Source organism: Amphiura filiformis, unplaced genomic scaffold, assembly GCF_039555335.1.
Source record: "Amphiura filiformis unplaced genomic scaffold, Afil_fr2py scaffold_25, whole genome shotgun sequence".
NCBI lineage: Eukaryota > Metazoa > Echinodermata > Ophiuroidea > Amphilepidida > Amphiuridae > Amphiura > Amphiura filiformis.
Window position 1 is genome coordinate 56105 of NW_027305489.1, and position 72089 is coordinate 128193.

Here is a 72089-nt window from a genome sequence, read left to right on the forward strand (position 1 = left end):
TCCCTCACATTCTCCTTGCTTTTAAAATGGATATTCGTGATATTAGTTAATTATAGAAGTGACACTATATACCTGGAGATCCACGCCATTTTGTTACGGGTAATCGATCAGCAACTCTATTGAATTTATTTAAATGAAGCGCATAAATTAATGTGGGTGGCAAATAATTGTACATCGACGGTAAATTGTGCTTTTATGTACTGGTGAAGACTCTGTCACACCCGTGGGCTGTATGAGAACAAAAGGTATCTCTCACTCAAGTGGGCGCTTTCACATGGCATTCTCATGATCACTTTGTGACAGTAGTCTGCCTGATAAAGCGTTAACACGCTGTCAGGTTAGTTACCGATTTAATGGCGGAACCCTTTAGTCCTAAACAAAAGGTAGGCCTACCTCTCGATGAATAGCTTGTCGGAAAATCAAATCGCCAGAATGGAACAATGCGTTATGTAATCTATTGCTCCTCCACTGATATTTAATACCTCCATGTCAGCGGGCCTCCACAGCAACATTATACAGAGTCTGACAGAAACTCCTTGCTATCTAAGCATTATGCAAACATGTTTGTGAAAATTAAAGCAACATGCTTGTACAACAAGCTTGGCAACCTGCCTGACAACTGTTTAACTACAGACTTGACATTTAGTATTGAATATCTTTCGCAACATATTTTCACGACTGGTCTGGACGGAATCTGCATAAACCGCACAGGCTAAATATTAATTGGGGTGTGTCGGGAGATGGTGTAAAACAATTGAATACATGAATCCAAAACCCACCCAAGTCCATGGGAAGTGATTTTGAGAAAAAAACCCGTGTACCGGTAGCATTTTAATTCCTTCAGTTAGATTTACCTGGTCAATATGGTAAGTTGTACGTGCAAATGGGTGAGTTAAACTGTATTAGGTATGACGATTAGCATTTCAGGGACTTCGTGGGGTTCATTTTAAATTCTGGACTTGAGTGGTTTTTTGAATCATATACAAAGACAATAATGTTGGAATGAGATTACCACTAGTAAGATAATACAAAATAAAGCACACAGTTATGTATAATGTTGATAAGCATTCTGCCATGTAATATAAACCACACACTTTCCTTGATTAAACCCATTTTATTTTCAAAAGTTACTCTCCAGCAATGAATGTGTTACAAGGGGACTTTTATACATACTGGATTTCAATCAATGTGTTACAAGACTCAAATCATGGACTTGGGTTGATTCTTTCATACATGCTATTTTTCACATGCTCAATAGACACAGAGGATGAATTTGAGTTGTTCTTTCATACATATGACAGACCTATGTATAGCAACACTTTCCCATGCTTAACTCAATTTGGCCAAGTATGGACTTGGGTGGCTTTTGTATTCATATATTCAATTGTTTGGGTATTGCAACACAAACAGAAACAAAAAGCAAAAGCAACTTTGTAGCATTTCCGTGTCATTGCATTTTCTGACTTGAATAGCCAGAATGTACTTTTTGTACTTTATATTAAGTAGTTGCATCACGCTTCAGAAAGTGATAATGATATGCATAAGAGAAAGAATGATTTTGAAAATAGTTTTTCTTTGAACGGAACACACTTTGGATGTATTTAGTACTGTATTTTATTGTTGCTGCCTAGTTGCGATTACTTTCACATCTTTGCAGTTACATCAGTATCTGATTACAAAGGTCATAATACATTGTATGTCGTTTTACTTAGACAGGTACAGAGGTATGTTATTTTTATTTGACAATTCCAAAAAATACTTCAACCCGCTGATAGGGTTAAATTATAACTGTTTTAGTTGCTTTTGCAAGTAAAGGTTCGCCAGTATAGTATTATACAACATCCAAAGGTCCAAAATTTAAACCAAACTTACTATATTATGCCTTTTGACTACTACAATTCCACTTTGGTAAAGGGCAATGTTTAAGCATGAATGGTTTGTTATGAACTGAACATGGATAGATTAACCAAATCATAGACAAGCCAAACTGTTTCCGAACATGATCTCATGTTCAAGGGGTTCAAATGGTTTGCCAAGTAGATTTCATCATTCTATGTATTACAAATACCATTGTCATTGATATCTAGAATATGTGCCCCCACCCCCCACTTAAGACAATGACGTTATACCGTGAGTGGACTTCAATATACCGCGGTACAATCGGCTACTGATCCATCCAGTGGCATCGACGTGTGTTCCAAAGAGTTTGTGTGTGTGTGGAGGGAGGGGTAGTGGCATGGGTCTCGATTTCCCCGACTGTTCAAACATTAATTTTTTGGTTAGCTTCACTCGCCGTAATAGGTAAATCCCGAATTGTCACCCGAGTGGGTGCATTTCCCCGACTTACCAGCAAAGGTAGGGGTCACAACCCGGCCCTTTTTTTGCGCACGCCACAGATTGCCAGACCGCCTTAAAGAATACATTGCTGGGAGACCTGTTACAAATAAATAGCTCTACAACTGTAGCCAATTGCCCATTCTCGACCACCCCTACCAAGCAGAGAATGTACTGCCGACTCTTTTCCGTGATCATCAGGCATTGCTGAATGCATTGAGAGACAAATTAGTGAAAAGAAGTACACCGCCTCTTCAAAGCAAATTACGAAGATCCTACGCCACCTGGAGAACACTATTAAGAATGCCTTTAAATTCCTGAAAGGTGTGAGACAGGGTAGACAGTTACCTATAATTGGGCAAAATGACTTCCTTTGCAAATTAAACAGCAGGATAAAAGGGTCCAGCTGGCATGGATATGATTTGTTAGACTCGGCTTTCTTTTACGTCACGAGGACCTTCCACTGATACTGAAAAACAGATCTTTAATCAGAGCATAATTCTTGTGCAGTTCTATGAACATATTTGGAATAGAGAGTCATAGAGAGAGCAATGGACTTTGTCTTGATTGGATTACATATTATAGGGAAAATGGGCAGGTCATCTGGCAAACCTTCAGATGTACTTTTAAGTAACAAACTTTATACTGGTGGTAGCGTTAGTTGAAAGCTTAGCGCAGAATGAAATGGAAAATTTATAGAAAGATAATACAAAGGAATTAACAATACGGTGTGAGATAACTGGCATGACTGCGAAAATAATTATCTGAAAGCCTCGCTTCTTTCAAAGTAATTCACATAAATATGATTGTACACCGTTTGTATAACGTTTAGGCATTGTTCTACATAAAATACTTCATATGAGATCCTTGCAACGTTTTCCACACTCGACTTAGTGTACACTCGACTTATTTTAATTGATCGTGACAGAGATTGGTTACATGCTATCACATGACTAAAACAAAATTAGCTGTTATATTTTTGGGAAATACTTGTCGTGACTGCTCAGCTGCTTTCTGGTAACTTTACTAGTATTATATAATGACAAACAGAAACCGAACTTGTTTGTTTTGCTTTACATTCTGAGTGTGAATTACACAAGTAGTAGGTAATTCCAAATAAGCAAAACTGGGATATTGATGAGATATTGTTATATTATTAGTCAATCAATTGAATACCTGAGTGGAAGAAGGACCCAACTCCAATTTTTATTTGCAAATTTTATTGCTAGCAGACTGTTCTTCCTTGTGTGGGAAAGATGAGCCAAAATCCAATCTCTATATTGTCTTCCACATACACTTAATCATGGTTTTCATGGAAGAAAGGCCCAACTCCATGGAGTTGGGCCTTTCTTCCAAAAATATAGGGTTAAAGAGGAATTTTGTTCATCCATGAAATCTGCTTTTCACAACAATAACCTTTCTTGCTAACAAGAAATAAATGCAATAAATGGTGATTACTTAATTTCTGTAGTTCTTTATAACATGGAAATGGCACTTGCAGTATTGGAAGAAGGGCCCAACTACAGCTCGTATTATTCTGTACCGTTGCCATGGAAACATAATATATAATTTCGAAAGTTTGTACTATTGTATGTTCATATATTAAATGTCCCCTAAAGATGAAAACATTCTGTCAATAAAACTTTTCCGAATATTAAGTTTTTTCTTAATATCTCAAAAACAGTTGTGAAAATAACCTAAGCGTTGTACAACCATAATTATCATCCAATTTGATTTCGCATGTAATTTTGGAACTTTTCTGTGCAGTAGCTAAATATATCTTTGTATTTATATGTACGAGTTTCCTTCCAAGATATTTCTGGTTTTCCCCTTTCATTTCGAGCATCGGAACCAAATTTGAAAACAAAATGAAATTGAACGTATATATCTATATCCCTTGATCTAATGGGATCTAAACATACCGATTACATGTAGTATCGGCATAATCGGATCGAATATCAAGGTATATGATGGATATAAGATAACATATCGGTATGAGCAGTTTCAGTTGCATTACGAAATCTAAAGGTATGATAAGTACGCGGATATGATAAGAATACCTTAAATACATCGTGGATTCGCAATTACCTAACAAGCGCTTGACTTAACGGTGATTGTGTTATAGTTACGTTACTTGAATATTAATATAGATTCTTTTAGTTAATAGTGATAACAATAACAAGTGTACAACACAGAACAGAGAGATAGTTATGTGACATCACTAAATTCCTAGAACAGATATTAGCATCTATGTGCTATGTGCAGATTGGCTGAAGCGTAATCCATAGTTGCCTCAACCTATACGAGTTCACTGGATCACTGGATTTGGTGCTGTTACTTGATAAATCTTAGATAATCTGCCAGAAGATCACACAGCTCTTTGAAACACATCGACAGACCATAATGGGTGACATGGAAATAATAGAAAAACATATTGAGGTGAGTTTTTAAAAACTTGTTGTTTTCCATATACCATTATCGTTGTTTGTTTGTTTTTATTCCCTGTACTTGGGACTGGTGGGGGGGGGGAGACACACGACAAAGATGTACTCCACGAAAAAACTGTGAAAAACATAAATATACTATTACCGTGACATGAGCTATGATGTATTTTGGAGATATTTTCCTTTAAATGTTACCGCGAATTATACTCACAGCTCAAACTAATTCGTTTACCGATTTCACGATTTATTACACGAGTGCTTACACTGTGCAAAGCAAAATGGAAATTTGTGTACTTATTTTTGTCTTAATTTGTTCAAACCATATCCTGAAATATAGTACGAGGGTTGTATTAAGAAGTAAAAGTATCACAGACAGCTATACAGTGCTCGATACCAATAAATGGTAGAGCTATTTTAAAAATATAGACACAGATATTAATACATTTCACAACACTGTGTTTCACGCCAAAGCGATCTTTGGTACGAGGGTTGTAAATATGTTCAAAATAAATACTTGTTGATTCTTGGTCATTTGATTAAAAGAATACCTTACTTTTACACATTTCCCAGTCAACTCACGTCCCTAGTACTAGTGGATCGGCCTCCAAGCCAGGAAGACCTTTCTTTAAAAGCGTACAATTTCATCACAAATAATGTTATTCTCATAAGATAATATTCTTATTAAACCTTGCATTCTTAGCAATTTGAATAAAAAAATTGCCAACAAATTTAGGGAACATTTTTAGAAAATTCACAAAAATTACAAACAGTCGGAAAATAATAATTTTGACACAGCCCGTATCATGATGAGGAAGAGTTACTGAAATTCTTTTGGCTATAATTGCTTCCATTCAGAAAGCCCCTTGTCTCTTCTTTAAATAAGATAATGCGTTATATAGATTCGGTAATCAACAACCCTAACCTGCCTGAACATCACAAAACTTTACCATACTACTGGATGTCGCAGTGATGTAGCGTCTTTAGGGGCACAGTAGTTCGTGATTACCGCCCAAATCGATGCAAACATTTTGAAAAATTCCATTGAAAATTGTCTTAAAAAGGCCAATCCTCAATCTCAATCAAATGACTCAAGCTACGTTTCTGACATCTAATACCCCAAGGAGTAGGGCAACAAAATACAAGATTATTTAACATGTTTACAGCCGAGTAATGATTGTCGAGTAGTACAGGTTTAATGTCCGCTTGTTTTCTTTGAATTACAGACTGACGACGAGACAGTCCCGCTTTTGACGCAATCATCTAGTAGCGAATCGCCAAGTCCAAGGCAACGTCCCAACAATAACACTACGCATTACACTCCACGTGATGGTCATCAAGACGAACCAGAGAAAAGTACTGATGAAAATTACGAAAGTTACAACGCCTCCCTGATGATCATATTCCTCCTCGGAAGCTGTGGAGCTGCTGTGTCTCTTCTCCCTATCATGGTATCATGCACACATCACTCGCAACGGTTTGTCAACCATATCTATAACATATCTTACGTGTTAAAGGGAGTCTATGTTGGTATGGCTACAGCGTTTTGTACATTTGGTTTGTTTAAGAGGAAACGTTGGATCCAAGAGGGACGCATTCGAGTTTCAAATCCTACCACTAGTCCTTCAGATGGTGTAGATTTTTCTGACGAGAAACAGGACACCATCGAAGAAGTTAGGAAACGTTCACGTTCTCATCGACAAAGTGTTTCGTATGCAGTCGTAGGTTTTGGCATTGGTGGTATTATGTACCTGCTTTGTCAATCAATCAGAACTCTGTATACTCATCTTACACCGGGAGACCCATTTCTAAGCAGTTTTTTTGGTATTTTTGCCACATTACTTGATATAGCATACATAGTCTCCTTGGCTGTACAGATCGTGTTTTACACCAGGTTTAAAGGTGTCGCGGTACAAGGATGCGCTATGTTCCATATTTTCATAGCGTTGATGATCACTGGAGAACTCTGGGTTTGGTTTACTCTAACACTCTTCCCAATCTATCGCTTTACTGAAGACTGTTCTAACAAATCGACAGCTTTGGTCCCTTCAACAAACGGAAATGCCTCCACCAACGACGTTGTCCTTGTGTTGCTTGAAGACTTAGGAAGTCTTCTCAAGCCATTCTTTGGTGAGTTTCTCATAATCTGTTTAGGTATTCTATTCAACCTGTGGGGCACAATGGATAAGAGCAATTGCCCAAATTCCAAGCACTTCATCAGTGTTGACAATGATCTTACCCTACTTGATGGAGACGTCAATGATCAGATTCTAGAGAAAGATGAAAAGCCTGATGTTAAGAAGGTTCTCGTTAACAAACGTGCTATTAGTTTTGTCATAGCTGGATCCTTACTTATTTGTGTTACATACATCGCCATGTTCATCATATTAAGTGGTCACTTTAAGACGTGGGTTAATGCAAATGTATACATCTGGAATAGCATTCACTTAGTGCTTCATATCCCTATGGCTCTATTCTTCATACCCACTCACAAGACCATGGAACGACTAAAACTGCGCTTGACAATATCGTCGCTCACCTGTTCCGAATTGTTTCTGATTACCACAAATATCGCCAATTATATTTATTGGTTTTTGCGTTTCTTCACTCCCTTGCTCTTTTGACATCATTCGAGACGTCGTCACAGCCATCCGAAACAGGAGAACTTGCTTTTCTGTTACTTTTTGCTCTTGCAGTTGTTATGTACAGTTTGCTTGAGGTCTATTATCTAATTGCACGAAGTCGTCTTCAGAGATGTGGAATGACAATGTCCAACTTTGAACGCTATGGTTTAGTCTACAACGGGGCACTGAATGTGGCCTCGTGGGCTCAATCCAGTTTGAGTAATGATTGGGCTGCGAATTCACCGGATTCACTTCTGCCGGCGATGTCTCAAGTATTTGGAGATATGACTACACAGCTGATAGTTTTAGTCATGTATCCCATGATGGAGTTTTATCGCTTCCACGCTGCAATTCTTGCCTTTGAAATTGCTAAAAATATATAATTAATAATAAACATTCTGAGAGAATGAGTTTACTCATCTCAAGTTCGCAAATTACACCCTACATCTTAGTCATAAACCTCACTCAATGAGAATTGATTGAAGAAAGGAGAAACACAGAACTTATAAACATGAATATCAAGACCCCTAAAGTCATGGTGAATAACAAAGTGCAAGATTACATAATTACATCTCGTGGAACTATCACAGAACATACATATAACGTATAAAATTATATATACTTTGTCAAAAAGATTTCCTTGGAAAATTAAATTTCAGGATAAGTGAATGGGTACAATTTGGTCGAGTCCGCTTTATATTTTTCAATGTGGACCTTGATGCACTGAAAAGACAGGTCTTTGGTGCTAATGTCCTATGGGGCAGACATGGAAGCGGGTCGAGTCTCTGAGAGGGTAACGGAGAGGGTATTGAAGTGCATACAAGAACTTAAATATAAAAAAGTGAAGATGGGCATCTCATATAGCAAGCTGACCAGACGATGTACTCAAAAGTTAACATATACTGATGGTAGCGTTACATAGAAAGTTAGAATATGTACTAGTAATAGAATACAATGGGATTAACATTAGGGTGTGGGCCAACTGGCATAAAAAAAAAGCAGTGATTTACGAAACGCTACATACAGGATTTACTAAGAAGCTTCAGCACATTTTACTGGCCCCAAACGAACCATACAAACTAGAGGTTTGCCGCTCAGAAGCGCACATGCTATACATACTACAATCAGCCATCGCAGCCATGGTCTGCTACCCGAGCTATCGTACTAGTAATAATCGAGACAATAAGCAGAACTTTAATTTATTTCATAGGGGACTTTCAAGTTATCTCAATTATTCTAACGCTTTACCGATAGAGCTACCATAAATGGGGAAATATCTGAAATCCGCGATCAGTATTATAAGACTTTGCTTTACAAAGTCATTCAACTATAAATTATGTACATGTATTTATCGCTTATACTTTCAGTTTAGGCATTGTGTTACATGATACTCCTGCAACGCCTGCATCACCTTCGACGTACACACGACTTAGTTTGCTTAATTGTGTCGGAAATTGTTTACATGCTATCACATAAATAAATAATTTGATATTGCCCAATAAAATTGAACGATGGGTCCCGGGGGGCACTTCAATATGAAATGGATATAGGTGTAGGGCTGGCACTTTTTCACTAAGGCGCATTCGGTGAGAGCAAAATGTGAAAAATATGGGGTCATTGGGTGAGAGCATGATTTTTGACATTCGGTGAGAGCAAAATGTAAAAAATATGGAGTCATTGGGTGAGAACATGACCTTTTTTTTAAATGGAATCTTTGGGTGAGAGCCGAAACAGCGCCACAAAAACCTCGAAAATCAAATTTCTAGTTCTAAATGGCTTCAAATTTCATTGTTTTTTCCAAATAAGTAACAAAATCGGGTTTCAAAAACAGTGTAACATGCCTATATATGTAGTATTTACACATAACTCCATGCAAATGACAACAAGAACTGTCTTTAAAAAAGACAACGCCATTGATGATGCTCATGTTTCATAATATTGCATTGACAAGTACTAGGAATGCTGGTAATTTTGTGTGTGTTGCACAACTAACCGGGTGGAAAATATTTGTATTTATTGGTAAATACCACCAATGACATACTAATCAAAAATTTTCATGGTGAAAGCTAATTGAAAAATGTGTGCTAAATAGGTCTGCATTTAATTCATAAGGGCTCAATCACATCCTCCGAGTCTCACAACAATCCAACAATCTATATTCAGACAACCTTTGAATATTTGCTGCTCAATGGTGATCATATCGTTATGAATTCGGCAGATGGCCGAATCCGGATTCGGCTTTTGGTAAATTCATTTTATGCATGCATTACTTTTGAATTTGAGAACAAGAGATCAATACTTTGCCTATAGAGGGCAGCATATCGACTTTTTAACGGTTATCGTCGTTGACCGTACTGCGATGCACCGTTAGCTAACCATGCATACCGCCCTCTTTTGAATACTTACTATCCCAGCAAACACAAAAACGTTTTAAAAACATTTTAAATAAGTTATATTTTGGCTTTTGGTTTAGGTAAAACGTTTTAATAACATTAAAATGTCGGGTTATATAAAGGTCATGATAACGTTTTAAAAACGTTTAGTATGAAAACACACTACAACAATATTTTTAAATGTTTTCAAAAAATGTTATTGTAAACTATATTTGCAAACATTTTTGCCAAATATTGTGTCAATACTTAAATAACATTATGTTAAAATAAAATATTTGAACCCAGCAAACACAGAAATGTTCTTAAAATGGTTTTTTTTTCAAAACCTTTTAATAACATTTAAATGTCGGGTTATATAAAGGTCATGAAAACGTTTTAAAACGTTATTAAAAATATTTTGGGCAAACATTTTTCGCAAAATATTTTTTCAACTCCAAAATAACATTCTGTTTAGAATGTTTTGTATCAAGTTTTTAAGAATGTTTTTGGAATGTTATTCAAACGTTTATATACCCTTTATATGACCCTACATTTAAACGTTTTCTGTAAAACATTTTTTTTTTGCTGAGCAGTAGATTATCAAAAAATGTTTTTTAAGGTAATGAAAACGTTTTATACTCTGAATATACCCTTTATATTACCCGACATTTAAACGTTTTCTGACAACCTTTTATAACCTTTTGCGAATGATGTCGAAAACGTTTTGTGTTTCCTGGGATGCTGTTATCATATGATCTCCGTTAAAACATTGATATGCTGCCCTCTATTATGTACAGCATTGATGCCTTGTTCTCAAATTCAAAAGTAATGCATGCTTAAAATGAATTTACCAAAAGACGAATCTGGATTCGGCCATCTGCCGAATTCATAACGATATGAGTTTCATGACAATCTAACTGTCTATTATCAGTACCAGTTAACCTGGATGGTTTTGACGCTTATTTATAATTACATGCACCATGTCTTATGACAATCCGACTATCAATGCTCAGTTGACAGCAAATGCGCTTGGCACAACTTTGAACATTCTGACAATCTAACAATATATACTTTGTCGACCTCAAATGACCTCAAACAATTTTGGCGCATAAGTATGATCCACAATCTGGCTATCTATACTCAATTCACCTCGGATGACCTTGACCTGACTTTCAACATTTTCGCGTCATGTTTTCAAAATATTGCAATTAAACATTGCTTCTTTCAAATATGAGACACAAAGCCCCAAATCGATTACAAACAATCATTATATAAAGATATAGCAAACTTTCCGTGCTAGAGATTGGACCCAAGACAAATTACACCTAAATTAAGTGTAAATTCAGAGGTAGCCCGCCCATGGCGGAAAAACAGGAAAACCTATTTTGTTTTGAAATTGGAATGACAGATAACTCATACCGACACATATACCCCACACCCATGGCACCCCCGGTGATGCAGAAGCTATTATAAATTAACCTTGAAAAGCGATAGTGCAGTTATTCTGCACAGCAAACATGATTCGACCTTTGCAGTAGTTAAACCTGGTTATCATGAAATTACTCCAGCAAAATCAATCGATTAAGTCTAGCCCATCCTCCACATTGAATGGTGGACTGTACTTATGACCAAATATGGCACTTGCCAATCAATAATCACCCACTTGAAAACCCCTGGCTCGCTCCACTGACCAACGTTATGGACAGATGTTGGAGTTGTTTTTGCTGTTATTTGTCACTTACATATCAGGGAGGTGCAGGTGCCCCACCTACTCAGTTTTTAGCCTACATGTAATATATACATTATTCTTGATTGACATCAAGTGCAAAAAATATCTGTCAAGTGGTTTAGCTTTAATGCCCTTCGGAAGAGAGCGGTCCACAAGTGAGTGATAGTCACTAAAAGTAGCATTCGATTTACACAGGGAATTTTGCAGGCCATGCGTGCCCTTCCTTACTAAATCACCAAAGTGCGAATATTTCCAAACATCTAAATTAGCTAAATATTTTAGGGCATGTTACAAAACTATATTTTCTAGAATTTCAGAGAGTACAAAACGTATTGGCCGGTTATTTTTCACACAGTGACGTTATAGGCAATGCCCTATACCTATAAAATACACTGTTGGTAGAGGTCACGCGTCAATGGTGAGAGCACGGTGTATTGTGAACAGTAACTGCAGTATGCTAGGAAAAGGAGATAGCCCGGTCAATTGTCACTATCGCTCGAGTATATATATATACAATACCTGCAGGCCGCATGTCTTCTTCTTCTTCTTCTTCTTTTTCTTTTTTTTATTTGTATATATTAGTAAACAATAATAAACAAGAATAATTTTACTAAGAATTCCTGACAATAATACATAAGATTTGATACATGTAGTATGTTTTAAAATTATACACGTGCTCGTCTCATTACGCGTATTATACCAGTAGTAAACGAAATGGCATTTTTTAGACGAATTGGCAAATATATGAAATGGTATTAGACTAACTGGTTATTACACAATACGATTATCGGACCAAAGGGTTATTTAAAAAACAAAATAGACGAAATGGTTATTAGACTATGATTAGTAGACATATACTGGTCATTGGACCAAACATTATTAGACTAAATGTACATTAGACTATATGTGATGCGATGAAGCAAAATCTGTCGGAACTTGGAAATATTAAATTTTCAGTTTCTTTAATATAGGATAGTAAAAAGCATTTACAAAGCTGTATTTTGCAGAAAACCCCATTTGTCTGGTTGCGAAGAAATTATTGATTATATAATACGCGCATCAATGCAGTTCATTACAAGTTTGATCAACAGGCGCTTTTTTCATACTCGCTCACTGCTTCCTAAAGTGTGTGTATCTCATTATATTTAGTCAACATTTTCTATTCTATAATCCGACGGTGTTATATTATTTATGCTTTCACTGAAGATAAATAACAGTTTGCAATTGGAAGCTTTCCAACTTTAATTCTTTAGGTTGTGCAAATATGTTATATTATAAGTTTCCAAAGAACATTTGAGCCAAGAATGACAATAATCAACTGCTTACAGCTTTACGTGTGATTTTTTACCATGCAACATTAATGTTGAAGATTCAAAAAATTTAAACTTGGCATTATAATTTCTTGGAAATATTCCCAAAACATTAATGTGTGAGAGAAATGTTTTAAGCCAGCTGGAATTCTTTAAGCAACATTAATATCAACATTAACGAAAAAAGATATTTACAGGTACCGAGCATCATCTTACATGCAAGCTTTCATTTTCAATATCGTGCAGCTTTTTAAATTTGAAAAAAACCTAATTAAACGTTTTGAAAGAAACAGATTGTAATGTTTTAAAAGAACGAAAAGGATTTCATTGAACAAAATATGAAGGCCATTGACAGTGTTAACTACTAGTGCGAATTGTGTTGAATGATATTTCATTCAAATTTGGAATGAAGTGAATTGACGCATGCGTTTTGTAATCGCTAATTTCTTCGCAATCAGTCAAACGATTCCAGTAAAATTAGCGTATAAGATGAAGAATAAGATGGACTTCACGCTGATTTCTATGATGTATATTTCTCGACTTACGTCCAAATTTATTCGCCCGGTAATTTTTTTCTGGGACACCCTGTATCTCAAAATCAATATTTCCAAGTTCCGACTGATTGCTTGATCGCATCACATATGATTATTAAACTAACTGGTTATTAACCTCTCTGGTAATAGACTAATTGAATATAGACTTAATGGTATTAATTAAACAGTTGATATAATATAATGCTGGGTTGCCCATACGAAAACTCACCATGATCATGCAGGATGGTGGCGAAGGTCATACTTTATGCAGAGGTTGTATATCTAGGGACTTCCCCTGACGAAATCATGACCAAATTTGTGGTTATATCGCGGGCCTCGATCATGAATTGAGTCACCGGTAAACAATAGGTATTGTTAGTCTTTGTTTGCTTTGTTTGCCGTTCTATGCTGCAGAAAAGGTCTCTGATTGAGGAAATAAATTGATTGTTTTTACACTATTTCCGCGTTGCGTGCAGGTGACTGAAATCTAAATATATGCAGTGGTACATTCCGGTTTTCCCTGTTTCAGTATCAAAATCAAATCAAAAACATGAAAGACATCTTGTCAGTAAGTCTGTTTCTTAGACTACACCACGTCAATAATCTGGTATCGGATCGGGTATAAAGATTCCACCCGGATGTCACAATCTTCTAACAGCGCTTTACTGAAGCAATATGTTCTTTGTTCTGTGACATCTTCAAATTCCTTGAACAGATATTAGTATATGTATGCTACAGTATGTGCAGAATAGTTCCAGCTTATGAGTGGTATACCAACGTCGCAACCCAAAGTGGCCTTATGAGAAATACGAGTTCACTGGGGCAATTGGATTAGTGGCGTTCTGAGGACTTCTGAGATCGAAGATTAATCCACCAGAAGATCACACAGCTTTATGAAACACAGCGGCAGTACAGTACCGATACACAATGGGTGACATGGAAAGAATAGAAAGGTATATTGAGGTGAGTTTTAAATAACTAGTGAATAACTATTGAAAAAATAATGTAATTTAAAAAGTGTCATAATCTTTTGAGACGAAAATTGCACTTTTCTGACTGATTTGATCTTAATTGAAATGAATTTGGGATATAAATGGTTCTCATAATTTCTTTTCAAATGCGCGCGAAATTTTAATTTTAATTAATTTTTGACCAATGCAAATTTATTAGAATTTTGCCTTATTTGGGCTCACAAAACTAATTTTTCATGTCTGTGTCTTTTTGCTGGCAAATAAAATGATATGATATGATATGATATTTCCCCCTCCCTTTTGGGGACCCAAATCCACAAATTTGGCCAGAGGGCAATTGCACCCCCTGCCCACCTTCAGCTACGCCACTGATGCGCCACAGTTTGGTGGTACCTATCCAGCGATTTTTGTATATCGATGGTAGGTTTTCAGTAGAGATCGATGTGCCCAATTAAAAAGTGTCCAAGTACGCAAATTTGGGTGCTTTGAGGTGAGAATTGATATACTGACGGCAAAAAGTAGGTATAGAGAAAGTCAGCATCCAGAGGTCTGCGTGGCACATGCCGCATATAAATTGTTTAGAATAACCACCCCGGGAAGGACCCGTCAACCAAAATTCCTTGGACAACTTCGCATTCCAGGAATACGTGTATTATTATGTTCCACTACCTGGATATAAGTCTATTTTCTGAAAAATAAGAATTCTATTGGACAAATATTTTTAGAAATATGTAATAAAATATAAATAACTAAAAAAGCACCTTTGTGGCTCAAAATCTTACTGTCAAGTTTCTTCCGTTAACTTTGGTATAAAAATGTAGAGAGATGAATTATCTTTTTAATGACACCAATCGTGTTATGATCACGTAATGATATTGAAAGTAATGATCAAAATATAGTAGTATGTGAATGTGGTGACCGTTTTGGACACCATCTTTGATTTAGAGGTGACAGAAGTAAATGCGCAAGAGTACCCCAAGCAAATATTGTGTCATATGTAATAAGCAAGCGATTAAATGAGGTGTACTTAGTTTGTACGCATGGTGCAATGAAAGAGCCACACGGCCCTTCGATTAAATGTCCGCTTGTTTCTTTGCATTACAGACTGCTGATGAGACTTCTCCGCTTCTGACGCAATCACCTAGTAGCGAATCACCAACTCTAAGAGAGCGTCACAACAATGTCATTGGCACTACGCACTACTCTCCACGTCATGATCACCGCGATGAACCTGAGATTGATACAGGTGAAAGTCACGAAAGTTACAACGCCTCACTGATGATCATATTCCTCCTGGGAAGCTGTGGTGCTGCCGTTGCTCTTCTCCCTATCATGGTATCGTGCACACATCACTCACAACGGTTTGTCAACCATATCTATAACTTATCGTACGTGTTTAAGGGAGTCTATATTTGTATGGCTACTGCGTTTTGTACATTTGGCTTGTTTAAAAGGACACGTTGGATCCGAGAGGGACGCATTCGTGTTTCAGCAATTATGGGTGTTTCAGATGACATGGATGATTCAGATATTTCTCGGCGGTCATCCACTAACGATGACAATTCGAATGCAGAGCCACAAGACACCATTCAAGAAGTTGATAAGCGTCCACGTTCTCATCGGGCAGGTATTTCGTATGCAGTCGTAGGTTTTGGCATTGGCGGGATTGTGTACCTGATTTGTCAACCTATCAGTACTCTTTATGCTCATCTTAAACAAGGAGACCCATTTCTAAACAGCTTTTTTGGCATTTATTCCGCATTACTTGATGCATTGTACGTAGCCTCCTTTTTTGTTCAGATTGTGTTTTACGCCAAGTTTAAAGGTGTCGCGTTACAAGGTTGTGCTATGTTCCATTGTTTCATCGCGTTGATGATCACTGGATAACTCTGGGCTTGGTTTACTCTGACACTCTTTCCGATCTATCTCTTTACTATAGACTGTTCTAACAAATCGACAGCTGTGGGCCCTTCCTCAAACTCAGCAGACAGAAATGCCACCACCGACGACATAGTCCTTGTCTTGCTTGAAAACTTAGAAAGTCTTCTCAAACCATTCCTTGGTGAGTTTCTCATCATCAGTTTAGGAATTCTATTCAATCTTTGGGGCACGATGCATAAGATCAATCGCCCAAATTCGAGGTGCTGCAATAGTGTGGACCAACTTGATGGAGACGTCAATGGTCAGAGCCTAGAAACAGTTGAACAGCATAATGTCACGAAGAAACGTGTTATAACTTTTGTCATAGCTGGATCGTTACTTCTTTCTGTTACATACATCGCCATGTTAATTATATTAAATGGTCACTTTAAAACATGGATGGATGGAAATGTATACATCTGGAATAGCATCCACGCAGTGCTTCATATGCCATTGGTTCTTTTCCTTATACCCCCCTTACTTAAGACAATGAAACGACTTAAAATGCGCTTGACGATATCGTCGCTCACCATTTCCGAATATTTTCTGATTACCACAAACATTGCCAATTATATTTATTGGTTTTTGCGTTTCTTCGCCCCCCTTGCTCTTTTAACATCTTCTGAGACGTCATCCCAGCCAATACAAACAGGAGAACTTACTTTTCTGTTACTATTTGCTCTTGTGGTTGTTGTGTACAGTTTGCTTGAGGTCTACTACCTCATTGCAAGGAGTTGCCTTCAGAGATCAGGTGTGAAAATGTCCAACTTTGAACGCTACGGGTTAGTGTATAACGGGGCACTGAATGTGGCATCTTGGGCACTGGCAAGTTTAGGTAGCGAGTTGGGTTTGACTTCTCCTAACTTACTTCTACCGGCGATGTCTCAAGTATTTGGAAATGTGACTACGGAGCTGATCGCTTTAGTCATGTGTCCAATGCTGGAATTTTATTACTTCCACGCTGCAATTATTTCCTTTGAAATTGCAAAAAAGATATGATTAATCATAAACATTCAAAGCTCTTTATAAATTACATGTACTCAGCTGAGACTAAAAGGTGATAAAGATTGGTTTGTATGCTACACTTTACATTAATTTTTCCATATAGGTTATCATTTTAGTAACAAAAATATCGTGTTTCACGGTCCCCGCTACCTCTGAAACAAAGCTTCAAAATAATATATCAAATGAAAATAACTGTATAACAAATCAAAAGTCACTTACCTATTTTTTTTTCTCATCATATTAAGTAGCCCTACCATAATGATACAAATTATTTGCATATCACATAGAAGAAAGTAATTCACCCCCTGACCCCTGATAAACGTATGGTGTCGGGTAAGGGTTGTGTTATTAGGGGGCGGGGTATTATATATTGATTGCATAACTTAGAGAAGTCGGGGGTGTGTTTGCACCGATTAACAACGGAGATTGACCGCCCCATCCCCTACTATTATATACCCACATAAGAATTCAGCTCATACATGCAGTTTCTCATTACCTCGTCCATTTTAGGCCTGAAATATATGAATGTTTAGTGCAAAAAGTATGACCAAAACATGTAGTGGTTACCACTCGGGAGTCATGTACTGTTCAATGGGCCACTGTGATACACATTTTTTTTATATTCTAGAATCCAAACTGCTAGAGAATTTTAGCTTTAAAATGTGGGTAAAAATGTTTGGGTGATACCCAGTGGGCACACCTGACATTGAAATCACGTTGAAATCACGTTGAAATTTCGACATCGAAATCAATTTCGACGTCGAAATCAGGTTGAAACCGCGTTGTATTTGCAAATGGACTTCAACCTGATGGACTTCAACCTGATTTCAACCTAAAGATTGTTTGAAATCAGGTTGAAATTTCAACGTTCTATTCCAACGTCGAAATCCTAACCTGTGCCCACTGGGTAGGCCTCAATGTGACGTAGAAAACAGTTGTTATAATCGTACCAACCACCTTTAAATGGGATGTCCTTGAAGAAGTTGTGGCCTGTCGGACATATAAGAGCAAATCTCAGCACTAAAGTGGACGATTTTAACAGGATGCATGTACTATATACACACAAATTTGGCTTTCTTCGCTGGTGGAGTGAATGTAGAAGTATTTTTCGTTAAGTGGGACAATTTTTTAATTTTGATGGACAAAATAGCACAAAATAGGACAAAATAGACGTTTCCAAGCTAGCAAAATCACGTTGAATTGTCTGCATTGACGAGATTCATTAAGGCATATGCCGTTCTCTAAAGTTGGAAGTAACGCCCGGAAGTAACGAAGTTGTGGGGAAATCGCCGCCAGGGAAATTTATGAATCTTGGCTGCAAACAAAAAGTGCGTGAGCTAAAATACAACATCAAATATTCACGCCTATTTACATAATTTCCTAAGACCTCACACAAGTGATCATTTATAACAATATGAAACTATAGAGTTTGGTCATTGATATGCACCATCAATATTGAACCTGTGATCAATATTTCTAGGCAAAAATTCTTAATGATTCTGATCACTCAAAATGAAAATGATAAATCATTCTCACTTATTATTTGGGACAATGGTCGAGGTCCAATGCCCTTTAACCTTTTTTCCATCGCTTTAACTTGATATGGAATCAATTATAGTTGCCATGAAAGCTCAAAGCAAATGTATTATAGGAAGAGGAACTGGAATAAGATAAAATGTAAAACCTTACTGATCTGATCACTTCCGATCAATTTTTATGGCTGTCATTCAATTATGGATTCGATTAATTACATTAGGAAGAGGAACTGAAATATAATAAAATGTAATACACCATATTTTTTATAAGAAATACGCATCATATGGGAAAACCAGTGCCAATAAAAACTTTCAGTTTTGGAATTGAACTTCGCGGTACAGGGTGTCCCAGAAAATTTTATATTTATCTTTACTGTAACAATCAATTCAAAAAATAAGTTAATGGTATGCCAGTAAAATATTTTCAAAATAATTTACATCACGGCATTCAATTAAGGGTTGTATAAAAAGAAATATCAATAATAATCAAAAATATTAATATTTCTGATTATTATTGATATTGATGTTAATATTTTTGATTATTATTGATACTGATATTAACATTTTTGATTATTATTGATACTGATGATAATATTTTTGATCATTATTGATATATTTATATTAATATTTTTGATTATTGTTGATATTTATATTATTTTTTTTATATTATTATTGATTTTTGTAATATTTTTTATAATTATTGATATTGATTGTGGGGATACGCTTTTACGACGGGAATTCATAACAATTAGTGGGGTTTTAGCGGGTTGCCGTCGGACAAGTTTAGAACTGTCAGGCTTTCGTCAGGAGTAGCTCTGACTTCTTCAGGACAAAGTACCTAAGAATGAGACATGTAGACCGCCCTTGCCTACTGATGACTCTGAAAAGAGCCGTTCACTGAAGACTGCCCCTTGTTAACAGAGAACAGGAAGTCAGAGCTACACTAATTGTAATTGATATTGATTTTACTATTTTTTATTATTATTGATATGTGTAATATTTTGATTATTATTGATATTGATGTTAATATTTTTGATTATTATTGATATAGATATTTATAGTTTGGATATTACTTATATTGATTTTAATATTTTTGATTATTGTTGATATTGATGTTAATATTTTTGATTATCATTGAGTGGATGATCAGAACGTTGTGAAGAGTGGAAACGCCAAAGTGGACTATACGACTCTCACACACATTATGCTTTGATGTCGGCCGCTGAGTCACGTCATCATCGCCGCAATCCACCGTCAGCTGCCGTTCCTTGCCGCAAGCAAATCCGCTGCCAGCCGTCCGACCTCGTTGCTTGTTGTCGGGCTCCGTCGAGACATCGTCACTCGCTGCCCAGACAACGTCCGGTTTTGGTCGCAAGTCTCCGTTTCCTGTCGCAGCCTTTCGTCCCTTGCCGTCGTGTTGTCGCTGAAGGTCGTTCCCACTCGTCAGCGAATCTTGTTTTTCCTCTTTTTGACGTCGCTTTGCCGTCAACATTTTGTGATTTTCACGTTCGTCACCTTTCGTTGCTTATCGTCCGTCATAGTGTGACCGGGCCTTTTATGTGCTGGCGAAGACTCAGTCACACCCGTGGGCTGTATGAGAACAAAAGGTACCTAACACGCTGTCAGGTTAGTTACCGATTTAATGGCGGAACCCTTTAGTCCTGAACAAAAGGTACCTCTCGATGAATAGCTTGTCGGAAAATCAAATCGCCACAATGGAACAATGCGTTACGTAATCTATTGCCCCTCCACTAATATAATAGCTCCATGGCAACAGCAGCATTATACAGAGTGTAGTCTGACCGAAACTCCTTACTATCTGTGAAAATTAAAGCAATTTTGACTTGTACAACAAGCTTGGCAACCTGCCTGACAACTGTTTAACTACAGACTCGACATTTAGTGTGGAATATTTTTCGCAAAATTTCACGACTGGTCTGGGCGGAATCTGCAAAAACCGCACAGGCTAAATATTAATTGGGGTGTGTCGGGAGATGGTGTAAAATAATTGTTTGGGCATTGCAACACAAACAGAAACAAAAAGCAAAAGCAACTTTGTAGCATTTCCGTGTCTTTGCATTGTCTGAAATGAATAGACAGAATGTACTTTTTGTACTTCGTAGTTAGTTGCATCACGCTTCAGAAAGTGATAATGGTATGCATAAGAGAAAAATGATTTTGAAATTAGTTTTTCTTTGAACGGAACACACTTTGTATGTATTTAGTACTGTATTCCATTGTTGTTGCCTAGTTGTGATTACTTTCACATCTTTGCAGTTACATCAGCATTTGAATACAAAGGTCATAATACATTGTATGCCGTTTTACGTATACAAGTACAGAGGTATGTCATTTTATTTGACAATTCCAAAAAATACTTCAACTCGCTGATAGGGTTAAATTATAACTGTTTTAGTTGCTTTTGCAAGTAAAGGTTCGCCAGTATAGTATTGTACAACATCCAAAGGTGATTTAACAAACATTACCCAAAAAAAATAAAAAACAAACAAACTAACTGAAATATGCCTTTTGACTATTACAATTCCACTGTGGTAAAGGGCAATGTTTAAGCATGAAGGGCTTATATGGACTGAACATGGACAGATTAACCAAATCATAGGCAATCAAAACTTTTCCCCCCTTTCCTTGCACCGTTTTCCACACTCGACTTAGCGTGCACTCGACTTATTTTAAATGGCATATCTATTGCAAAATCAAGTATAACTTCATTCGAAGAGAAGAATTATTACATTACAAGTTGCAATTTTTTATTCGTATTTCTCCTGAAAAAAGCAGACTGCTGACGTACATTATATGAACAGTAGTCTCCTCCGAAGCCAGTTTGGTTACGCGTAACCAAACATGCTGTGTAGGAGACTATAATTATGTTCTCGAGCATTACATACACATGAGCACTCAGAGAACTCTTTTGATATTCATTGATGTATGTAAAGCGCGACCTTCAACACGATAAATTGGGAAGGCACAACAAAAAGTTAGTTCCCGGGCCATGGAAATTTGTTATTTACATCATAAATACAATATTGATATGTCATGCTCTACTTCTGATCGTACATTGAAATTGATCTAAAATATTTTTTTTGTTCAACGAGTGAACATTTTCCCCTTTTGAACCCATATCTCACAGTTTATCCTTAGATACATTGTGTCTTGAATAGCTATTGTAGTCCTTCAACCCCGTGGTTAGGAGGCTAGGAAATAATTCCTAATGTCTCTTACCCAGGTTTGTATCCCTTTATCTAATCCTGCCCCACATGACAAGGACTTTTTAGCCCATCTAATCTGGCATTGAGATAGTGGCAGCTAGGACTATTTTTTTGCCTTTTTTCTAAGCATGTTTACTATTGGAATGAGCCATCACATGATTGGATTGAGCCATCACATGGTAAGGTCAATGCTATTACTTACTTAGTGATAAGGCCAAGCATATAGGAAAAATACACTGGATATTTTGATACAGCCGATTTACTCAATTACTGCCACCTGACGAAATTTAGTTCCTGTTAATATCTACCCAGTAATGTTTGTTTATCTTATTTGGAACCCTAATAATTATTGGGCAAAGGTTTATATATTTACATGGTATAATTAAATAGGCCTATGATTTGAAAGCTTGTGTTTCAATGAGTGTCATGCTGGAGAGTTATAGAAGCCAGAGTCAGGATGTAGGTATCATTATGCCTGAAATCAGTAATTTATTGTAAGATTAGTGCAGAGTAGGTTAGATATGAAAATGGAAAGTTAGAACAAATTACTATTCACCTGGTTCGTGAACTGTGTCTGTTTAAAAGACTCTTCTGATTTATTTTTAGTCCAAGTATTTCTCATCAAGTTGATATACATATTATTGTAATATCACAGTTTACTAATATATAATAAAGCGGCCTGATTTTATCCATATGTGTAAAAAACATTAAATTTGTAATACTTGATACTTGACTGTACTTTTTAGGTCAAATCTGTCTCGTTCGAAGGAACTCACGGATTACAGTTGGTTTTTGCGGAATATCAATTTTAAACGACTTATTTTCTCACAAAAGGGGTCATTTTCATTGTCCTCATAATATTAGCTTGCCAATGATACGATGATATTTAATTGATCGTGTCAGAAATTGGTTACATGCTATCTGCAGGACTAAAACAAAATTAGCTTTTATATTTTTAGGAAACACTGGTCGCCGAGCTGCTTTCTGATCTGGTGACTTTACCAGAATTATAATGACAAACAGAAACCGAACTTATTTTGTCTGCTTTACATTCTGAGTGTGAATTACACAAGTAGTGGGATCTTAATGAGATATTGTGAACAATTGTATTATAGCCATTATGACAATAACCTAAGCGTTGTATCATCCAATCTGATTTCGCATGTAATATTGAAACTTTTCCGTGCACTAGCTACATATATCTTTGCATTTATATGTACGTGTTTCATTCCAAAATATTTCGGGTTTCCCCGTTTCATTTCGAGTATCGGAACCAAATTTAAAACCAAAATGAAATTGAATGTATATAGATATATATCTATATCCCTTGATCTAATCATACCGATTACATGTAGTATCGGCATAATCGGATCGAATATCAAGGTATATGATGGATACAAGATAACATATCGGAATGAGCAGTTTCAGTTGCATTACGAAATCTAAAGTTATGATAAGTACGGGGATATGATAAGTATACCTTAAATACATCGTGGATTCACAATTACCTAGCAAGCGCTTGACTTAAGGTACGATGATTGTGATATAGTTACTTGAATTTAGATTCTATTAATTAATAGTGATAACAAGTGTACAACACAGAACAGAGAGATAGTTATGTGACATCTCTAAATTCCTGGAACAGATATCAGCATCTACGTGCTATGTGCAGAATAGCTTTTAAGTCATATTCCAACACCATAACACACAGTTGTCTCAACCTGGATCAATTGAATTTGGTGCTGTGACTTGATAAATCTTAGATAATCTGCCAGAAGATCACACAGCTCTATGAAACACACCGACAGACCATAATGGGTGACATGGAAATAATAGCAAAACATATTGAGGTGAGTTTTTAAAAACTTGTTATTTTCCATATACCATTACCGTTGTTTGTTTGTTTGTTTTTATTCCCTGTACTTTGGACTGGTCGGGCGGGAAAGACACACGACAAAGATGTACTCCACGAAAAAACTGTGAAAAGCATGAATACTATTACCATGACATGAGCTATGATGCATTTTGGAGATGTTACCGCGAATTGTACTCACAGCTCAAACTAATTCGTTTACCGATTTCACGATTTATTACACGAGTGCTTACACTGTGCAAAGCAAAATGGAAATTTGTGTACTTATTTTGTCTTAATTTGTTCAAACCATATCCTGAAACATAGTACGAGGGTTATAAACATGTTCAAAATAAATACTTGTTGATTCTTGGTCATTTGATTAAAAGAATACCTTACTTTTACACATTTCCCAGTCAACCCACGTCCCTAGTACTAGGGGATCTGCCTCCAAGCCAGGAAGACCTTTCTTTAAAAGCGTACAATTTCATCACAAATAATGTTATTCTCATAAGATAATATTCTTATTAAACCTTGCATTCTTAGCAATTTGAATTTAAAAAATTGCCAACAAATTTAGGGAACATTTTTAGAAAATTCACAAAAATTACAAACAGTCGGAAAATAATCATTTTGACACAGCCTGTATCATGATGAGGAAGAGTTATTGAAATTCTTTTGGGTATAATTGTTTCCATTTAGAAAGCCTCTTGTCTCTTCTTTAAATAAGATAACGTGTCATATAGATTCGGTAATCAACAATCCTAAGCTGCCTGAACATCACAAAACTTTACCATACTACTGGATGTCGCAGTGATGCAGCGTCTTAAGGGGCACAGTAGTTCGTGATTACCGCCCAAATCGATGCAAACATTTTGAAAAATTCCATTGAATTAAAAAGGCCAATCCTCAATCTCAATCAAATGACTCAAGCTACGTTTCTGACATCTAATACCTCAAGGAGCAGGGCAACAAAATACAAGGTCATTTAACATGTTTACAGCCGAGCAATGCTTGTCGAATGAAAAGATTTTTTGTTTGTCAAAACCAGTTGAAGAAACTTACATTTCTTGCTGACAGTTTCGTCAGTGCACCACTGACTTTCTCGAAGCTTGGTGTTGTTGTGATGATCCAACAGCTGATGACTGGCGGGAAGTTATATCACTTCCGGTAGCTAGGTTAGTCTTGCTACAAGTCTCCAACAGTGGATCAAACACGTGACTCAGATTGTAGACCCCCTCGTCTCTGTTCATAACTCCTCGCGTTATACAGGTTTAATGTCCGCTTGATTTCTTTGAATTACAGACTGACGACGAGACTGTTCCGCTTTTGACGCAATCATCTAGTAGCAAATCGCCACATCCAAGACGACGTCCCAACAATAGCACGCATTACACTCCACGTGATGGCCATCAAGACGAACCAGAGAACAGCACTGATGAAAATTACGAAAGTTACAATGCATCCCTGATGATCATATTCCTCCTAGGAAGCTGTGGTGCTGCTGTCGCTCTTCTCCCTATCATGGTATCGTGCACACATCACTCACAACGGTTTGTCTACCATATCTATAACATATCTTACGTGTTAAAGGGAGTCTATGTTGGTATGGCTACAGCGTTTTGTACATTTGGTTTGTTTAAGAGGAAACGTTGGATCCAAGAGGGACGCATTCGAGTTTCAAATCCTACCACTAGTCTTTCAGATAATGTAGATTTTTCTGACGAGAAACAGGACACCATCGAAGAAGTTAAGAAACGTTCACATTCTCATCGACAAAGTGTTTCGTATGCAGTCGTAGGTTTTGGCATTGGTAGTATTATGTACCTGCTTTGTCAATCAATCAGAACTCTTTATACTCATCTTACACCGGGAGACCCATTTCTAAGCAGTTTTTTTGGTATTTTTGCCACATTACTTGATGCAGCATACATAGTCTCCTTGGCTGTACAGATCGTGTTTTACACCAAGTTTAAAGGTGTCGCGGTACAAGGATGCGCTATGTTCCATATTTTCATAGCGTTGATGATCACAGGAGAACTCTGGGTTTGGTTTACTCTAACACTCTTCCCAATATATCGCTTTACTGAAGACTGCTCTAACAAATCGACAACTTTGGTCCCTTCAACAAACGGAAATGCCTCCACCAACGACGTTGTCCTTGTGTTGCTTGAAGACTTAGGAAGTCTTCTCAAGCCATTCTTTGGTGAGTTTCTCATAATCTGTTTAGGTATTCTATTCAACCTGTATGGCACAATGGATAAGAGCAATCACCCAAATTCCAAGCACTTCATCAGTGTTGACAATAATAGTTCCCTACTTGATGGAGACGTCAATGATCAGATTCCAGAGAAAGATGAAAAGCCTGATGTTAAGAAGATTCTCGTTAACAAACGTGCTATTAGTTTTGTCATAGCTGGATCCTTACTTATTTGTGTTACATACATCGCAATGTTCATCATATTAAGTGGTCACTTTAAAACGTGGGGGAATGCAAATGTATACATCTGGAATATAGCGTTCACCTAGTACTTCATATCCCTATGGCTCTATTCTTCATACCCACCTACAAGACCATGAAACTACTAAAAATACGCTTGACGATATCGTCGCTTACCTGTTCCGAATTGTTTCTGATTACCACAAATATCGCGAATTATATTTATTGGTTTTTGCGTTTCTTCACTCCCCTTGCTCTTTTGACATCATTCGAGACGTCGTCACAGCCATCTGAAACAGAAGAACTTGCTTTTCTGTTACTTTTTGCTCTTGCAGTTGTTGTGTACAGTTTGCTTGAGGTCTATTATCTAATTGCACGGAGTCGTCTTCAGAGATGTGGAATGACAATGTCCAACTTTGAACGCTATGGTTTAGTCTATAACGGGGCACTGAATGTGGCCTCGTGGGCTCAATCTAGTTTGAGTAATGATTGGGCTGCGAATTCACCGGATTCACTTCTGCCGGCGATGTCTCAAGTATTTGGAGACATGACTACACAGCTGATAGTTTTAGTCATGTATCCCATGATGGAATTTTATCGCTTCCACGCTGCAATTCTTGCCTTTGAAATTGCTAAAAATATATAATTAATGATAAACATTCTGAGAGAATAAGTTTACTCATCTCAGGTTCGCAGATGACACCCTACTTCTTAGTCATAAACCTCACTCGATGATCCGAGAATTGATTGAAGAAAGGAGAAACACAGAACTTATATGAACATGAACATCAAGACCCCTAAAGTCATGGTGAATAACAAAGTGCAAGATTACATCTCGTGGAACCATCACAGAACACAAACAGCAGTGATTTACGATGCGCTACATACATGATTTACTAAGAAGCTTCAGCACACTTTACTGGCCCCAAACAACCATAAAAACTAGAGACTTGCCGCTAAGAAGCGCATATGCTATACATACTACAATCAACCATCGCAGCCAGGGTCAGCTCCCCAAGCTCTCGTACTAGTAATCGAGACAATAAGCAGAACTTTAGTTTATTTCATAGGGGACTTTCAAGCTATCTCAATTATTCTAACGCTTTACCGCTCTACCTTGAATGGGGAAATATCTGAAATCCTCGATCAGTATTATAAGACTTTGCTTTACCAAGTAATTCAACTATGTGTATTATATCGCTTATACTTTAATAGTTTATACATTGTGCTACATGATACTCCTGCAACGCCTGCATCACCTTCGACGTACTCATGACTAAGTTTGCTTAACTGTGTCAGAAATTGTTTACATGCTATCACATAATAAAAACGGAATAAACCGCCTAAATGGTGAATCTTAGCTAGAATGCTAAAATGAACCTGCAATTATCAACATGAAGTAACAATAGCCAACTTTCAACATTTCGTTATTTTGGTATGTATCAAAGAATGCGTGTCAACGTGTTTGACATCGTGGTTTCTATATATGGTGCAATGCTGATGGAATTTCGACAGTGCCATTTTTTGGCATTGCAATGTAAATTCAAAAGCCATCATAGAGCATACAATATTCACTAATATCATTATACTATTTTTTGTAAATAGCTCCCAATTTCGAAATGCAGGCAACCGTCTGTCTTCCGGATCTTTAAGTTCAACTTCCCCGATCAGTTATGCCGCCTTCAGTGTAAATGCAATCAGGCATGTAGCCAGGGCATGCCAAAGGCCCAAAAAGTCCCCTTTTTTACCCAAAAAGTCCCATTTGCGAGCGTGGCGAGCGATAAAATAGAGGTTTTTATGCCTTTTTTGTCCAAAAATGACCAAATCCCCCCCCCCGCTGTCCTTGAATATTATAGAGGCAATATTATCCAATTACTACACTAGAATTTCAGTGACTCAAGACAAGCGGTACGTTATTTATGATAAGAAAAGAGAATTTACCTTATTTCTTAACATTTCTTAACATATATAATGAACCACTTGCCTTGAATCACTGAAATTTCAGTGAAGTCATTGGATTCCGTGCCCCTATAATAATACATAATTTGTGTTACCAGTGTGATTTTGAGAAAAATGTTTCCTTGAATAGCCCCCCAGCAAACACAAAAATGTTCTTAAAACGTCTATTCAAAACGTCTTAATAACATTTAAATGTTGGGTTATATAAACTTTAAGGTGATCATACGTTTTTAAAACGTTGTTGAAAAATATTTTGGGCAAACATTTTGCAAAATATTTTGTCAACATTGCATCAAGTATTCACAAATGTTTTTTGAATATTAATAAATATTTCGAAGTACTTATATTTATGAATGTATATCTCTGCTGAGTAGTGACTTTTGGTAACATTTTTTCACTATCGCACATCCATACACGAGTTTCATTCCAAGACATTCCGATTTTCCCGGTTTCATTTTTAGTAGGGGGTGAACATAATGAATACTTACTGATTTGCCTTTTTGCCTTTAAGGTAAATATAACTTTCGCCTCGTATACTATTCCTATAAAGTACCTGAGTATGAATTAATGTAAAAGAGTGATAATCACTCATAAAAGAGTGAAAATAACTCCTAACTCTTTCAGGGTATGATTATATTAAGGGACATTACTCGAAAAAGAGTAATGTCCCTTATATCATACCCTGAAGTGGTTTGACTCTTTTAAGAGTGTTTTTCACTTTTTTGGAGTGATTTTCACTCTTCTCACTCTTTTGGAGAGAGGTTTTTTTTTACTATTTTACATTAAGGTGGTACTACACCCCTTGATAAATTTGTGATTATTTTGCATTTTTCTCAAAAATAATAACATACTGGTAAAAAAAAGTTATGTATATTTTAGAGGCAAGAAATCCAACTACTACACTAGAATTTCAGTGACTCAAGACAAGCGGTACGTTATTTATGATAAGAAAAGAGAATTTACCTTACTTCTTAACATATATAATGAACCACTTACCTTGAATCACTGAAATTTCAGTGAAGTCATTGGATTCCGTGCCCCTATAATAATACATAATTTGTGTTACCAGTGTGTAGTTAGTTTTTGAGAAAAATGCAAAATTAGTCACAAAATTTATCAGGGGGTGTAGTACCACCTTAAGGGATATCTCTGATCTCGGGTTTCAAAAACAGTGTAACATGCCTATATATGGGCAATTCCATGGTAACTCGTGCTACACTTTATCGCGTCCTTTGACAAACTTTATGCTCCAACCTTTAAACTCATTTGAGTGGAATCTTTATTTTTTGTATTTTAATACCCAACATTCAAGGCTAGATCCTCATAGTATTGCTAAATGCAGATATCAACTTTTATACGTATGGGACAGCTGTGAAAAACGGTAACTCGTGCTACGAGCCGTGACGTGCCAAAAAAATCACTCACTTTAATTTGGATGGTGTCCTAAAACAAAAAACACTATAAAGCCTAATTGATTATGATAAGTAACTACTATGTTAAGCTTGATCTTGATATACATAAAAAAGATTTGTCCTTCATAGTTTTACTCTGGCTTGCAAAAAACATGGTAACTCGTGCTACGGTAACTCGTAAGATGAAAAAAACATGAAAAACATCATAGAATATGTAAATTTCAATATTCCTTGAGCAATTTAAAACAAAAAACATGAAATAAAACCTTAATAAAGATGTGCAAATGAGATCCCAAATATAGGTCTTTTTTCACTTAAAAAGTAACAAATTTGGCCAAAAACAGGTTTTTCAAAGAAAATTCATGATAAACATGCAATAATGTAACTGCAAGTCGACTTAATTTAAAGAGTATGATAATCTCTTTCATTTGATACCAAATTTGCCATTGCAGCACTTGTAGTTTTGAATTTCTGAGCATTTTTCATGTTTTGGGTCATGTCCACTTTTGCTTGGAATTGCCCATATGTAGTATTTACACATAACTCCATGCAAATGACAACAAAGACTGTCTTTAAAAAAGACAACGCCATGAATGATACTCATGTTTCGTAATTTTGCATTGACAAGTACTAAGAATGCTGGTAATTTTGTGTGTGTTGCACAACTAACCGGGTGGGAAATATTGGTATTTATTGGTAAATACCACCAATGACATACTACTCAAGAATGTTCATGTTGAAAGCTAAATTGAAAAATGTGTGCTAGATCTACATTTAATTCATACTTGTAAAAAAAAGGCTTAATCACAACCTCCGAGTCTCGCAACAATCCAACAATCTATATTCAGACAACCTTTGAATATTTGCTGCTCAATGGTGATCATATCAACCAAGTTTCATGACAATCCAACTGTCTATTAGTATTATCAGTACTTGTTAACCTGGATGGTTTTGACGCTTACTTGTAATTACATGAACCACGTTTTATGACAATCCGACAATCAATGCTCAGTTGACATCAAATGCGCTTGGCACAACGTTGAACAATCTAACAATAATTATATACTTTGTCGACTTCAAATGACCTTAAACAATATTGGCGTAGAATTAAACTATATTATTCAACTTCCTGTCAACTCTCTCATTCATAACTCTTAAACTTTTGTCTTTTTGCCTATTCTGTCTTACCATTTAATACCAATATTTAGCACACAACAGTTTTTTTAATTAAATAGCCAAAACTGAAATAATATGGCTCCTGCAATCCCTTAAAAGCATGGCATCTTATTTAAAATATATTTATTCGCAATGTATACTTTACTGATAGTTACAAGCACATTATAATAAAAAAAAAGACTGATTACTCAATCCAATCTTTATTTTCTGAATGTATTGATTATATTGCTAGGACTACTAACTGTCCAGTTGCTCTACCAAAAGAGAATACTTTCCTTGATTAAACCCATTTTTTTCAAAAGTCACTCTCCAGCAATGAAGATATTACAAGTGGACTTTTATACATACTGGATTTCAATCAATGTGTTACCATGGTTACAAGACTCAAATCATGGACTTGGGTTGATTCTTTCATACATGCTATTTATCACATGCTCAATAGACACAGAGGATGAATTTGAGTTGTTCTTTCATATATATGACAGGCCTATGTATAGCAACACTTTCCCATGCTTAACTCAATTTGGCCATAATATGGACTTGGGTGGCTTTTGTATTCATATATTCAATTGCTCATTGCCACGTGACAAGCAAAGACAGAAAACGTACCATATTTTGGAATTTTATCTGCTTTAAACATTAATGTGTATTATAATAGAGCTACCATTATTAATATTGTTGAATTCTCAAACGCATACAGACAATTAATACGAGGGGCATGTGATACATACACAATACATGAATTGATTTTGATTTCGGCCACGTGCTCTGCCCAGGACATCACGTCGGTTGCGAGGTATGGAGCCCAGTCAACCTACCATTTTTCTTGTAAGACGGTCTGAATATTTGAAATTTATAGGAAAAGTTCACGTAGGCCCCCAAAGTTTCTTTCAGATATTAAAAGATTAGATTTCCCTAAAGACAAAACAGTAATCTTTAGTCGGGACCTAATTTTTTTACATAAAATTTTCACCATCAAATCAGTGTTTATTTTGACTAAATTCAGAAAATATTTTGGGGTATATAAAATTGAAATAAAATTCTCTGCCTCCTAAACCACATAACTTTTAGCACGATTGGGTATCACGAATTAATCACGTTATATGATGAACCGTTAATATTCATATTCTTTTATACATAGGATGCTTCAGTTTTAGCACAAAAAATATTTCATTGAAAACCCTCCCACTCAGCGATTTCAAAAAGGTAAACACGCTTCCCTAGAATGTGCAATAAATTAGCATTAAAAATTTTCTTGTTTTAGCAGCATTCTAGAAACACTTGGCGTATGGCGATCACTGCTGTACTAAGGGTTTCCCATACGAAAACTCCCCATGATCGGGATGGTGGCGAAGGTTATACTATAATGCAGTATATCTAGGGACTGCCCCTGACGAAATCATGACCAAATTTGTGGTTATATCGCGGGCCTCGATCATGAATTGAGTCACCGGTAAACAATAGGTATTGTTTGCCTTTGTTTGCTTTGTTTGCCGTTCCATGCTGCAGAAAAGGTCTCTGATTGAGGAAATAAATAATTGTTTTTACACTGTTTCCGCGTTGCGTGATGGTGACTGAAATCTAAATATATGCAGTGGTATATTCCGGTTTTCCCTGTTTCATGAATTTCGAGTACTAAGTATCAAAATCAAATCAAAAACATGAAATACAACTTGAACACCGAATTCTTTCATTTCGGATGTAGTTAAATCCACTTTTTTTTTTAAACTTGAAAGAAATTCACTTTGTGTTGGAAATATGATTTTGAATTTCCAAATCATTATCTAAAACAAATTTGTTTTTAAATGGACTGTAAATAGTTCACTTTATTTTTATTTGAGCCTTATCTGGTAGTTGATATTTTTTGGTGGCAAACTAGGCTCGAAGTTTAAAAACGTGATTTAAGAAATGTATTCCTTTGACAATGGTAGTGATGATGATGATTATGGTGATGATGGTGATGATAATGATGATGATGATGGTGATAATGTTAATGATGACGACGAATCACTGTCAATTTTTTTTTTTTTTTAAATGTCATTACCATCGGAAAGGAAATTGTAAAAAAAACGCAAAGTAAAATTAATCCGCCAGAAGATCACACAGCTTTATGATACACAATTAACGGCATAATAGTACCGTATACGGATACATAATGGGTGACATGGAACGAATGGAAAGGCATATTGAGGCGAGTTTTAAATAACTAGTATTCTCCATGGTACCATTAAGTATGACATGAGCTATCTGTACAGGGTGGTCCAAATAAACATTTACCCAATATAGAAGGTTAATTTCTCAAAGTTAAAAAGTCTCTTTCAAATTGAAAAATAATGTAAATTAAAAAGTGTCGCCAGTTTTAAGTCAAGTGGTCAAAATTAAGTTTGCCACAAACCAATATACCAATTATATTGGTTTTATACTTCGGCGTTTAGTAATAAGACGCTGGTTAGAAGACATAATCTTTTGAGACGAAAATTGCACTTTTCTTACTGATTTGATCTTAAATGAAATTAATTTTGGATATAAATGGTTCTCATAATTTCTTTCCGAATGCGCGCGAAATTTTAATTTCAACCAAAACAGCTGTACCAAAACAAATTTGACGTTTGAAAGAACAAAATTACTAAATTTGGGTGATTTGGGGTGAAAATTGGTATACTGATGGGTTGCGAAAACAGCAAAAAGTAGGTATAGAGAAAGTCAACATCCAGAGGTCTGCGTGGCACATGTCCGATAGTCCTATACAAGTTTTTTTTTCGACGAACTACCCCGTCAACTAAAATTCCTTGGACAACTTCGTATTCCAGAAATACGTGTATTATTATGTTCCACTACCTGGATATAATTAAGAATTCTATTTTTGGAAATATGTAATAAAATATAAATTACTAAAAAAAACACCTTATCATAAGAACCATTTATATACAAATCTTATCTTACTGTCAAGTTTCTACCGTTAACATTGGTATACAAATTTAGAGAGATTAATTATCTTTTAATGCCACCAATCGCGTCATGATCACGTAATGATATTGAAGGTTATGATCAAACAATTTGTAGTATGTGAAGGTGGTGACCGTTTTGGACGCCATCTTGGATTTAGTGTGTCATATGTAATAAGCAACCAATATAATGAGGTGTACTTAGTTTGTACGCATGGTGCAATGAAAGTGTATAATTTAGCCACATGGCCCTTCGATTAAATGTCCGCTTGTTTCTTTGCATTGCAAACTGCTGACAAGACTGCTCCGCTTCTGACGCACTCATCTAGTAGAGAATCACCAACTCCAAGAGAGCGTCACAACAATGTCATTGGCATACACACTACTCTCCTCGTCATGATCACCACAATGAACCTGAGATTGATAGAGGTGAGAGTCACGAAAGTTACAACGCCTCACTGATGATCATATTCCTCCTGGGAAGCTGTGGTGCTGCTGTCGCTCTTCTCCCTATCATGGTATCGTGCACACATCACTCACAACGGTTTGTCAACCATATCTATAACTTATCGTACGTGTTTAAAGCAATATTATAACATTATCATACAAAATAGATTAGCATTTCTTTGACATAAAATGTTAGTTTTTACTGTCAGATATATCCCCTTTTATTTTTGAGCCGAACAACTACGTCAAAGCAAAGAAAATTGGAATTTACTACCAGCGCGTATGTCTCCAATACGTACCACTCCTTTGGTCATGTTATGGTACGACCCTTTGTTGTGTAGATCACCGTCCCCGCACTGTGTGCTATGAACATCGTGTATGCGTTCGACTAATAATTCCATCGTAATAATAAGACGCCGGTTCCGGCGCTTTATTCAAAATATCGGATTTTGACAAAACTACAGCACCTAGAGTCTTGATTTTTGCAGGGTATATTGGTTTAATAAAGTACAATATAATTGTGTAAACATTTTTTTTTAAATCAGTGAGGGCGTCCTCAACAGCAAATGTTATAATATGGCTTTAAGGGAATCTATGTATGTATGGTTACCGCGTTTTGTACATATGGCTTGTTTAAAAGGCAATGTTGGATCCAAGAGGGACGCATTCGTGTTTCTTCAAACCCAGCACCTACGAGTGTTGCAGATGATATGGATGATGCTGATGTTTCTCTGTGGTCAGCCACTGACGATGACAATTCGATTGCAGAGTTACAAGACACCATCCAAGAACTTTATATGCGTCCACGTTCTCATCAGGCAGGTGTTTCCTATGCAGTCGTGGGTTTTGGCATTGGCGGGATTGTGTACCTGATTTGTCAACCTATCAGTACTCTTTATGCTCATCTTAAACAAGGAGACCCATTTCTAAACAGTTTTTTTTGGCATTTATTCCACATTACTTGATGCATTGTACGTAGCCTCCTTTTTGGTTCAGATTGTGTTTTACGCCAAGTTTAAAGGTGTTGCGTTACAAGGTTGTTCTATGTTCCATTGTTTCATCGCGTTGATGATTACTGGAGAACTCTGGGCTTGGTTTACTCAACACTCTTTCCAATCTATCACTTTACTGAAGACTGTTCTAACAAATCGCCAACTTTGAGCTCTTCATCAAACTCAACAAACAAAAACATAGTCCTTGTATTGCTTGAAGACTTAGAAAGTCTTCTCAAGCCATTCCTTGGAGAGTTTCTCATCATCAGTTTAGGTATTCTATTCAATCTTTGGGGCACGATGGATAAGAGCAAAAGCCCAAATTCGAGGTGCAGCAATAGCGTGGATCAACTTGATGGAGACGTTAATGATCAGAGCCTAGAAACAGTTGAACAGTCTAATGTTACGAAGAAACGTGTTATTACTTTTGTCATAGCTGGATCGGGAGAGCTGTAGGGGGAGATGAGCTTTTGTCATAGCTCATCTCGCCCTACAAATTTTATGGCCAATTATTTCAAATTTATATTTTTGATATTTAACAGTCCTCAGAGGATTCTTTCCGTTACATACATCGTCATGTTAAACATATCAAGCAGTTACTTTAAAGCATGTGAGAATACAAATATATACATCTGGAATAGCATTCACGTAGTGCTTCATATCCCTTTGGTTCTTTTCCTCATACCCACCGATAAGACCATGAAACGACTTAAAACGATATTGCCGCTTACCATTTCCGAATTGTTTCTATTTACCACAAACATTGTCAATTTAAACATTTATTGGTTTTTGCGTTTCATCGCCTCTCTTGCTCTTTTGACATCTTCTGACACGTCATCCCAGCCATTAGAAACAGGAGAATTTGCTTTTCTGTTATTGTTTGCACTTGTAGTCGTTGTTTACAGTTTGCTTGAGGTCTATTATCTCATCGCAAGGAGTTGTCTTCGGAGATATGGAATGGAAATGGCCAACTTTGAACGCTACGGGTTAGCGTATAAACGAGGCACTGAATGGGGCGTCTTGGGCATTGGCAAGTTTGGGTAATGAGTGGGCTTCTACTTCTAATTTACTTCAGCCGGCGATGTCTCAAGTATTTGGAGACGTGACTACGCAGCTGCTTGTTTTAGTCATGTATCCCATGCTGGAATTTTATTACTTCCACGCTGCAATTCTTTCCTTTGAAATTGCAAAAAATATATAATTAATCATAAACATTCAAACCCTTTATTAAATACTCAGATTAAGGTGAAAGATTAAAGATTGGTTTGTATGCTAAGTTTAATATTTTTGTCATATTTGGTTCACGGTCCCCGCGCTCGCTCCGATTTTGTTAACTGTTATTTAGAAACAAAGCCTTCACACAAAGCCCCCCCCCCCCGGATCTAGTGACGCCTATGAGTGCAAGCACAATAGAAGTATATTACGTTTAGCATTTTGCTTATTTTAATCTGCGTGATTAATAAGGGTTTATTTCTTGAGAAATCAAAATGAACTCTAATAGCCTCTTATTAATTATGCAGATTTAGCAAAAAAACCATTATTTGCCGCCGTCTGCTTCCGGATCTTTAAATTCAAGCACTTTCGCGCGAAATTTTAATATACCGCCTTCAATGTAAATGCAATTTAATGTATCATTCATAATCACGATACATTGCCGAATATACAAATATAAACCTTTCACTGCTAACAAATAAGGGCTTAGCTATACAATACCTACTCACACCATGACACAGTCCCGAGCTGCTTCGAAGGGTATAGCGCCCTCAATTATATATTTTCTTGTATTTAGACAAATAATCCCCCTATAGTCACATCATAATTTCGTTTACATTTTGGTTCTTAGACAAATGTCTTCAACGAAGCGCCACCTATCCGGTAGTTGGACAAATAATCCCCCTACCGCCACGTCATAATGTCTTTTTGGATTCTGGTATTTGGACAAATAATCGAAAACGTTTCCCACAGAGAGGGCATGTTGGTTGAAAACAGCCAGACGATGTTGGTCGGCGTAGACGCAGTTGAAAACTCAATGTCTTCAACGAAGCGCCACCTATTTGGTAGTTGGACAAATAACCCCCCTACAGTCACATCTTAATGTCTTCTTGGATACACAGAGAGGGCGATTTGAAAACAGCCAGAAGGTGTAGAAGGTGTTCGTCGGCGTAGACGCAGTTAAAAACTCATTATTCGAGTACGTCCAAGGTTCCGTTGCATGAGCCATGTCCAAATAGGACATGGACGCACTTGCATAGGTCTTGGTTTTATGTTAGCGCAGTCGGCGTATAGTTCAAAATTCTAAACGGCGATTTGAAAACATCCTACTTCTCAACAGGACATGGACTCACTTGGTTTTTATCACGGCGCAGTCGGCGTGGACGTAATTGAAAATTCGCAGTGTTCCTATATTAAACGCAATGCACGACTAAACAAAATGTACATGTATGAGGGAATGCCTCGTTCTAACAAGAAAGCCCAACTGCGCGTTGGGACGAGAGACCTTTTTGTTATAGCATGTAGGTTTTGTTTATATCTCGGCGTTCTCGGCGCGGACGTAGTTGAAAACAAAGGCATGAGGGAATGCCGCGTTCTAACAAGAAAGCCCGACTGCGCGTTGGGACAAGAGACCTTTTTGTTAATAGCATATTTAGAATAAATCGTATCAAATTGTTTGTTTAGTTATAACAATCCATAAAAGATTCTCAATCAGTCTAATTTATTTTTATCTATTATGCTGTTTGCTTGTCAGAAAATGTGCACAAAGTGCAAAGCATCGCAACAAGACAAACGCTTAAGACAAAGGCCATATTTTAAGGATATATAATGGATTTTTCAAGACTTGATTCCAGAGGGGTGGAAGTTAATAATAGAAACAGCCATGCAGAAAAGAATTAACTCACGCGTAATTAGTATTAATCCACAATTAATCAAAACTGCAATTCAGTATATTTGCCAACCAAAAGCTATTTGATCCTCAAATTGTTTTCAAAATGATATCAATTTTATTTATTTATTTTTGTTATATATAACAAACCATAAAAGAGTCTCAATCTGTCAAATTTAGTTTGGTCAAAAATGTGATGTTTTTTTCTCTTGTATGTATGTTTTGTTTTCCTTTTCTAAAACATCTTGTTTTGAAATTGGAAAACAAATGATAATGATGTGGATACAAGCCTCGAAATAAGCAGGCACCCAGGAGCCATTTACCCAATGGTCATAACATTTTGGCTCATGGTCCAGGAAAAAGTAAGGATTTTTTTATCACTTTGGAATGTTTTCATTAGTTATATTTCTTATTATTTTGTGAGGAAATAAGTAAGGATTTTTCTCACATTCGAAATTTGATTATATATGGCACGATTTAGGGTGGAAATTTTGGCACCTTTTTTTGGACATCATAATAATTCATCACTTTTTTTCATCACTTTGAAAACAAAATTACAAAATGTAATCAAACAATATCAGGGCATGGAATAATAATATTAAATTTCTCAATTCATGGGCTAAAAGCAACATTATAAAGAAATGAAATATAAAAAAAGCAAATACAAAATCTTTTTCATACAAAATAATGTGAAACATAACAAATGAAAGTGATGAAAAAAATCCTCACTTTTGTCATCACAAAATGAGAGAAAACATTAACAATCAAAAAATATAGAAGAAATAATAAATCCTCACCTTTTTCACCAGAACGTAATAAGAAACATAATAAATGAAAAATTTGCAAAGTGATGACAAAACTCACACTTTTTCCCTCACAAAATATTAAAAGACATAAGAAATTCAAAATGTCTCACTTTTTTCCTCACAAAATAAAAATAAGAAACATAACAAATGAAACAATTACAAATCATAAAAACATTCCTCACTTTTTCCCCATAAAATCTTCCAAATTTGATCAAATCTATTCAATTTAAATCTAAAAAAATCCAATTGAAGAGGATAAACACCTAATAACCCCAATAATTTAACCACATTTCTTATCTTGCCTCATGCAGTGATTTTCATACATTCACACATATTTTACGTCAAGTTAATTTATTAATATTATATTAATGACAATCGTTGTCTTGTTCTCTTTCGTATCACTTTTACCAGGAAAAAGTGATCCTAGTAATAAAACACTATTCGCAAAATCTCTCAAGACGTTATATTTACTGTTAGAATGTTCAATATTGCTGACAAAAGAAAAGGCATTTACGAATGGCGTGTTTTGTAATCATCGCTCTATTCGTGCAAAATAACGGAGCGGTGAAATTGCGCTAAGCCATAGTTGTACATGAGGCCCTTCACAATTGATTCTTTGTTTCCTGTTTAATGGTTGAAAACAAGGGATGAGGTGATTTTTGTTTATTAATTATCAATTATCTATTATTTTCTTTATTTTAAAACAAGTGATCGCAACCTACATCAACCCGTTTCGTTTAATCGTTGTTTTGTTGTATTTCGAATCATTCTTTTGCATAACACTTTTCGCAAAGACGTTATACTTAGGCCTGCTTTTTGAATGTGCAATTATTTGCTTTTCAGAGAAAAGAGAAAGGCATTTACGAATGACGTATTTTGTAATTATCGCTCCATTATTTTCCACGAATTGTTTTCCACAATAAACGCCACGCCATGTGCATTAATCAATACCTGGAACACCACCATTAAAATTATATTAATTCAATGTCAGTGTACCTCCATACTTTGATGTTGTATATACTCTAACATATACCCTTAAAAATTATTAAATCCAATGAACAAATTACGTTCCCATATTATTAACTTTTAGGTAATCAAATATAGGTCTATACACCAATATCAGGTGAACTTTTGGAGTTATCCATGTTAAAACAGTTAGCATAAGGCTACGTCCACGCCTAAACGCAAAACCTGCCATTTTTTAACTACGTCTGCGCCGACTGCGCCGACATAAAACCAAGGCGTCCATGCCCCATTTATAAAATCAGCCATCTTAATTACGTCCACGCTCAAAACCCAAACATGCCAATTTTCAACTACGTCTGCGCCGATTACGCCGACGTAAAACCAGGACCTATACTTTGTCCACATGTACCAACAACAAATTCAAACACTATCAAACAACATCTTGTAGGCCTACTCCTTCAACGCCAACGGAGACAAATCCCCCCGCAATATTGCGTCCACGCCCAATTTATAAAATCACCACTTTTAACTACGTCCACGCCCAAACGCAAAACCTGTCATTTTCAACTGCGGCTGCGCTCACCCGCCGAACACTGGGTCTATGTCCCATTTATGAAATCACCAATTTTAACACGTCCAAGCCCAAAGCCCAAACCTGTTAATATTCAACTACGTCTGCGCCGACTACGCCGACATAAAAACTAGACATAGAATTTGTCCAAAAAATGCATGTACCAACAACTAATTCAAATACTATTATACACAATACCACATCTTGTACTCCTTCAACGGTAACGGGGACAAATCCCCCCCGCAATACTGCATCTGCGCCCTATTAATAAAATCAACACTTTCAACAACGTCCACACCCAAAGAATAAACCTTTCAATTTTCAACTACGTCTGCGCCGACTGCGCCTTGTTAAAATCCGACACTTATACTCCCGAGTAGTACATCTAGCAAAAACAAACACCATAACACACAAGCAAACACATTTCCTTTGTTTCAACGACAACTTCAACAATGCGTCTACGCTGCATTGATTAAACCGCCAATTTAAACTGCGTCAACGACATGTTGAAAATTTTGTGACGGCAAAATAAGTAGTTGTGATTCCGTTCAGATTTCGCTGGAGACCGCAACCCTCATTTCTTTGACGTTTCCATACCGTGCGAAGCCATCTTTAGTCGTTTTGAGGTCGTCACAATTTCGTTGTTAGTCGCTGTCAACGACCATTGACGAAAAACCAACGGCAAGTGACGTCACATCTCGAACCATGACGACACATTGTGGCAAGTAACGAAATTGTAACGATCTTGGTGCGACAGTGACTTGCGAATTTTGTCCGGAGAGAGACGGATATTGTTTGCGAGTATCGTTTGCGAGGACCTGCGGCATTGAAACGGTGGTCTGCGATGGGTTACGATTTTTAAACGATGGTCCACGATTTTAAACTTTGTGTGCGATTTTTGACATTTTTTGACGTCCGTTCGATTTGAATATATTAATATTTTTGATTAATATTGATATTGATATTGATATTGATGTTAATATTTTTGATTATTATTGATATTGATATTTTATTATTATTATTATTAATATTGATGTTAAGGCATGAGGTATGGGCGAACTTGAAGTACAGGTATCTGGAGAGGGGAAGCAACGAGTTACCCCAAATCACAGCGACAGGTAGTGGGCCGCCGAGTGCGAATATGTATCGATTTTGGAATGTTCGTGTTTGTTTTAAATTTTAGGGCGTTTTTCCCAAATTTGATATTTTTAGTGATATTTCGAAAAAGTGACATGCCAAAGACAACTCTTTGGGCACATAATTTGTTATTGCTATTGCACATCTTTTCCACATACCTACGTTACCATTCACTTTAGTGATTTACGAATATTATATATTTTGTGACTGCAATTTGGCGTTTTCAATGCAATTTAAGCTTATCATGAAAAATATCTGCTCACGCTCCTTTTATAATTTTTACCTCATCGTCGGCTTTTGCAGGCAACAGAATGCAGATTGGCTCACGATAGATGTTGTATTCCTCTATGTGGGTCACTAGTCTTCGGCGCCGTATCAAATCTCATAAAAAGGCCACGACTGGCGAGTATGTATTTATGTTTCCCGCACGAAAGCATGCGTTTACTTCTATACTCTACTTCTTTGGAAACGTTGACCTTTGACCATTCTTTGTATAATGCCCTGCTATGACTTTGATATGTACACTAACTGCGTTCTGCATTATGTACGGTATTTACTTCTCTTTAGGCCTATGCCTATTTATTTATTTGTTTATTTACTGACTAGTTTGGTAGATTAGTAAGTAATTAATAATATTCCATGATTCATCGGTTTATTATTGATTGTTGATAACTTGAAAACTTGATTGATTGAACGATTGATAGCCATTTCACCTATATTCCTAGTTTATATCCCCTTTTAATTTTTTAATTGCATTCTACATTAGATAAATAGGGCTGTAAGTATTGATTTATTCTATTCAGCAATATCAAGGATTACTATCAAACTTCTCGCAGCTATTAGTTTCTTGGCTCAGTGGTATGCACTGAGTTTTACAACCAGGAGGTCCCGGTTCGATTCCCAGCTCTCCTGGTTTTTTTCAAGGCTGAAAAAAGCTATTTCTGAAAAGCAAACTTATTTGTCGCGCGATCTGAGCTGGTCCTTTTCTGATGGCTGTGACTCTTTACAGGCACACCCCCTCTGGATCCAAACCGGGTTCACGCTCATTACACCTCCCTTAAAGGGGCATTTCGTGATCCACAGCCTCATCCCCCCACTTTTCTCAAAAAAAGTTGAGATTTTTATATCACTGGAAACCTCTGGCTACATAATATTTATGTACAAAATATTTCTTGCAGATTACTTCGTTTTGCAAAGATATCGTGAAATTTGAATTTCGTTCCGGTGCACCAGAACGAAATTACAACGCATTGTCTATGGAGCAGTGTAATACACATAATCATGCATAACTCGCAAACGCAAAATCGGAATCAACTGAAATTTTGGGAATAAGCTTTTTTCGTGCATATGTACTGAAAAATGTCATAAAAAGAGGATGCTAGGATCACGAAATCCTCCTTTAATATTTTTGATTATTATTGATATTGATGATAATATTTTTGATCATTATTGATATACTGATGTTAATATTTTTGATTATTATTGATATTAATTTTAATATTTTGATTATTATTGACATTTATATTATTTGTTTTATTATTATTGATATGTGCAATATTTTTTTTTTTTTTTTGATATTGATATTAATATCTTTGATTAAAATAATTGACATTGATATTAATAGTTTGGATTATTATTGATATTGATTTTAATATTTTTGATTATAGTTGATATTGATGTTAATATTTTTGATTATTATTGATATTGATGTTAATATTTTTGATTATTATTGATATAGATATTAATAGTTTAGATAAAACATAAACATAAACAATGCGATTTATAAAGCGCCTTTTACAAAAGCAGGCAAAGCGCTAAAGAGAGAAAGACAAGAAAGGAAAAAGAGCTAATGAGTGGGAAAGAGGTGGGTTTTAAGGAGATTCTTGAACGTGGTAATATTTTCTTGACCTCGGACAGTGGTGGGCAACTCGTTCCAAAGGCGCGGCGCCACTGTTGAAAAGGCGCGATCGCCAGCTTGTTTCTTGGAACGAGGCACTTCAAATGTGACAGCAGCGTCAGATCGAAGCGCATAAGATGTTTTGTGGGTCCGAGGTTGAAAATAAGAAGAGATGTAATCAGGTGATTGAGTGTGAAATGCTTTGAATGTCTGGAGAAGACTCTTGAACTGTATTCTTTGGGCAACAGGCAACCAGTGGAGAGATTGGAGAAGAGGAGAGACATGACTGCGACTCGGTTGCCTGAAGATAAGACGGGCAGACTTATTTTGGAGGACTTGAAGACGGTTTAGGTGTTGTTTATCTATACCATTGAAGAGTAAGTTACAATAGTCCAGTTTGGATAAAATGAGAGTGCGGACAATGTTATGACAAGTGTCGGTATCTAAGTATTTACGGATACGATTTAGATTTCGCAGCTGCCAGTTAATGGTACGAGACAAATTGGTAGTGTGATCAGCCATAGTCATTGAGTAATCAAAAATAACACCCAGGTTACGGATGCTAGGGGAAGATGGAATTTCCTGATTACCAAGATGAAGGGTGAGATATTGCAGGGTCTTATAGTGGTGAGCAGATGAAGCAATAAAAAACTCAGTCTTAGATTGATTGAGTTTCAATCTATTTCTAAGCATCCAAGCCTGCAGATCATTAACACACTGGCTCAACTTAAATAATGCGCAAGCAGCATCACCGTGACAATTCGGATCAAAGATCGTATAAATCTGAACGTCATCAGCATAAATGTGGTAGAGTAGGTGATGGCTCTCAATGATTTGACCGACTTTGCGGGTGTAGTACGTAAAAGCCTGGGGGCCGATGACTGAGCCCTGGGGGACTCCATAAATGAACTCGCCGCCCATTGACTTCGTCCAGACGTCCACCTGGCCCTGTCCACCCTGTCCACTCGCTTGCTATGCTCCTGTCATTAGATTCCTTTATTCTTGAATTTGATGGCGTATTTCTTGTTGATCCTATTTCTCAAGCAACGCTACAATTGTGTCTTGATTTAAGGGGGTACTACACCCATTGCATATTTTTTTTTTTGCATTTTTTTGCATTTTGTGAAGAAATGAGAAAAAAGTTGGGCAAAGTGGTATGCAAAATGAAGGGGCAAATCTTCTCGTTCAATTGGTGGCATCGGTATCAATGAAGCGTACATGCTTCTAATGGTATAAACCAAAAGGTGGTACATCACTGATGTTTTAAATTTACTTCATTTTGGAAAGCTTACTATCAACGGATTTCGTTAAAATTTTGGATATGTGTTGCTAACACATTAGGGAAATAAAGTTGATATGTAAAATGGGAATAAGTGGTTCCTGATCTCTTTTATGACTTCATGAACTTGGTGCTCCACAACTATCAAAAAACGAACCGGTTAAAATGCTTCTATTTTCAATGTTGAGCTATATTTTGTAATTTTAACTTGCGACATTATTTCACTGAAACTTAATTAAGCCATAGGTAACAGGTTACCACAACCACACTACAGCAATGTTGAAAAAGATTGTATTTTTGTCACCTATACCACCATATTAAGTAGTTTTCCGTAAGCTTCATTTTTGTGAATTTGGTAACTATTTTATATTTATTTGCCCAATCCATCTCAACTAGGCAATCTAAATTGTACTCACCATTTACATCCCAAGGTATTTTAGTATATCCACCTCACACATTTCCATTATATATCCAGTAACAGACAAAATATCAAAATTGATGCCTCATTATGACATGTATGATATCACAGACTATCACATGTATTCCAAATTTATGCCTGAATTTGACCTGAACCAAGTGACCTATAACCTGACCTTATAGCCTTTTTAATCTCTTTTCCTAACAACACATTATAGAAGATACATACATAGCGTAGTATTAAATTGTCTATGTGGAAGAGATTAGGCCTATTTAATTTATTCAGTGTTATAATCAGTGAGTACATTTCTATAGATCTTGCTTTCACCTCTCTGTTTCACGTTGGTCGGGTAGGGGGCATTCCAGATGTTGAATCTACATCAAATACTTTTGCGAAAAAAGAACAAAAGTTCTTATAATAGCACCTTGTTTGGTGTATATCGAGTTCTATCTATAGAGAGTGTGACCGTTGCGGGAAAGAAAAAAAAACCGTTGCTATTTTTTATCAAAATTTTTACACGTATAAACATGTAGAGATATAATTAAATAGTTGCCTTATCTGCTTTTCTCCAAAAACAAAATAAAACGTCCTATACCTCAATGATTAATGCAACCTAATATAGAAACTGAAAAAAGCTCACAGCATCGAACCCAACTGTAAATTCGGATTACATTTGGATGTACTTTACATCTAACAGCGTCAGGCGGTGAATCTACATTAATTATAGCTATCCAAGAATAAAATAATTAGACAACAATAATGATAGCGAGCAAAATAGTACATTATGCCCATATTAATTACAGCTACCAAGAATCAGTTTTGTCCACGGCAAATTCACCGTGACTTTTCAGCCATAAACCCGCTTAGTGAAGATTAAACCAAAATATGCAGTACTAAACCATTATAGTAATCGAATATAGCGATCGAATTGTCCGCTACGGTCGACTAATCCAATCGATAATGACGCTATTGGAGCTCCACTGACTGAATTTTGGGGATTTTTCACTGGTTTGCTATCATTTACTCATCAAGGCGCTCCACCGTTATTATAAGGACTATGCTAATAATTTAAAGGTTGGCATGTAGAAAATAAATCATACTTGATTGACAGAAAGTACTAAATTTTTACCTATTATGGGTTGATGGCACTCCTCTTCCAAACGCGACCAAGTCAGGGCGGCCCGGTGAAGCAAAATGTGCATTGGATTAACACGGGAGTTTGGATAAGATGGTAGATTTCCTTTCTCATACAAATCCATGCTCCCCCGTTATTAAAGCTTGTACAGGATTAAAAATTCAGGTATATTTAAAAAAAATAAGTAATTGAATCATAGAGCAAGTACTAGAATCATAGCTTTTATACTTTTTGATATATGACGCTAACTAGTTCATCTCCTATAACCACAGCACAGCGCTACAAGTACGGGTCAATTACCTATGTGAGTGCCCCTGTGTTGTGTGCATACATGTAGTATACAAATACAACATGTTTTGAGGGGGAGTAGTCAAAACTACTGGTCCCGAGGTGTTGGATGATTTGACTACTTCCCGACGCGTCAGCGGAGGGAAGTAGTCAAATCATCCAGCACCGAGGGACCAGTAGTTTTGACTACTTTCCCGAAATGAAATATGTTGTATTTGTTTTACTATACCTCATAAATATTTTCATTTTTAACATTCCATTAATAGCATTTTGTTTCATAAAACGTCAAATTCGCGGGTATTATCCATCGGTAATCTCGGTAAAATGACTGCCGCCGCAGACGCCATTTTCACGATAAACGCATCTGCAGAATCGCCGTTGTGTAGCATAATGCTACGCCTGAAGGAACGGTGACGCGCGGGGTCGAGACACCGTGTGGTAGTAGGGGTGCGGAAGTTTTTACTACTTCCCCGCGTGCGAGTAATCGCACAGGCGCGGGGAAGTAATCAAAATACCGTACTCGGACGCTGGCGTTATTAACCAATAAGATGTCTGGATTACCTAATAAATATTTATGAGGTATAGTAATGAGTTCTGGCAGTGGCATGATAGTATTAGGGGTGGATGAGGGTGGTAGCCTGGGTAGGGTGGTGTGGTAGTGCAGTTATTGTCTCCACCCCGCGCGTCATCGTTCCTTCAGACGTAGCAGTATGCTACACAACGGCGATTCTGCAGATGCGTTAATCGTGAAAATGGCGTCTGCTGCAGTTATTTTGCCGAGATTACCGATGGATAATAACACGCGAATTTGACGTTTTATGAAACAAAATGTTATTTTTGGAAAGTTAAAAAGAAAATCTGAATAATATAGGTCAAAATGTAAATATTGATTGAACAGAAATCCTGCAATAAAATCAGGTGAGCAAAATATTAAGCTTATTTACCATACCGGCCGGCACGTTGACTGGTGTGTGTTTTGACTTTTGTTTACGATTTTACCGTGATAGTGAAAATATTTATGAGGTATAGTAAAACAAATACAACATGTTTTATTTCGGGGAAGTAGTCAAAACTACTGGTCCCTCGGTGTTGGATGATTTGACTACTTCCCTCCGCCGACGCGTCGGGAAGTAGTCAAATCATCCAACACCGAGGGACCAGTAGTTTTGACTACTTCCCCGAAATCAAAACATGTTGTATTTGTATAACAATAACTGCATGATGTAGATAACAATATAGATATGCGAATATGAATATGATTTAGTACATTTACTCTTACAAATGGGTAAATAGTTTTGGATGCAAGTACAGTCAGTATGCTTCGACTATATTTAAAAATACGTACTTATAAATACCCACGTGACCACCACCGCGCTGCCATAACAGCGTGTAGACAGTAAGTCTCGAAGTGACCTTCTACATAGCGGGTGGTCTTTCTGTACATTTGAATGCAAAGGTAGTAAACAATGCGAGACTGTGCAGCAAATTGTCTATTTTGTTCAACTTTGTGATTATATTGTGAACGTTTCCGTCGATAATTTTTTCCGTCGGCAAAATACATTCGAAATGTTGTTTTTGATAATAAATTACAAATTCGGAATGCACCCATGTGTAATAATTTTACTTCAAATTGATGATATCTATCTAAAGAGTTCCTATCCTTTTCAATGGAATAAGGATTTGGACACGCTTGGTCTTGGTATGTCGTGCTAAGGGGTCACGTAAATATACATACAGTATTTATACTAGTCGAAGGTAGCTGGTAATACGTTGTCCCACAGACAAATGGAAAACCAAACAGGGAAAAAACATAATGATCTTTTGTGGTAAAACTGGGTGCATGTAAATTCTTCCCAATCGTATGCGTATAGACGAATCCAAATACACGCATTCCTACATGACTAGCAGCCTTTAGTTGGGTCCCCGTCGGCTACAATGCATCCAAAATGTGAAACGATTCGGCCTTGGCGGAAATTTTAAACTGCATTCCATCACCCGTTTTAAACCTTCCGCGAAAACACAGGTAGACAAAATAATGATTCACATACTGCAGTTACTGTCCGTTTTCCTATACACAATACACAGTGCTCTTTCCCATTGACGCGTGACCTTTACAAATAGCCCTACGTTAACAGTATGGGGATATGACTAGTTAACGTCGCTGTGTGAAAAATAACCGGCCAATATTAAAAGTACTCTTCTAAAGTTCTAGAAAATATAGTTTTTAACATGTCCTAAATTTTAGCTAATTTAGATGTTTGGAAATATTCGTACTTTGGTGTTTTAGTTAATGTTATAGGTAATAGTACATTGCCTAGTTAACGTCGCTGTGTGAAAAATAACCGGCCAATATTAAAAGTACTCTTCTAAAATTCTAGACAATATAGTTTTGTAACATGTCCTAAATTTTTAGCAAATTTAGATGTTTGGAAATACTCGTACTTTGGTGTTTTAGGAAGGATATGTAAACGACAGATAACACCAAAAATATGAAGAAATTATTTCTAAACCGTGTTAAGTCAAAAATCATTATGTTGCTCATTTTCAAGAATGCTGGTTTACAAAAAGCACGACATTGTCTGATTTCGTGAACAAAGCCACACATAACATTGTTTCCTTTCGTTTCCTTTATAATCGGTTACCCAACTGAAGCTATGAATACCAGGTTTATTGCGATATCGCACATGAAAACAGTCACTTGTGCACAACCAGAGAAGATCCGATTTAATCAGTTGAGCTGTTTCAATGAGTGTTATCTTGGTTTAATAGCTTTTATTACCCCATTAAATGGGGTTAAGTCCTGCAAAGGTCGAGATGAATTCTACTGTAGACATGACTGCATCATGTAAAGTTTACAACACAATACAGTTCCAACAGTTGTGCAAATAAAAGCCGCCTTACACCTAGAGAAGGTCGAGGAGGGTTAATAGAATAATACAATAGAGATAATGCCGCAGGTAATCCCGTCGCATCTATTCATAGATGTACAAATGGATGAACAAAAGGACTATGTATGAATAGATGCGACAGGGTTACCTCTATTGTATATATTATTATATTATTAACCCTCCTCGTCTTTGCATCTTCTCTAGGTGTTAGGCGGCTTTTATTTGCACAATCGGGCGCTGAAAACACTAGGTTGGTGCTAGCGGGAAACCAAAGATGGCCGACCAAATCCTGACCATGACTTGGCTCGTTGGATTCGTCTATACTCGTCTGCTAAAGGAAATTAATTGTTGGACTTCGAAGGCCTCAGACATATCACGTAGAATAATGTTGTAGGGCCTAATTATTGTAATCTTGAAACTGGAGAGTATCATTCTTCACCTTTGTGGTGAGCTATGGTGTATGATAGACATTTTGTACTATTCGATAAGAATGGTGACACGTTATTTTCCAACATGCATGCTGTAAAAGCTTGTAATGGATGATATCTCATCGACGCACTTTCAAACGATTTCAAGTATTGTACTTGAAAGTGCAATGGATCTGAACTCCATTATAAATTTCGTTAGACGTAGCTTTATTAATGCGAAGCACTTTTTTTTGGTTCAATATCATGATAGAATTTCATTTCCAGCATAATTGTTAACTTTTCCTAAAAACACATAATGCGAAACTCAATTATATGCGCAAATGCTGCCTTTGCATAATTCAATAAGTACAATATATCTAACCATTATAAGGTCCGCAAAACATGTATAAGTATCATTTTGTAGGACAGATAAACTACTACCAGAACACGTAAGTGAAACTTGCAGCCATCCAGCATACGACGTAGTTGTGATACATAATCGTGCTGAAAATAATTATCGTATAAAACACGGTAAGTCTTTTTGTAACTGTTAAATATGATTGTTTAATTTAATTGAATTCGGCAGAGTGACGAATCGAGAATTGTGAGTAAATTTGATTATGTTTCAGGTGATCTTTTATTTCCACCAAAAATTAATGCTAAATCATATTCCCTGACGTAGATACCGAAATTTTGATTTGGATGAATCGCGCATGGGTGCGATTCATTAATGAATTTGACCAAAAGACGAATCGTAACCTTAGCTGTTCAAATCAGGTTGCTCTATAGTATTGTATAGCTGGAAGCCCTGAATTTTCTATATTACATGTCCTATACTGTTATATGTGATACCAATGGATAGCTATAGGTATCTTCTATCCATTGATATCAATAAAAGTACAAACATTCCCCACATGATACCGTATGGCTTAATAATGTGAGTGCGTCCTCGTGCATGTCGTGAAATCCCAAAAAATATACGTATACTTAAAATATAGGCCAATATTGTTATCTCTGCTTTAAAATCCTCGAGTGTTTGCAGGGATTACTTATGATTATATCAAATTTATTAATCCAACGAGCCAAGTCATGGTCAGGATTTGGTCGGCCATTTTCGGGTCCCCGCATGCACCAAACATGTGTTGTGAGTGCCAATTGGAAAAAGCCGCTTAAATTTCGACGTTAGATTCTTTTGTGTTGTCAACTGTCATTATTCGTTTGTCTACGTGTAACACGGGTGATAGAATGTCACATTAGGTGAGATAGTTGGGTCCCCGTCGCGGCTATCATGGAGCTATTAAAGGGACCATTGAAAGAAAATATGATTTGGTATCAAAATAAAGCCCATAAAATATAGAATCAATATCTAAAACAATTGAAGAACTAACTATTTTAGAAATAAAAATACAATGAAAACAACGTACTCGATTTACCCCCTTCCGACGCTACATCGCGCGTCATTTTTCAAAAGTAGAAAATTGGGCGCTTTCCTGATGACGTCATTGTGGTTACGCGTTTTGTGTTGCGTTGGCATTTTTGCCGGGATAATTTGACAACAACGATCGCGATCTAAATATCAGATGCAATAATCATGATAATACAACCACTTTGAATTATTTAAAGGTCAAGTAAAAACAAAATTCCAGTTGATTGTCCATATGTTAGGGACCGATCGTTATTTACGGCAGGGGGGGTAATGGGCGTTTTGGAAAAAATATCGACAAAAAATTTCGCGTTCCCCCCTCGCGTCCGCTCAAAATTTTCGGATTCCCCCTTGTTTTCCCGAATTTCTCCATTTAAAACTTAACATTCCCCCCTCTTGGTTCAACGAAAAATGTCGCGTTCCCCCCTCAAGACCCCAAAAAAATTTCGGATTCCCCCCTCAAAACGCCCATTCCCCCCCCCCCTGTCGTAAATAACGATCACTCCCTTATCAAAAAGAGGAAGTGGAGGGCCTTTTTATTTATCATTTATTAGTTATTTTTTGCAATGCAAATGGATCATTTAGGCCTATGTATTATTCCCGGACATTATTACTAGTTGTGTAATTTGTAGAGGAGGATGATAGGATCGAGGCTCTTGTTATTTGATGGTTCTCTGAGAGGATGATTAAAACAAAGCCTCCAAATTGAAATGCTTATTGCCTTGGACAGAAGCAAATCTAAACTATTGACAATATTATTAACTTTTGAAACATTTAAAAAAAGAAGTTTTCCCTTATAATAAAGAAAGTAGCATTAAACATTTCCGACTCCCTCAATTGCAATGCCATGCGAAAGGAAGCGGGCGGGGACGATCAATTGTTTTTTTTATCATCATCAAGCATATGCAGCTTCCTATTTTACTTATTCATAAATTCAACCCCCGGTCAACATGACCATGATTCCGATGACTTTATGTAGCCTAGGCCCTACATGGCATATATAAAACCATAAAACCAATTATGAGTAGGCCTATGCCTATAGGCCTATATGATATAGTGACGATGTTGAGGGGAATATCGCCAAGATTCTGTGGTCGCAACACATAAATTGCAGATGATGTGCCGGCGCGAGCACCTCCCATGGGTATTATTATTATAGGCCTATGTATTTTTTCCGTAGGACCTACCTTAAAAAATATTCAAGAGATGATTATTTTTTCCAAAACCTGACAATTGGTATAAAAAAGCTTTTTCTTCCATCATACCCCAAACAATGCAAAGTAGGCCAAGGCCCTTTTATTTTGCAAATTTATTCCCCTATTAGGCCTACCATGTGTTATACGGGAGACTTGCCAATATTATTTGAGCCGTTGGCACTGGGGCAGTAGCTGAACGGCAGATGAAGAAGTTGGTTCAGAAGAACATGACATGCAAGCTGTTCTTGAAATAAATTACGAGGAGCGCCTATAAACATACATAGGCCTTCAAAAAGCCTATAGGCCCCCTATGCTACAAACATCAAATGGGAAATATTATAGGCCTACACTTATTTTAATACATGGATGGTTAGGACCGGGGTAGGCCTAGGCTATGCGAAATTGATGTCAGTCATTTCTAAAAACGAAATATCCAGCCAGGCGCGCTGTATTTTACAAGATTTACCCAATCAACATAAACTTTGTAACTGTAGGCCTACCTTTGATAAAACGTTCGAACACTTTGCACTTTCAAGTAGCCTATCAGTGGGAGTTGAGATTGGATTAGGCCTATAAGCATTTCCATAACGTAAAATAAAGGCTGACAGTAAATATTGTTCATATGATTGTTTGGAATGGCCTTTATATGTTCCTCTCGTGCTTCTTTATCTTCAAATTTGTTTCTCATTTTTCATAGGCTTTTAAAAATAAATAAAAATAAATTTCGGCTTTTATATAATAACGCCTTTTCCCAGATCTCGGAGGGTTCAAAGCGCTGTAATTTCGCTGCCATGGTACTTATCACAATCAGATCGCATCATCTAGGCTGGATGCTGCCGAACCTGTCGCGAATCTAGCCGCACTTGGATTGTAACATCCAAGGAAGTTAGATATAGAAAGGAGAGGAAATAGATTACATAACGCATATTGTTCCTTTGTGCCTATTAGAGTTTCCGCCAAGCTATTCATCGAGAGGTACCTTTTGTTTGGGACAAAGGGCTTCCGCCATTAAATCGGTAACTGACCTGACAGCGTATTAACGCTATATAGGCAGGCCACTGTCATTAAGTGATCAAATGAAAGTCACGTGAAAGCGTCTACATGGACGAGAGGTACCTTTTGTTATAATACCACACAAGGGTGTGCTGGAGTTGTCGCATGCATACACACAAAAACACACTTTACCGTCGACATAGAATTATTGACCGCCCATCTTAATTTAGGCGCCTCATTTAAATAAATTCAATAGAGTTGCTGATCGATTACCCGTAACAACGTGTCGGGTATATAGGTCTATCTGTGTCACTATCTATAATTAACTACTTCGCAGCTATTATGTTGTTATCATGGTTATATAGGCCTGTTCAATAAAATCAAATGTATTTCTTAATATCACGAATATCCATTTTAAAAGCCAGGTCCAATTGAGGTAGTGAAGGAGGGTCGAGAGATGAAAAGAGGAGAAGCGGATGGGTGATCGAGATTGTAGGGGAAGGGCGGAAGACAAACAAAAGAAAGGAAGAGGGGGAGAAGGAGAGCGATGCAGTCACAGGGCTCTAAATTACATAGGCGTAGATCGGGGGAGGGGGAGTTGGGGGGTAAATCCATTTTAGCGCAAAAAAAGAAAGGAAGAGGGAGAGAAGGAGAGAGAAGTAGAAGGGGAGCGATGCAGTCACAGGGCTCTAAATTACATAGGCGTAGATCGGGGAGGGGGGGAGTTGGGGATAAATCCCCCAATATTTTGCCAGGGGGATGGTCGATATAATCACGCCCCCCCCAATATTGACGCCTGTGTATTGGTTTCTGTCAAAATTAACCTCATATTTGGTCATTTTAGCCACAAAATACCATTTTTTAGCGCTTCGCGCGAATTAATTCCACGTTTGTCCCATATTTCACCAGTTTAGTTTCAATAATGCTAAAATTTTCCCGCGCATTTGTACCATAAGGTTCACTGTACTGGGTACCTAACCCCCCATGTTAAAAATAAATCTACGCCACTGCTTAAGTGTGTGCATAAGAAAGAATAAGTGCAGAGAAAGGAAAAGAAAGGAATGAATAAAGAAAATTATTATTATTATTATATAATCTAAGCATATAACAGCACTAGGCAGCCATTTAATGATGCCAAAACCTCAATACGTTACATAATTAAAACACCCAGTCAGATATATTTCACACCTGCCAAACACATGTCACCCAATTTCGATAACTGGACGTTGAATGTACACTCTCATGAATATTGATTGGCAACATTTTCCGATATGTCAGCGCTCAAATCGGACACAATAGAACAATAGACCCTTCAGTGCGTTGGTAACATCCACCAATTATCTTTTCAGCTCCCCAAATTTCATTGGTGAAGGAAGTTTTTGATAACCAAACAACTAATCACCGATATTTGAGAAGCAGGAGGAAACTGGAGATCCCGAAGAAAACCTGCGGGATCGAGATAAGCCAAGTTCACATGAGTCTTTGGGCCGCGCGCCTGGGGCTTGAAGTTGAACCCGGGACCTCAGTAGTGCATGGTGCAAGGCGAGGAAACAACCGCGCCAACTCGCTCTCCCGAGCCTGACTTTTGTTTTGAACCTGGTCCCATAAGTGTGTCTCTACACGGAGCGACCGTTTAGAAACAAGCAACACACTTTAATCACTCGCAATTCAGCTTCCAAACTTCGGAGTCAGGATCGGCTTGCGTTTTAGGCCTGGCGGTTAAGGCCGTATAAAATTAATGTTTTGGTTCTCGTCCCCTCCCTCCTCAATTTCTGGGATTTGTCAGATTTTTTTTAAATAGATTTTTCAATTATTTTAGACTTTGGAATGATTGATGAATTTTTCATACATAGGCATATAAATAAGTTTATTAGAGAACAAGGACCACTTCCAAGTCTTTTTGTGGTAGGGCCTACTCTAGAGGGCTTATCCCTCAGAATCTCACAAAAAAAAAAAAAAAAGTGCGTCATCGTTTCCTCGAGCACTATTGGAAAAGACCGAAAACTGCAGACAATGCTGATTTTACACTGAAAAAAAAACACCTCCCTCCCTCATCAATTCATAAAAATCCTCTGGACTAGAACCCAAATATTAATTTTATACGGCCTAACCTAGGCCGCACGCCCGGGAGGTAGGCTAATTAGGCCTAAAGAAATTAAGTCGCATGTCATGGGCTAACCCGAAACATCATTGCCTTCTCTTTCCTATCCTCACCACATATTTCAGAGGAAATATAAGTAAAGAGTTGCAATATCAGAATGCCTCAGTCAAAACAAATGATACTCTCTTGCAAACGCCGAGCAGCTAGCACTGACAGCTTTGACTTTGTCAATATGAAGGCCTAGGCCTAACTTACTTATGTTTCCCCGTTGTTGGCCAATTTTGTAGGCCTAGCTAGAATTTATATATAGGCCTATCATAGAAGTCATTGTAGCTTTGTAATTTATATTATAATATCCTTTTTAATATATTTGTTAGGCCTAAAAGGCACATAAAAGTTCATTGCTGTAAACCCCTGTTTCACGTTCATGCGTTGGTTTAGGACCAAGTCTGGACTATGCAGTGTTGCCATGCAGCGGAAAGGATAACCACTTTGACGTCACAGGGGTTGCCACGTGTCTCTGCACATATGAATTGGGCGGAACGACGCGACATTGGGCGCTTTGTCTTTATTTGCTGATTTGGGGGGTAAAATAAAGGAAAATTGCGTTTATCATTTTAGAAATGGATTCTATATGTTATTAGCTTTATTTTGATACCAAATATGTTTTTCTTTCAATGGTCCCTTTAAAGATGGAGAGGCAATAGATTATGTAACGCATTGTTCACTTGTGCCGATTTGAAATCTGACAAGCTATTCATCGAAAGGTACCTTTTGTTTGGAACAAAGGGCTTCCGCCATTAAATCGGTAAGCTGACCCGACAGTGTATTAATGCTTTACCTAGCAGGCTACTGTCAATGAGTGATCAAACGAAAGTCGCGTGAAAGCGCTTACTGGAACGAAAAGTACCCTTTGTTGTCATACCACCCAAGGGTGTGATTGAGTAGCCGTAAGCACAAAAGGCACACATTAGCCGCTGATGCAGTTCGTTGTCATCCCACTGACTGTAGGTGCTTCATTTAAATAATTGAATGCGCTTGCTGAATGATTACACATCAAGGCTGCCATGTCGGCATGTCTAGTACTGTATAGTAATAGCTACGTATACATGTAACATATAATAAGTATACCGGTATTATAGGCCTATATAAAAGTTGTTTCACAAATTGACATTTTATTTTTTTTTAAGAAGGAGCATGTCATAAACAGTGTCGTACTGAAGGGGGGCAGCTCTTTTGTGAGAGGCCTTGGGAGGGGATGAGGTGGAGGAGGGGACATGAAGAATGAGAGGGGGGCCACAGTGTCAACACTCTGTATTATAAATATTTTTTTCCATACAGCTCAATATTCCGTTGAAATCAATATTCTATTATTGACACAGATAAAGAAAGTTTACATATGCATTGTCAGTACGACGGCAACTTCGTGACCTCTTTTGTTCGATAGAAAATTTTTACGGGTTGGTGAACACGGGTTACGTAACTAAATATTGAAAATTTGGCCGGCAAACATGTTTTAGCGAAAATGGGAGACACGGGTCGTTTTTTTGCTTAAATTGCGTACCATGCACGGCCCTGCAAGGTGCTAACACTTCAAAGTGTTCATAGTTCTGGTCGCTAGGGTTCAAATCCCCGCACAGGCATGGAATCCTACGTAATATGTATCATGTTCGCTTCCATCTAGCGATCAATAATCTGAATAACCATTGTGTAATTCAATTCAATGCACAAGCTCATACACATGTGGTTCTTTGATGTCAATCGCATACAATAGAGTGTATGCAATAAACCCAAGCGGAACGAGAGTTGCTAAGTAACCGCTACCCGAACCATAAACACATGCATGATCAGACAACGAGTGTTCAATTTCCCCATAGCTTCCCACGTTGTACACATGTCAGTCGAATTTGGCGGTGTTGGTTTGTTTGTCCTCCAAGTTATAGCATTGTTCACTTTGTGTTGAACATTGTACGTGGGCCTCACTGTAATAACTCAAAGATAACTGTGATCATCATTTCAAGAGGTCACTCTCCCGATTAAGCTAAACAACCTATGTGGAGGAATTTTATGCATGAGCAATCACATCAATGACGTAGTAATGAATACCCTCTATATAACCCGTGATCAATGAACGTTGGTCAAAAGAGCTTACTGAAGTGAAAAATTATGTACATGCAGATTCATCATTAATTTTATGCATATTGCCTTGAAAATCATAAAAAGCAACTGCTTGATCAACCCAAATGATTTTATTAGCGTTATTTCTAAACCAAATTTCAAAACCACAAAGTGTTTTATCTGACTTTTGACCCAGAAATGTATGAATTTGATGAGAAATTGTGATGAAAAATAATATTTTACAAGTCAGATTCAGAAAGAGAAAATCTCATTACACACGTTAATTACATCACAATCCAAACATAGATGGTTAAGTTCATGGAGAATGTTACAAACTGTTGTATGTTTTGCCATATTGTTTTTCTATAGGGAATAATGTTTTATCGTTAAAATCGGACATGAAAACCTATCAAAAACACAACAAAAACGTGCATCGCTATGTGTATGATGCATGAAACAAATTATAAGAATTGTACAGAAGTGACCTAACACTTATGAAGGCTGCATCTTGAGAAAGCGCATGGTCTGATGCTAGAATCTTGGCAAGGACACTCTGGTGAAATAAAGAAAAATATATGTGATTGATTTTGTGTGACTTTTGAGCGTTAAATGTTTCAAAATTTAAAAATGAACAAAATGCGAGTAACTATGATGTCATCAACATGACAATAATGATAAATAATTATTGCTCCCTAAAAAAGAAATGGTTAACAAATGGTTTGAATACATCGCACGACCTTATAGTAACTGTATCTAGAAATTTGTGCAAGTTACTTGTCAATTTTTGCCAGAAACAAGCTTTTTCTACGGTTACTGCCCAGCCCATTAGCGCGATATGGGATATTCTTTACCTCGAGTTTACTGCCCTCTGTTGACGACAGGGCTTCGAACTCTTATCAAGGCGATCTAAGAAGTGCAGGGCCGTGCATGATCACGGATAAGATACTGAAACATTTGTGCAAAGAACAAAAAACGAGTAAAGGTTGAATAATATTGAAAATAAAGAAGCTTGAACATGTCCAAAGTGGCCGGGAAAATGAGAAAATTGCATGTCACGATCACTAAAATGGTTATATCTATAACAGTGAGTAAACGTCGGTTGTATGCTTTTCTCTAATGATAGATATTAACTAACGTGAGCTTGTATTAAATTTTCAGCGAAAATGATTGGTGGAATAATCGAGTCGTAGGTTGGAAAGTAGAGATTGCGGAGAGGCGTTCACTGCAAACGCCATACGGGTTACGGATTTCTGCATTTTGCGGTAGAACGTCATAGTCCAGTTCAAATCCAAGCTAGCCTCCTACACAGCCAGTTTGTGTCGGTCCTAACGCTCGTCGTTCCTAGTATGTTCGTGATAGCCGCATAGAGTCTGAACCAAGACTACTTGTAAACGCAATTGCAATCATGATGGCGCTATGCTGAGACAAATAATCTAAAGATAATAGGAAGTACCCATTGATTCACCTTGGGTGCATCGAACCAGAGAAGATTATCTTCTTTCATCGAACTACTTTCCTCGGTATTGATATGCAAATGCGACTGGCTGTATCTATAATGCTCTAAGCATTCAGTCCAGATTAGCGATATTTGAGTTTTGCGGGCTATTGGAAAATGAGTATAGGCCTATGTTCACACGTGTATGTCAAATAATCTAAACAGAGTTTGGTGTTGGATACCTAGGAAATCTTGGTGTATATTATTCGAATAACAAGAAACAAACTCCATTATCATATAAATAATACCCTGTTTACTTTCTAAAGCAAAATGAAAATAGATAATCTAATATGCCTAGTTCGATTACTACCCAGCAAACACAAATATATTACAGAAAACGTTAAATGTCGGGTTATGTGAGGGTCAAGGGCATTAAAAGTTTTAATAACATTCAAAAAACCCATTGTTCTAAACTTGCTGATAAACGTTCTAACACAATAGACACTTAAATATGTTTGCCAAATGATATTTTACTATTATCATTTCGAATTTTGGCTTAAAATGTTGTTGTATTATTTTTTTCAGTATAACACGAGTTTTCACGATTTTTATATAAACATACATCGATATGTTATCAAAACGTTTTAACTAAACCCAAAAACACATGCATTATATATCTTTTTGGAGTTTGCTGAATAGTATCCATAAGCAAAACACTTTGACAGCTGTTTAATGCACAACGAAAAAGCAAGGCGAAAAATAGCGTTGCACGAACTTCTGTTCCCCGTCCCAAACAGACAATTATACCGCATTTATGCCGTAACACGACACAATCTTGCCTAAAACGCCTCTTCGCAAGCTGATTTTTGGACGGCATTTTCCACACACAAATGAATAGGCAATCTGTCCGTTCGAATTCGCGTCGAAAAAAATCGAAATTTGTTCACTTCTTCTTGTCTATACGAGATCAAATTTTAACCCCCAAAATGGATTTTATTACATGTCGGACTCTACTTGTTCTATTAGGATACTTTGATTCGTTTCATAACATGATAAACATAACATTTTTCTGCATTTTATAATGCGTTTTTTTGTCATTTTGGAACGTCATTTTTTGCTACCAACCGCAACGTAATCGCCTTACGGTAATTCCACGATTGACCAATTCACAATAGATTTCACCCTCTAGAGGGCATAATAACCGATTTTCGACTAATGTAGCTTGCCGTTCGCGTTCCCGTGTCACGTTTCACGTAAATTTCGCAATCTCTCTAATATCGATTGTTTCAGAACACACTCTGAACGCTGGCCAACCGATTCTTTTGTTATGCATTGCATAGTCGCGCTAAAAGTCAATCGATATCAGCACAATTCAGAGATACACCTTTTTGCTTAAATTTTCTCGGTCAAATATAAAGCAATATTTTTTTTCTTCAGTAATGTCAGTTCAAAACATAGTGCTTAGATATATATTTAAAAAAATCCTAGTGTTAAAATTAGGCATGAAATCGTGTCTTTTAAGGTGATATTTTGGATTTTTTTTTGGAATTCATTTTTAGCGTCTCATACTAATATAGTTTGCTAAAGAAAGATATTTCCCACCTCTGTAAGGCAAATCGTGTTGGTCTTTAGAATATAGTTTTGTCAGAATTTCCGTTTTGATTTTACCCTTTTTACCTTCATGCTCCGAAAATGTCAAATAAACTCAGTACATTTATCTCCAAAGCAACCAGCAGAAATAATCGATATTTCCATTGTTGTCATCCAGGTCCATTTTCCATTGAAAGCAAGGATTGCCCGACTAGCGATTTGGTAGCCCAAATCCCCAGTGCTCTGGTAAATGAGGTGAATTTTGGAAATTTGCTCCCGTGATAGCCTGCAATTTCAAATTATATGGTTTCCATGATTATGTCGACCATTTTGTCTGTTTACCTAGGTTAGTCCGTAAGGGAGGCGCGCTTGAGGTCCATGGGAAAATCAACGATCCAGACCTAAGCAAAATTACCGTGGGATTTCCATTTTCTGACCCTCCTATATCTCCAGGTGAATTTTGTATGACCTCCCCCCAATCGCGGGTTGGCATTTTCATTACACTCTTCAGACTTGGTAGGCCTACTTGTGTTCGCTGTTTTTAGGGGTTTCTTGTTGTTGTTTTTTAACATGTAGGCCTTTTTGTCATCATTTAGCGCTATACATCATATAGCTAGTCATTATGTACCGGTATGTACTATATTTATAGCCTCTGGGGTGGGTGTAGGGTGCAGAGGTGTGTGGGGGTGGGTAGTGGTGTGTATGTAGGGAAACTTTGGGGTGGTACTCAACACGTTTTAATCATGACTTTCAATGTAAGGCTCATTGTTGCCACAAATGTTTTTGCTTATAGGCCATTTAATAGGTTTTAAAAACTTCCATGTTTAAAAGCCTTGTATTGTTTTGGCTGCTTCATCATGACTTTCGGTGGGTTTTCAAAAGCAGTTTCAAACAAACACAAACAAAAGGCATCTCACCCACAAAAACACGAAAATGACAAACAAATATAAAAAACAATCATTTTACAGAGATGTGTTTTAAGTTGGCGTTTAAATATCGAAAGTCTGGGGATGGTACGAAGGTTATTTGGATTTTGGAAGTGAGTTCCAAACGGTTTGCTTGAAAAAACATAGGCCTACAGAGTATTATATATGTTTTGTAAATGAAAGTTTTGTTTAAAATATTGCCCAATTGCGTGTAAGATTGTTGATTAATTTTACCAAACGTTGGGCAAAGTTGTTTTGAGGAGAGGCAAATTTGAACACATTGGTCCGATGGTCACGGTGATGATGAAATCAAAATAGTTATCACTCACGTGATGCAAGATCCTCATCGTGGTCAACATTGTCAGTGTCATTATTAGGCCTAAGAATTTCATTTCCAATGTTAAAGTTCTGGAAACACTATAGCTTTGCCAAAATCTTCTTACGGCACCCAGGGATATCGATTTACAATGCTAGTATTAGCTTCAGATTTTATGCGTTGATTTTGAAAAATTTTCAGCCGTCAGTAAAAAATGCTGAAATCAAAACGGAAATTCTGACAAAACTATGATATATCAATCACGGTGATGTGCGTTAGAAAGTTGGGAAACATCCTTCATTAGCGAACTATATTACTTTGAAAAGTTAAAAGGTTGATCAAAAAAAAAGCTCGCGGACAGAGATAAAGCCTATCAAAATCGAAAATCTTACACTAAATGACTGAATGTCAGGCCTAAGTTTAACATCAGGATTTGAAAAAACAATTCAGTATCAAGCATTATAGTTTTTCCTGCCATTCACTGAAAAATTGAAAATTATTGCTTTTCATTTGGGCAAGAAAAATAATTTTACATTGAAAAGGTGTAACTCAAAATTTCATTTTAATACAAAATTCGATCGTTTATACAAGAACTGTAGGCATTCTTGTATTGTTTGTGATATTTGTACAATGTGTGAAATAAAATACGTTTTTAACAAATATTATGTATGAATCTCACTGGCGTACTGAGTGTTTATGGGTTTTTTTTATTACTCATCAATTCATCCAATAAATGAATTTTAGTGTCAAATCATCACAAATATCCCTCTTCTTATTTTGTCTTCTGATCTATCAGGATTTCCGTGAAGACATAGCTGACAATGAGCCGGTTACTAGTATATTTTGCAGTGTTGTCATTGGTCTTCATTGGTTCAGCTGGTAAGATACATGCTATTAGCACACACATTAATAGTAGTAGTAGTAGTAGTAGTAGTAGTAGTAGTAGTAGTAGTAGTAGTAGTAGTAGTAGTAGTAGTAGTAGTAGTAGTAGTAGTAGTAGTAGTAGTAGTAGTAGTAGTAGTAGTAGTAGTAGTAGTAGTAGTAGTAGTAGTAGTAGTAGTAGTAGTAGGTAGTAGTAGTAGTAGTAGTGGTAGTAGTAGTAGTGTGGTAGTAGTAGTAGTAGTAGTAGTGTAGTGGTAGTGGTAGTAGTGGTAGTAGTAGTAGTAGTAGTAGTGGTAGTAGTAGTGGTAGTAGTAGTAGTGTAGTGTAGTAGTGTGGTGGTGGTGTGGTGGTGTAGTGGTGGTGGTGGTGTGGTGGTGGTGGTGGTGGTGTGGTGTGGTGGTGTGGTGGTGGTGGTGGTGGTGGTGGTGTGGTGGTGGTGGTGGTGTGGTGGTGGTGGTGGTGTGTGGTGGTGGGTGGTGGTGGTGGTGGTGTGGTGGTGGTGTGGTGGTGGTGTAGTAGTGGTGTGGTGGTGTAGTGGTGGTGGTGTGGTGGTGGTGGTGGTGGTGGTGGTGGTGGTGGTGGTGGTGGTGGTGGTGGTGGTGGTGGTGGTGGTGGTGGTTGGTGTTGGTGGTGGTGGTGGTTGTGATGGTGGTGTTGGTGGTGGTGGTGGTGGTGTTGTTGGTGTAATGGTTGTGGTGTGGTGTAGTGGTGTAGTAGTAGTAATGTAGTAGTAGTTGTAGTAATGGTAGTGTAGTGTAATAGTAGTAGTAGTAATAGTAGTAGTAGTAGTAGTAGTAGTAGTAGTAGTAGTAGTAGTAGTAGTAGTAGTAGTAGTAGTAGTAGTAGTAGTAGTATAAAAGACTGATCACTGATTGCTGATTACTGATCACTGATTGCTGATTACTGATCACTGATTACTGATTGCTGATCACTGACTACTGATTGACCAGTTGCTGATTACTGAATTGTTACCTGATTACTGATTGATCAGGAGCTGATTACTGATTGTTCAGTCACTGACCACTGATTGCTGATCGTTCAGTAGCTGATTGCTGAATGGTTACCTGATTACTGTAAAAGACTGACTAGTCTCTCACTGAACGCTGTACGCGTATACATCTGAAATACCGCACTAAAGGACCGGTCAATATTTATGAGGGGGAAGTCTCGGTGGCGGGAAATCCGAATTTTTTTGGTTATAGGGCCGGGATAGGGGATGCTACGTTTTGAATGGAAACTTGAGCAGGCATGAGGGGGCAACGGCATGCGGGTATGAGACAGCGGGACACATGACATCTCGTCCCGTAGCAGGAAAAAACGACGGGTCACGTGATGGCTGGGCACGGGACAGCGGCAGAGGATGATTTAAGGAAGCCCCATCATGCACTGTAAAAGTGTTATCACTAGAGTTTCAACTGCCACTTTACTTTTCAAATCCCATTGAACTCTGTGCAAAAGATGTTGTTTTAGAATTGCCCGTGTGTCATTATTACTTGGTCGATTTCAGATCTAAGGTGATGTATGCATGAAGGATAATTCACACCTACTGTAGATAACATAAAATGTGAAATCGACCAACTTTTAGAAGGTGTTTTTATTGTAAATATATCTGTCCAAATTCAAATTTAACCATGCACGTGTGTATGCAGTGGGCGGGCAGTGGTGTCATGTTCACTCACACAGCTGCGCTAACCGCAAGACTCGCTGGGAAGTGCTTAAATCATCCTCTGGGACAGCGGAGGGGGGGAGACACGGGATGACTTTGAAAATAAGACGGGACGGTTTAAAGCATGGGACATTAATGACCGGGGCACGGGACGGCAGACTGAACAACAACGCATATTTTAATTTAATATAAAAAAAGACATTTGAATATTGATTTTTTTTCCTATGCATTCCATTTTATCTGTCAATTGGTTTACTTTATTACATTTATTGCACATGAAACACCAAAACGTGATGTGGTGGTGCAAAAGGGGAATCCCACATAGGCCTATAAGATTATTATAATATCGTAAAATTATAAAAAGTAGGCTAAATAGCATTCACAAAAGCGAAGACTGTATACAGGTCTATGAAGTAATTTACATTCGTGAATTTACAACTTCTATTCGTACATATTTACCATTTCTGAAATCAAATTAAAACTTAATTTAGGTCTAATTCAGCAGTGTAAAATATTTATCCTGGATGTACAGTTCGGATCTAATTAATTTTTGACAATTAAACAGGGCAGGGCGGTCGCTGCAAGTGATGGTATACGTGCATGGGAAAACATCTATGCCTCGACTCCTCCATACGCCCAGCTGCAAACCGACCGAATATGGCAAGCCATTGTGGTCAAAGTGTTTGTTTGTGTGCTGTTTGTTGATTTAAACCATAGACCCTTTATTAAATGGTCACTCTACCCTGGTTGTGTTTTTTTCTGCCTCCGCAGGAGGTAGTATGCTTTGAAATTTACACCTAAAATGCCGCACATTGCGCGGCATGTAGGCCGATTGTACAAATTTATATTCTGACAAGTAGGCCTACTCTAATTTCCGCCCAATATCGAGAGCCCAATATATATCACCCACCTCTTTGCGCCATACATAAATTCGCCTATCGCCATTTCCGAATGTTCAAAAAGGTAATCACGCTTCCTCAGCATGTGCAATAAATTAGCATTAAAATTAATCTTATTCTATAGGGATTCTAGAAACGCCTAGCACGTGGCGCCAATGGCGTGGGTCTATCAAGTTAATGAATTATGCATTAGAATATTTTCAAACTCATATGTTGTATAATTGAAGACCGAATTAAAAAAGACTAGCTTGCGTATGCCAGGGGCGGATTTAGAGGGGGGCGCACCCGGCGCGCGCCCCCTCTATTTTTTGCAAAGCGGCGCCCGACTTAATGTATTTTTGCAGAGCGGCGCCTGACTTTGTGTGGGCGCCGAGCCGCCGCGGCAGCGACGGTGGCTCGGCGCCCCCTCTATTGAAAATTCCTGGATCCGCCCCTGTATGCCGTCCTGTAAACCAGACCAAAAATGCCATACTGCGCAGGTCAGCAACCAATCACGGCGCGCCTTTGTCATGACGTCAGACGCAAACTAGTCTTCTTTTAATTCGGTCTTTAATTATAGGTTGTAGCCTCAGCGCTCATCAGCAGCCACACCACCTCAATGCCTTCGGTGTGATCAGCAGCTTTATCGTTGAAGACAAGTTGGAAAACCGTTATGCTGTGGCAATGGGAATACACCTCAAACAAGGTTTAATTTCATGATTACATGAAACCTGATTATTAATGCAAAAACTTTGGCTGGAGAAGTTGAAGCTGACGTTCATGGCGACACTTTGGATGTGATAATTTGACATCATGGATTGTTTTGTGCAAAATTGGGGGTATTTTTGTGCCACGGCGAGTCAGCAGACCGACTGTCATGCATGCTAGGCTCGACTAGGCCACAATCATGATCCGATGCATTTGAACTGCAATGTATGGTATGATACGCCTAGCCGCGCCTATGGCCGGCTTCATTGCTGCCCGGGCATTGCTGTTCAAATACATGTACTAAAGTATTGCAATTTTATTGCGTTGATATAATTCGGAATAATTCGTTTTAAAGTATTTGCTTCCCCAATTCCCATGCGTGGTTGTGTTTTATGTTCTACTGAGTACTGTTGCAATATTTTTGCATGCATACCCATGACCGTTTCAAGACTTTGACTGAGAAATTTGCTTTTTGTTTGTTAAGATAAAAATAAAAATAAAATGCAAGAATCATCTTTCCCCACACAATACTTCTTACAAACAAGGTGTTGATATTGGCCCTTTCGATGCAAGACAAAGAACAAATGAAGGAAACAAAACAAAACAATAATGTTTTTGATTTTTTATTCAATTACACATACAAAAGAGTAATGACCTATAAAAAGACCCCCTAAATATAATAATATTAATATTATTTTAGTCCTGAATACAAAATATAATAAACAAGCATTAAAAAAATCTGAAACGTTACAATCGTAATTTTCAGTCAAAAAATCCACGAGAAATGACTCTTGATACAACTTGGGCATAATATGCATTTAAAAAACAGAAACGGCTGCCTGCATCTGGAACTCTTCATATCTGAAAGTTTGAAGGTCTTATTTCATACATCAGAATTATCTGCAAGATTGCAAGATGGCTTTAGGTGACCGTGGCCCTATTGGCTAATGCACAAATTTAGATTTTCTTTCTATTTAAATAATATGTTAAAGCTTATGCCCTGTAGATTACATTCGGTTCTTGAGATATGGCCTGTCAAAATGGTGCGAACCCAAAACAAAAAATTGGCAACAACTTTCTTTTTATTTTCTATATTTTTGACAAGTCCAGTTGCCAGATGATTTTCTAATTACATGTATGAATTATGCAAAGTAAAGATTTCAGATACAATTCTCGCGATTCCAAATACAGCGCGCCACCAACGACGGCAGTGAAAATTGGCTTGGGGTCGACAGTTTTTCATCAACCATAGCTGACCATTGTGATTATTACTCTAAAAACACAATGTTTTATAGTACTTTTTGAAATTTTTTGAGATTTTCTGTGTTGAAGTGAAATATTGCAGTTTGATATTCACAGATGTCCTTTTCTAAATCCCGCAAACTTGACGTTGATACTAGCTGTTTCCTTTTTGTTATACATTTTCTAAAACCGCCCTTTTTTGTTTTTAAACTTTGCGATGCTTTTCAGCCCGATACGCGCGAGCCTAGTCAATGCGAAGTAGGCCTAGGCCTGTCCTTTTTTTTTAATGGAAAACGCATAGGTTTTATTTTGGTTATTAGAATAAATTGTTTTAATTCTTTCTGAATTTATTGTTTGTTCAATACGATAATAATATAACACCAACATCCATACTATAGGTGTTGCATTTTTGTAATCGGCCTACATTTTCTAAAAATGGGGTTTTTTTGCACGAAGGCGCTTATAGCGGCCCGCCGCGCGGGATAGGCCTACCGCAAAGAAATTCAAGTAAATTTTTAAAAGATTCTTAATGTCTCATTACTTATAAACATGCATCACATTGGTTTGCCGTTTTGTTATTATTGTAATTGTTTGATTTGTCCTTATTATATTTTTAGCCTAAATTTGTATTTTTAATTGTATTACTATCAAACATTAAAAAAATTACGATCACAATAAAAACACTTTTAGGCATAGCCTACCGCATAGGCCCTAAAAATAACATTTATTTTTTGTTAATATTTCAATTTTAGACTTTAATGCATAAGTTCAACAATACCTCATAGAGTTCTAGCATTATAATAAAGATGAAGAAAGTTTCAAACTGCATGCAAAAGAGTAGGCCTACATGAATTTAAAAGATCATTATTTTACGGCATAGGCCCATCAAGAAAATATGCATGAAAAACTCCATAACTTTAGAACCAAGTATGCTAGACCTTTGGTGTTTTCACTAACACAATTTTCAAAAATGCCTCTTTTGCCCCCCATGAACCAGATCGTGTTACAATTAAGGTTTAAATTTGACAATTGTCATGCCCGATTTTAATATTAATTCATGTTTCTTTTTCATATTTTATTTTTACTTCCGCTTTCTTGCATTTCATACCATCTTTATTTCATATTTCCCCTTTTCATAACCCAAGGAAATTTACTCTTAATGTAGGCCTAGGCCTACTCCCAATTAAAATAGCACACGTTGGTTGGAATGGGTTTCTTTTTAGTCATATAATATCGGTCGGCACAACATTGAAAAAACAAAAACTGTTTCGACTAAATATTCAATTGGGCAATTTTAAACGCCTAGGCCTATACATGTTTTTTAAAAAGAAAAAGAAAGTTGGAAAGATTAAAATCTTTCCCATTTTCTTTTCTTTCTCATGAAATTATAAGTCAACACTGTGAAAAGAACTGAACTGTAGTGTAGCCCAACCTTTACGGCATTGTGGACTTTGGCCAAATTGGAAAGGTTTAAATTCGGAGGGTCGACATTTCTTGCATATTAAATAATGGATCAGGCCCATGGATCATGGACTCAACCTACAAAGTAAAGAGGTCAAATCTGGGGATGGACTTTATTGGAGGGGTGAACGCATTGTTTAGGCCTGCTTCATTTGAGACTGAAGGGGAACCGGGACACCCCCCACACACACACAATTTACGGTGAAGAATATACTGTACAATAAGGGACAAAACAAGATAACTTAACAATAGTTTGGAGGCCATTATAGGCCTAAATGAAAATGAAAACATGCCTATTCATACAGAAGGGTAGGCCTATTCGAGCCCCCGCACCAAATTTATTGAGGGGGCTGAGCCCCCCAGCCCCCGGTTCATAAGCCTATGTAATTTTGTTGACAGAATTGCACCACAAGAGTTTATTTTAAAAATTAACAGGTTTATTTGTTTAGTGCAAGTATATCTGATATATTTTCTCCCGACATTATACATTGGGGCCAAAGTGTTTTGTTTATGGCTATAGGCTATAGAAGGAAATGGCTTCTAAATTTACCACCTTTCGTGATCATACAGTAGGCCTACATCATGCTACAAAGAGCGTTTCAAAACGTCACACGAAAAATGCTTTAAAACAATTAATTCATATCTATTCAAGTTTGTAAAAAGGTTATAAATGTAAAACATCTATAGGCCTAGGTTAGGAAAAAAATAATAAAAATAAAAATAAGACAAGCGTTCAAAACATTTATGAAAACCAAAACCTTTTGTCTTAATCATGTATCACGCATGGTATAATTATGGGAAAAGTTATCCAAACAAGAAATAAAAAAGATTTAGATTAAATTTCCTGTTTGAAATTGTCTTGCATCAAAAGCATTTTCTATTATAGGCCTACCCAAACTCGAAAATTGATATTTTGACATCGGGTTTATAGGCCTAGATGGTCGATCAGAGACATCAACATTTTTGACATCGAGTTTTAACCGTCGATGGTTGAATAGGAATAGAGTACATTTGAAATTCGAAAACGTTTTAATCGTATTAAAAAAAAATGCTTTACGCTGTCCATGCTGTTAAAATATGTACCGGTATTGAATATTTCGTTATTCTAAAAATTGAGAATTAGGCCTCCTTTACTTAAAACAAACAAGGTTTAAAAATTGGTTTTTTTAAGGATATATTCATGAGGGTCTAAGTAGGCCTAGGGGCCTATCCCCAATCACTGATTTTTCAGTGTTTTCTTTTCTTGTAAACGAGAGCCTAAAGTATTTTCCCAAGCGCCTCGGATCGGGTTCGGAAAAGTTTGAAAATAAGGGTTTAATTGATGCCCATTATTTTGTGTGGGAATAGGCCTAACACCCTGAACATTCACAGATGTAGGCCTAAACCATGACTGTCGAAATTAACTTTAAAATGGAGGCAGAAAAAAAAACATTAAAAAAATATATAGGGCCTACTTTACGCTGTCCATGCTGTTAAAATATGTATTGAATATTTCGTTATTCTAAATATTGAGAATATTAGGCCTACTTTACTTAAAATAAACAAGGTTTAAAAATTGGGTTTTTTTAAGGATATGCATGAGGGTCTAAAGTAGGCCTAGGGCCTATCCCCAATCATATTTTTTTAATCAAGTCTATTATTGGCCTTCTTACCATGCTTACAACAAAGCTTAAAGACCTGAAAGTGTTTTCTTTTCTTGTAAACGAGAGCCTAAAGTATTTTCCCAACACCTCAGAAAGTTCGGAAAAGTTTGAAAATAAGGGTTTAATTGATGCCCATTATCTTGTGTGGGAATAGGCCTAACACTCTGAACATTCACAGAGGTAGGCCTATACCGGTAGGCCTAAAAGCTCTAAACCATGACTGTCGAAATTAACTTTAAAAAGGAGGCAGAATTGGAAAAAAATCGTCGGAGGGTTGAATTAACAGCTGATCATCATCAACGTAAATAAACAAATTTGAGTAATCGATAGCAACACTCGTTACGTTTCCAGGGTCGATGGTTCATCGTCAGAGGATGATTTAAGCACTTCCCACCACGCCACTGTGTTGACTTGCGGTTAGCACAGCTGTGTGAGTGAACATGACACCAGTGCACGCACATTGCACTGACGGACATGGTTAAATTTGAATTTGGACTGATATATTTACAATAAAAACGCATTCACAATGCTGGTCGATTTCACTTTTTATGTTACCTACAGAAGGTGTGAATTATCCTTCATGCATACATCACTTTAGATCTGAAATCGACCAAGTAATAATGACACACGCACAATTCTTAAACAACATCTTTTGCACAGAATTCAATGGGATTTGAAAAGTAAAGTGGCAGTTGAAACGCTGGTGATAACACGTTTGCAGTGCATGATGGGGCTTCCTTAAATCATCCTCTGGTTCATCGTCGACGCGTCATGGATGTCGACTTTTACCCATGATGCTCTGCGCGAAGTTGATCAGCCAGGCGTGATCGTAGGTGGCGCGCTGTATTTGGAATCGCGTCAATTAAAAGAGCTATAGTAGGCCTACTGAGGCATGGTACATGGGTAGAACACACACTGTAGACCTACTACAAAATTACGGTTGCGTTTTGGCAAATTTCAATTTGCATAATTAATTTGGGCCACTTATTAGAAAAGTTGATTAGGGCCCTAATTAATTATGCAAATGGAAATGCATGGAAAAATGCATTCATGGGTTTTATATCTTATTTTGTAGCCGATCTGAACATTCTACTTTGTACAATTCTTGCATATATAATTAGAAAATAAGGCCTACCTGACATCATTGCATATCAAAAATAAAAGAAATTTGTTGCCAACTTCTTGGTTTCGCGCCATTTTGACAGGCCATATATTTTGGTAACCGAATATCCGATTAAAATAAAATTTTCAGTCTTGTAATCAGGAGAGAATGGACTCACATATTTCAATCAGACAAAAATCTATATCCAATAGCGTTACCTTAAATAGGGATGACCAATGAACCATCAACTTGATTAGAACACTCCCATAGACATGCAGGGAGCTCAACTGTGCACTGCTTGCACATACATTTCTAAATTGATCTCATTCTTTTATTTTTCAATATTTTTCTGTAAAATATGGGGAAGTTACTGCCAATTATATTTTGTAACTATCTTGCAAATTACAGCAACATAACTTATTTTGTTTTTCTGTAAGTGCGAGTCAAAATTGGTCCATCGCCACAGTGCGCTTAATTGCCAGTGGCTGAGTTTAGCACTGCTCAAGAATGGC

General features: G+C 37.0%; 3 protein-coding genes across 3 annotated transcripts; all 3 read left to right on the forward strand.

Moving 5' to 3' along the window:
* Positions 1-4530: 4530 nt before the first annotated feature.
* Positions 4531-7399, forward strand: LOC140143629 (uncharacterized). Its single transcript, XM_072165445.1, has 2 exons — positions 4531-4773; positions 6002-7399. Exons 1-2 carry the CDS (start codon positions 4738-4740, stop codon positions 7397-7399), a joined length of 1434 nt encoding a protein of 477 aa, XP_072021546.1. The 5' UTR covers positions 4531-4737.
* Positions 7400-13704: 6305 nt separating this feature from the next.
* Positions 13705-18363, forward strand: LOC140143659 (uncharacterized). The gene is made up of 2 exons (XM_072165476.1): positions 13705-14306; positions 15419-18363. The coding sequence occupies exons 1-2, from the start codon at positions 14271-14273 to the stop codon at positions 16199-16201; spliced, it is 819 nt and encodes a 272-aa protein (XP_072021577.1). The 5' UTR covers positions 13705-14270; the 3' UTR covers positions 16202-18363.
* A 5233-nt stretch (positions 18364-23596) lies between these two features.
* LOC140143658 (uncharacterized) lies at positions 23597-28445 on the forward strand. The gene is made up of 2 exons (XM_072165475.1): positions 23597-23851; positions 25159-28445. The coding sequence occupies exons 1-2, from the start codon at positions 23816-23818 to the stop codon at positions 26380-26382; spliced, it is 1260 nt and encodes a 419-aa protein (XP_072021576.1). The 5' UTR covers positions 23597-23815; the 3' UTR covers positions 26383-28445.
* Positions 28446-72089: the final 43644 nt, after the last annotated feature.

Bases quoted from the DNA above. Each gene is read 5' to 3' on its own strand.
- LOC140143659 (XM_072165476.1), top strand. From the start codon at position 14,271: ATGGGTGACATGGAAAGAATAGAAAGGTATATTGAG. The intron at 14,307-15,418 runs GTGAGTTTTAAA...TTTGCATTACAG, and splicing joins GAATAGAAAGGTATATTGAG to ACTGCTGATGAGACTTCTCC.
- LOC140143629 (XM_072165445.1), top strand. From the start codon at position 4,738: ATGGGTGACATGGAAATAATAGAAAAACATATTGAG. The intron at 4,774-6,001 runs GTGAGTTTTTAA...TTTGAATTACAG, and splicing joins TAATAGAAAAACATATTGAG to ACTGACGACGAGACAGTCCC.
- LOC140143658 (XM_072165475.1), top strand. From the start codon at position 23,816: ATGGGTGACATGGAAATAATAGCAAAACATATTGAG. The intron at 23,852-25,158 runs GTGAGTTTTTAA...TTTGAATTACAG, and splicing joins TAATAGCAAAACATATTGAG to ACTGACGACGAGACTGTTCC.